Genomic DNA, 72089 nt, shown 5'->3' on the forward strand with positions numbered 1-72089 from the left:
CAGATCTTCCTTCTTCTTTCTTGTCTTCACTATAACCTTATGTTCTCCGAGTCGAATTGCATATAGGTCACACTCCTTCCAAACTAAACCGGTGATTTATTAGCCATGATAATAACTAACATCCACATGAGACAACTTATCAAACCATCGTCATATACATTAAATTTTCCTCCAACGACACGTTGGCGTCATGTTCATTGTTTGCTCCACAACTAAAACTTTTTATGGATTTGACTTATTTTGAAAGGTCCACCATACAATCGTCTGCTGTTCCGATTAAAGTACTAAAATCAAACTATTCAAATAAATCGATATATAAATGGAAGAAGGGAAACATAGAACATCATCCACTTTATTCCATTTTCTTTATCTATCGATTTTTATACCCATCATCAATAAATATTCCATTTGTAACACATTAAAATATTTGTCTCAACCCACGATCTATGTCCGTCCGTCCGTCTGTCTGTTAAAAACACGTTCTTATTTTTACTGGCCATGAAGGTCATGTTGACAGGGACGCCCGACGCTCGTTTATAGGTCCTGAACCATTGTTTGGCATCCCACGTGGATACACCATGGAACATATTCGTGAATCGGAATTTGGTAGATTTTGGTGTAATTTACCAGGACTAAGACTGTCCAAACGGAAAGGCTGACTTGATAATACTTACTGGATTATTCACCGGACACTGTGGATTAAGGTATTACTAATTTATTTTAGGTAATGTTGAGAATGAACAAATGCAGGTTTTGTGAACTTTATGCCGAAACCTCTGAACTTGTTCTATGCGACTGCCCAATGCTGGAAACGTGCAGAACTAAATGGCTCGGAAGGGCTCTTATGGACCCGGGGGAAGTAACTGATCTCTCACCAAATAGAATAATTGGCTTCATACGTAGCCTAAATCTATGGAATTAAAAAAAGATCCTATGGGTCGCAGTGCGTAAAGCCTCACTAATAATAATACTGCTGTTTGGTTTCTGGTGAGTTGTGGTGAATCTATGCGCAAAAACTTTTTTCTATGTCCTCCACAAGTCACGCGGTAGTCTGCTATCAATGGATGTCAAACTCAAACTAAATGACGCAGTTTGGCGTCAACTAACAGATGTCAGTTGACAGGAGCAGTGTTGCCCTTTCAGTTAAGAGGCGGAAAATTCAAAAAATCACGGACTTATTGACTGGCCCTCGTAACATTGAATCTGTGCGATAGAATGCAGATATTTTCAGCATAGTCCAAGATCAGAGCGTCAAATATTCGCATTCCTTCCAATTTCCTTTCTTCAATATTGTTACGAAATTGTACTTGAATTCAAATATAACGATTTTAACGGCTGATTTAAAAGTAGCATAATGCTTTCAAATAACAGTGCTGTAGAACTGTAACATATCTGTGGGCATTGTTGAGTGGAAGCTTTCAGTTGATTTGATCATAAGTTGGCAACGCTGTATTCGATTTCGAATATTCAGTTAAAGAACATTGTAGAAAGTACACCACAGATGGCGTATGTATTAGAAACCTCTAGACAGTTAAAGAGCTTTCTAGATGGTAATGCAGTGTTATAAATAGTGGTAGAGGTTGCAGTCGTGAGTGAGTTTATCAGAGACGCTTTTCGAATAAACATCATCTAAGTGCCTTAAAGTGTGTTGTGTTTTTTAAGTAAATTCGTGAACATTATAAATTGTGTCTGTAATTCTGAGAATTTATAAACGTGTATAAAAAAACATTGAGTGGCTATTTGTTCTGTTGTACATTTTAAAGAAATAAAGAGTTGTTACAATTTTCAAACTACTAAACGGCTTTTAATTGCAATCAAAAGTATCCGGTTTATTTAAAGGAAATAAACCAGCGTTTTGAAAAGGTTAAAACGCAACAATATGTTAAAGAGTATGTATCTTATTTGACTTTTAGAAGCTCGTGGAACATATTGTTAATACCAGCGGTTGCTATTTAAAATCGGCCCACACATGGCTGAGATATAAGGAAAAAACCGGGAAAACCTCGATTTTTGGCCTATTTTTGATCTATATCTGGATTACTAAGTCATTAATATAGACAATATGGATATATAATGATAGATATTTCAAAGTCCATTGCAACGATGTATATAAGGCTATAGTAAGTTGGACCTACATTGGGTCAAAATCGGGAAACATTTTTTTAACCCGAATTTTGTCATAACTCGAAAAAAACTTTTTTTAAAAAAAATTAAAAAACAATTTGAAAAAAAAAATTATTTTGTCTCAATAAATAACATCTTCAAACATCAGCTTAGTATCGATGTTTTCTGAATCTAAGGCCGATTTTGGGACTTTATTGAACTCGGTTTATAGCAAATTACTATTGTATTTGGAAAATCAGCAAAACACGACGGAACTATTTTTTAAAACTTAATTATAACTCGATTTGACGAATAAGCTACGTGAATATCTTGCAATATCAGTTTCCGCATACTGGTGACCTTAAGGAAAATAGTTTAAATAGGCACCACAAGGAAAAATCCACAATGGTAGATTCTAACTTTGTTTTTAAATATTCCACGTGGAACAATGGAGGAGCAAGCTTCTGCATACTACGTGAAACCCGACTGCAAGTGGCGGTAGGCGATTTGTCCGGTTTTTAAAAGAAACTTGAGAACATTTACTTCAGTTTGCTATACCGCAACAACTTTTCTTGGATTTGATTCATCTTAAGAGATCTATACAATCGAGGTATTGCTGACAATCCAGGATCGAATGTAGATGCCCAATCAGCTACTTATCTCAAACCCTATGATTTTGACCAAGGAAGTCTCACACTAAAAACCTTAACGTGTGGAGAAATCCTACTTCAAAAAACTTGCAAATAATTAAAATCGGTTTAATATTTATTCGAATTTCCACATCTCCACCTTAAGCCAAGTTAGCAAAAGAACTCTAAAAAATGAGGCAAACCCAAAACTAAACTTTAGATAAACCAACAAAATGTGTGCTAGATTTGGTTAAGAGTCCATTGCAAGTATTAAAAGAGTTGAAAAATAATAACTAATCGAATAACAAAGAGAGAGAGAGATAGAGAGGAAGAAAATGCTGGCCAGTTTATACAGAGCACCCATAATGTATTTAGTTGGCTGTTTGGTTGATTGGGCTTATGCTTCAGCGGTATGGCCACAACAACTTGCTACATCTAATGTTAGTCTATCTTTTAACGTCGCCAGTTACGGTTTGAATTAATAACGAGTTGGAACTCGGTCGGATGAAAAATAGCAATAAATTGTGTAAGAAAACGACAAAACGGTAGATGTGTGTGTTGTGTGCGTATGAGTGAATCAGTGGTGGTTCTTTAGAATCAAATGGGAGTGTGGAATAAATGAAATAATATATAAATAATGCTGTTTCTTAACAAACAAATAAAAAACGAAATCAAATCAAACACAGGTAGTTGCTAGAATTGAATGAGTGTACATACGAATGTTAACAAAACGTATGAAAATAGTTAAGTGCACATGTGTTTGTTACCAAGAGTTAAGAGTTTATGGCACGGCCCGTCCAAAGCAGCATAATATTACGAAATTATGAAAAAAGTAAATTGAAAAAAACACAAGTATATAAATATGTTGGTTAAAATGGTTGTTTAAAACTTCTACTAACGAGTAACTTATTGTTTATTATTTGTTTGTTTATTGGAATAAGAAAAAATTAAAAGAAGCTACAATAAAACAGGGCTTAAACAGAAGAGTAAAAATGAAAACGTCAAATAACGTAACGTCATTAAAAGAGAGTTGGTTCTATGTATTGCTTTGTTGTGGTCGTGAGTGAGTTTGTGTGTGTGTGTGTTAACGTGAAAATGATCAAACTCAGGGTTGGACAAAGGATTTTTGAAATGGTATAATATTAATAATTTTTTTTTAAATATTTTATTAATATACAGTGATGTGAAAAATAATAATAAGACTAATCCCAGTATGCAAAATGATTCGAAGTTATGTCGAAAATGAATCATTTTTTCGTAAAATTTTATCGATATCGACTTCGATATAATGTCGAGAATGTGCGTGTTTTCCTAAGTACAGTGCAGAGCGATAAAGAGTCGAAAATTATTTATTATTCTGATTCTAATTTTTATCGATATACTATACCTTTTTCGGTATTAAAAATGTTCTAAATTGATTCGATTTCGATTAAATATATGAACAATTTCGTATACTTTATACCATCGAGCAATTTCTTCTTGAAATAATGCATATTCAATACCTTTATTATTATCCAATAATGTTGCGTTAGATGTGTTTTCATTTTCAAATGCAATAAACTCTGCACATATTTCTGATGTTTGCTGATTATGAGATTCGAATTGTCAAAAACAACATCAATAATTGGCTCCGCTTTTCTTTTAAGACGTCTTTGATCCATTTTTCGTGTTAAACTATATTTTTATGAATATGTTATTGATAGGATAAGAAATAAAATTTTATTTTCTCACAAATTGACAAAAGAATAATATGTATGTATATATGAATTTGTCAATTTGTGCAAAAATAAAATTTGACATTAAAAAAAAACTCGAACATTATTCGCCATTTCTATAAAATATTAAAATACGATATTCTAAAAAATGTAGATTGGATAGAGCATCATAATAAATTCATATTTTCGATTTTAATTCGAAATAATTTCGATAAAAAGAACTGACTCGAAATGTTGCATACTGGGATGTGACATAACAATATGTGATGATAAATTAAGTAAAATGAGAGAATTGCTGATAAATAACTTTACTTATTTTTAGGTAATTTAGTACACAAACAAATTCTATTGCGATTTTCATTTTTTCAAAATAGTAATAAAATAAATTAAATTCATAATAGATTTGCACTAATTTCAGTTGTTGATGCGCCATTGTTGCTTAAAACTGCTTGGCATCATCCGGGCATAGAATCGACAAGTTTTTGACAGACTGACAGACCACGCAGCCTGAATTAATTCCCAGAGCTCATCGTAATTTGTAGGACACTTTCCTCTGATTGATGTTTTGACTGTAGTCCACAAATTCTCAATCGTATTTAGACCTGGAGACTGTGCACAGTGTAAGATTTAGCCATTCTAGGGAGACAAAATTAAATATCTTGGAAAAAATGAAGCTAGACTTATGAATTTTGGTACAAGGTGTTACTAGGCCAATATGTACCATTGTCCAAAAAATTGGGCCACTGCCACCCCCACCTACCATACAACTGCAAAAATTGAAATCTGTATTATTCGCGTTGGATAATCAAAAAGTAAAAAAGCGGCGAGTTTGTTATAAATAAATTGCGAAATTTCAATGTTTGTGCTTAACCAGGCAAAAGAAATCACAAAATAACGTTTATACGCCTTGTGAAAAGCTTATATCATAATGCCTCTTGTATTCTGCTATATTGGGAGTATTATATCTACGTACGGGGGATCGGGTGAGGACATATTCAGTTCTTTGACTCGTCACATGTGATTGGCACTTTATGACTGCCAACAGGTCTTTGGTAGGAAATGAGGTCTAAAAGAAATAATGATCTACTAATTTAACATTATTATACTCCGCATTGGAGTGCGGGCAGAAGTTAGAATTGGTAACTACTAAGGCTTCACTGTATAAGCTTTATCACCTAATTTGCATATCCATCACAGAAACTATGATAATCGGTCCTACATTTGTCATTATCAGACTTGGAATCAGACTTGGTGACATTTCAATCATGGTTACGGACGGATCCGACCAGCCGAATTGTGGATTTTTGTGGATATGACTACTGATGAACTTCTTGTATTTAAGCCAGTTTGTTTTGTACAGCAGAATATTTGCTGGAGATTTTGGAATATTTTTAACATAATAGGTTACTATTACGTGTGAATGGTCGGAACATACATAAGTCAAAAGATATTTCCGTAGATATTGAATTTCGATCTAAACAGCCGAATAACGAAACTGGTCATCTGCGATAGAGAGTGAGATCTTAAGGAAGCTTAAGGAGTGCAAGACTTCTTGTGATGTCGCTCAGGTCCTTGTTATCGTATGAGGTAAGGCGGGAGTTGTCAGGCATATCAAATTGACAATCTGTTGGATACCTGAACATGAGGGTCGCTCTGGAAACGAACAGAACGGATTTGGCAGATCTTTGTCGGACCCAAACGGGGTTGCGGCGGAATTAAAAAAAAAAGTTTTGTCGCGCTGTCAAGATCAAAATTCCAGAACCTATTATCGTTCAATAGGGGCGCCCTTAGGACACTTACGGAATTTCCAGTGGTTTTATATGTCATCAGTATGCTCTGGGTTATGCTAAACCCATTCGCAGGAATTTGTTACGCAATTTTTCAAATAATCGATCAAACTTCAATAATGTATAAATGTATTTTTATTAAAGCAATAAAAGGAATTAAAGTAAAAGTTAAAACATGACAAAAATCGTAATTTTTGTATATTTAACTGAATATGAATATCCTTAGAAGTTTTATTATTAAGTATTTTAATAATTTCTTTAAGGACTAAAAATTTAAATTTGCGCGACCTATTAGCAAAGTAAATCTTCATGTTTTAAATAATAATTTGTCTGTCTTTGTCGCACAGGGAAAATATTTGGAAAAATTTTAGTTTGAGGTGACACAAATTCGTTTACTTAAATGGTAATTCTCTTGTGTCAACGATTTTGTGTCAATGGATTTACAGTGAGTATACACCAAAAATTATTTGATTTTATTTAAGATAATGAAAATCCTAAAATTTATCTATCGATTAAAATTTAAAAGTTTCGATTTGTTGGAGAATGGGTTGCATAATAGATTCGGTTGTGAAAAAAAGATTAAAGTCGGACTATAATGATTTTTGTGATCTTAAAAAAATCAAAAAATTCGCTGGTGTTTACTCACTTATGTATTCGAATCATTCGATTGAAAACAAATGATTTGTGATTTTAAGAAGTGATTTTTTTTTTTAAGAAATCCCGAAAATATTTCCTGATTCCAATTTTTTTTAGATTAGGCACCCTAATCTGTCACACTCCATTGGATCAGTATTGTTTTCGAAGTAGATATTTAAATAAAATAAAAACAAATTACACCTTCTTCGCAAATACTGCTTGTAACAGTGATTATGATTTTCCATCCCCGATCAACAAATACTTGGTATCAAAACGTATTTTAAACCCAGTCTTTGTATAAATGTTTGACTCTCTGTTTTCTTAGTTGGCTAACTGACTGACTTACTAACTAACTGACTGACAGACGTGTTTTCAAAGTATTTGTTAAATACAAAAAAAGAGAATATAACAAACAAACTCAACAAAATAACACAATCAAATAACAACAATTATTATTTCTACCTTAGTGATTTTTTCGGGGCGTTGTCATTTAGACGTTACAATTTTTTCGGTTACAATTACAAAAATAAATAATAATAATAATAATAATAAAAATATCGAAATGGTTTTATAAACAAAAATATTCTACTGTTATTTTAAATATTTAGTTATATAAATAATACTCGTACAACAAAAATAAATATGTATGTATTTGCTAAATATTAGTTAGTAAGCAATTTAATTGCTGAAAAAGTGTTACCAAATACATAAAGAAAACAAATCAAATTGTCCGATAAGATAAAAAAATAAAGTAAAGTGACAAATAAATCCCTTACACACACAATTGTTTTTTTTTTATAAAAAAAGAGCGTAAATAAAAACAAACGGTAAATATTACACTCTGTGATAATTATTAATTGGAGCATAATAAAAACAATTTTTGCATTCTAAAACAACAACAAAAACCTACAAACATACTTACAACAAAGTGTAACCTATGATTACAGCTCGCCTGTAAATAAATAGCAGTCATTAAATTCGCCGTCGCTGCCGTTTTATACATATATGCGCTTCTCTACGCTGCACCACCTGCAATTAAACGTAAGTTACACACTGGCTGCGTATTCACTTTCTGTTTAGTTTGTTATCGCTTTCATTAACTGTTTTTGTTTTTATTTTATGTTTAATTATTTATTCATTTTTTTTGATAAATTTACTCATGGATGAGTAAAATAATAATACGAGTATCTCATATATACATACATGAATTGAATAGACACCCAGCTGTTCTTGGTGACTGTCTCGAACTGGTGATTTCCCCTATCATTTAGGGTGTATGTCCTAAGCAGGGCTTTAATTGAGCCTTTTTGATTACAATTAAACTGTCTGATAGTCAACACATTGGATTCCCATACAGGTTACATAGATTCAGTTACCTTTGCTAGCTACCTAACTGATTACTTGAGCTACACAATTACCCAGCAGTTCTAGGAGACTGTCCCTAATTAGTGATTTTATCTATCATTTAGTTAGACAATTAGTTACATAACTAGCTACTTGGCTAGTTATTTTAATATGTGTATGTCCTAAGCTGGAGGTCAATTGACACTTATTGCTTAAAAAAAATCCTACGACAAATATACAATAGATTACTTCTGGTCGGTAAAATAACTATTGTCTAAAGTGCAGTACAAAATAAGCGTTAAATGTGACTACTGTCTAGGTTACTTAATGACACTAAAGGGACTATTGACTTCACGAAAGATTAGATTTGAAGGGGTGTGTAGTACACTGTGTACAATACAAGTACACTTCCACTCGTTGACCCATAGGATCCATTGTGATACCCTTTAGAAATATAACCCGTGGTAAACTAAAAGCAGAAATTAAATTGGAGAGAAAAAGGAAAGAAGTTAAATGCCGTTAAGATAATTACAAAATAAGAAAAAAGAAGAATGACAGAAAATAAGTATAGACTGCGATTCACACAGTCTCGTTATCTAAACATAACAAGTCTATTCCAATGATAAAGCCTAATAGATTCCCTATATCATATCTAGCTATAGTCCTGTCCAACACAAATAGTATTCTGGATGCCTTTGAATTCAACTTTGGCCAAATAGACCTGGACACCCTGCTCTCCGTCCTACAACACCAGGATTGGTTCCTAGAGTGCGAAATCTTTCGAAGATCAACCTATAATAGTGGCATACTAATATAGTCGGCAGTTCCGAACCCTGCCTGGCCAGTTCATCTACTGTCTCCTTTCCCTGTATGTAACAGGGACCTGGTACTCAACATAATCTGATTGTCTATAGTTCCATTAATGCTTCCAGAGCCTTACTATGCTCGAGTTTAATGCACTCAGTGCTGCCTGACTATCTTGTAGATAGTATCTACATAAATTGTCACTACAGACCCCTCTGTGACGTGTGCTCTTATAAATTCTGTGGCTTTCCAGATCGCTAGTACATATCTCTGCCCGAAAGACGTTGCATTCGTCTGGGGGTCTGTATTACTCTTTGATGTCCTCATCTACTACATAAGATCCTACCCACTCGTCCCTACTTGAAAACACAATTGGAGATGAAATACCGAAGTCTAAAGTCGTTGCCGTATGGTCCGAAATCCCAGTAAGGTTGCTAGCATGACCAATTAGACCTACCTCGTACAAAATTTTCGTATGACCTACCCGCTTTGGTCTTACCAGACAAGACTCGAAGAGTCTAAGCAACTTCCTAGCCGCCACACTTGCTACATATTCCTCAATTGACAGTAAGTTAATGATTATATCCATAAATAAAATAAATTGTATGAGAATTATATCAAAACAATTTGTATAAAACCAGTTTTTACTAATTCTGCACAAAAAAGTTGTTACTTAGAGATACTTAAGTGACAATTGTCTTCACGCTAGATTTCAAGGGATGGGAAAGTAACCAATTGACTTCTCTCTGCACTACAAAGAGCACATTCGTGTCAAATTACCCATTGTATATCAATTGGAGTTAGCCAAGTGATCAGACATTATTGACAATTACTGTTTATAAGTCGTACATTGACTACTTGCTATACAACTGGGCAGAGATACATCCATATTTACAAATATTGTACATTGAATATTTATGAATTTTTATTGTTTAACATTTTATCACGGAATCTAAAGTGCATTGTAAAAGTGATTCATACTTAAAGTTACACAGTTCGAACAATATAGAGACTTCTTTAGCCATAAACTAATAAAAAAAGGTGACCATTTCTTTAATTCGTTTTTGAATTTTGGCCGTGGAAAAATTAATATATTCGAAATTGTATTTTATAAAGTTTATTCAAACTTAATTAATAAATAAACATGTAAATTTCTATTTGATTAATATTAAGCTTTTCTTTTTTATTTTTGACTGTAAAGCCTATGGTTTTTATGGTTTTTTCATGCGAAAAATTTTACATGCTGTTTGACAGCTAGCTGTTCGTGCCTTTTTCATGCATTTTGATTATCTAAATGTCCGAATATCGCAAATTTATGTTCAGTAAAGTTGTTTAGCTCAACGCGGTATGTGGTATTTTTGATTTTCATTTAGTGGAAAATCAGTTTTTCATAATTTTTTTCGTTAGTTATCTTACAAAACTAAATTAATATCATCTAATACTGTACCCAAAGAAAAAATATAGTTGTACGATTTTCTATATCCACCACCATCATCTTGGATCCCGGCCATGTAATTTCTCGATTTAGTGATCTCAATTGGTGTCCTCGTTCTTTTGATTTAATACCGCTGAACTATTTTCTCTTGGGACATTTGTAAAGCGGGCTTTACACAGATAATTCTATGTTCAGAAAGATGAAATAGCTTCACAATCTCTCGCACTTTCAATCTCCGATCGGCCAACACCATTGAAATTTTTTCAATTGTTTCGGGTGTAGATACCTCAACAGGGCGTCCAGAATGTTCGGCATCTTTCCTGCATGTACGGCCACAACGAAATTCCGTTAACCACTTTTTTACTATTGAAATTGATGCAGAGTTCCCATAGTATTTATCAAACTTAGCATTTATTTGAGTAATGTTTTTTTCCGCAAAAAATAATGCTTAATGAGCAAACGAAATTCATTTATAATCACCAGGGAAACCAAAATATGCAAATGCATGTTTTTTCTAGTGAGTATAATGGGCACATTGATAAGATATTTACACGTTTCAGAACAATTTAAGAATTTTGGCATCGATTTGTTATTGCATATTTTTGCATATTTTACCCTTAAATGCATATTTTTGCATATATTTGTTTTAGGAGCATATTTATGTCATATTTTTGCGTTTTAGAGCATATTTTACTGTTTAATAGCATATTTTGACTTTATCAAAAACAAATTTTGTCTTACTTATTTTTCGCTGTTGTGATACAGGCTTTTACTTCCTTTGTTTAAAATTGAAAAATATATGGCTTTTTTAATATCAAATAAGCACTATTTTAATAATAGCGCCATGTAAATATCAAATTTTAGTTCTAATTCAATCATAACCGTTCTAAGTGTTAAAGAAATATTATCTTTTAAATTTGCTCATATAATATCAATTGATGTCGAAAGAACATTTTCTATGTATAAAAATGTTTTCAAATCCAATTGACAACGAATTTTATTTGAAAATTTAAGTCAACATTTTTAATTTATTGCAATAATAACCTTAATTGAAGAAGTGACTTTATATTTATATAAAATATCATCTAAAAATACCTCTCGAGGACTTTTCATAACTTAAGTTGCTATTGTTTTTATGTTGTATTTATTTTTTGTTATACTTGTTTTTGTTCTTGTTATTTTTGTTTATTTTATGTTACTTTACCTTTTTAGAAATGAATTGTATTGATTTTTTTTAAATAAAAGTATATTTTTTGGTTAAAAATTATGTAAGTTTGTGTTTCTAAGAGCATATTTTTTAAATTTTAAGAGCATATTCTAAAGTTTTTACTGCATACTTAAAGCGCTTAAAACGTTTTTTAGAGCATATTTCCGGTTTCCCTGATAATCACATATTTATGTATAATACAAATTGGCTTCTTTATAACTCATTTATAGAGTGATCTAAATTTTGTGGTAGCTTATTTACTCTTTAGTTGTTGTGGTCAGTTACAAAAAATTCATGAACATTTTGCGAAATTTACTTATTTTTTTGATATTTTTATAATGGTCACCCTAATAAATATTTATAGAACAACTTCCTTTTCACGTTGTCACAACCATTTTTTTTTGCCTACGATAGCAATTAACAATTAATCGACCGACCTTTATTTCAACAAGTTCATTATTCCATAAAATAATGAAATTTAGCAGAAAACAGGTTATTGCTCTCAATAAAGAGAAATAAGAAGCAGTTAACATTACACCAAGTCCTTGTAATAAATAAAATTACCGTTAAAATACATGTTAAACATTAAACACAAATTCGAATGTTGTCAATAATGTTGAAATTTAAATTACTTATGTTGTCATAATTATTTGTACAAGATAAAGATAGAATAAATCAGTTATTTTCTGCTCTACTTTTAAGGCTTAAATATGCCTGTAGTCATTCATGTACCAGTATTTAATCTTCTTTGGAAAAAAATCAACCGCCAACATATTTATATTTTTGTTTTTGTAAATAAAACGGCCATTTCTCTCATATAACTGCTTGTTTTTTTAAATCGAACATTATACATACATATGAATATGTACATTATATAATTTACATACATATGTTTGTTGTTATTACCTCAACTTATGAAAAGCCGTTCCCTTATATGTATGTACATTGTACATATGTACATACCTTTGTAGTATGCGTGTTGTTGTTGTTTCTTTCTAAAGCCCCATATTTTTAAGAAACCAGTTTGTCTTGTCCACCACTCTTGCCAACTTTGCTCAAAAATTATTATAACGTTTGTCCACCGCTTACTTGTTTTGTTTTGGTTATTGTATTCTTTTCATTTTTATGCTCCATTCACAGTAAATAGATGTACATATGTATGTATGTAGTTGAAAATCCCAAGGGGGTGGCAAAGAGGGGTGTCAATGTTTTCTCCTTAAAGTGTTCTCACACAAATTAACAGTTTGTTATTATTGCGAGTACTTATGTCAATAACATGTGAATGTTAAACAGAGATTTATTTAGTGCAACAAATATTGGCGAACGAGTATCGCCATCATCATCAATCATATAGTCTATAATTACTCTAATCTATATGAATGTAGATGATGAACAATGAATGGTACTAGTGTTAATAATAATTTAAATTGCATATTAGCAAAAGATTTAATAAACTCATGGTATTTAAATATAATTTATGAAATTATTCTTCGTATGTACATATTTTTGTTGTAAATATACATTTTGCGATTCCATTTAAAACACATTCAGGTCAGAGCTTCAAATTAATTAATTAAATTTTAGCTTAATATACTAAAATCTTAATTCAGAATTAAATATGTCAACAATTCATTCCCAAATAACTGCTTATTTAGCTTCATACAAATTTATTTTAGCTTCCATTCACTTTTTAATTGAATTCATTTATTTAACATTTAATTGAATCAATTTTTATTAATCCTAATATAATTTACATTTAATGAACATATTTTTATGTCATTAAATTTTGTTTTTAATTATTTACAAAATAAATCGAAAACATATTTGCCCAATTCACAATCGAAGTCGTAGCGTTGTAATTTGTTTGTGAAAAATATTTTTCAAACAAAATTTTTTGAAACAAAAACAAAATATTAATAAAAAAATTACGACATACAACGCTACAACACTACGACACCAATTGTGAATTGGGCAATTATCTAATTAGCTTTAGATTTCAATTCAAGAAAAATTTAATGATTCCGTATACATATTTTATAAAGCTAAAATTTATGGATTTGAATTAAGGACAATCGATGAATTCTTTATATAAGAAATTTAATACGTTAGAAGTAAGTACTAAGGATTTAAGCCTATGAATTAATTCGTAATGAATTCGTTAATGAAATCTGTATGAGATACAATTTAATTTGATTTTGAGAATTGAATTAATTCTTTCGAACCATACGCAAGAACAGTACTATGCAGAACTAAGCAACTAGAGCATTGGTAGGCAAATAGAGGCATTTAATTTGTGTGCATGTATCAAGGTTGCCAACTCTTCAGCTCAGAAAATGGCAAGATTTTGAATTAAAAATGGCTAGAAATGGCTAAAACCCATAAATAACTGAATACAAATTCAAAAATATTACATTTCTTGTCCCCCATTGCCACGAAGTCTGGTTATGTGTTAATAGTTATACTGACAGTTTTAAACGGCAGTAAAACTATTAGTTAGCACCTAACCAGACTTCGTGTTAATGGAGGTTAGAGATTATAAACAGCTTTAAAAAAGTTTCGAACAAAATATTGCCATCAGATTATTTTAACAGTTTTAAAAAGTTTTCGAACATAATACACAGGTCAACAGCAAAAAATTCACGAAAATCATCGTAACCTGAGCAATATGAACGCCTACCATGGAACTAGAGTAACATAAACATAAAGGCTTTATTATTTATACCCTACACCACCATAGTGGGGAGGTTATAATGCGTTTATGCAGATGTTTGTAACGCCCAAAAATATTGGTCTAACACCCACCTTAAAGTAACCGATCGACTTAGAATCACTTTCTGAGTCGATTAAACGATGTCCGTCCGTCTGGATGGTTGGCTGTCCGTGTATACCTTGTGCGCCAAGTACAGGTCGAAATTTTGAAGATATTTCGATCAAATTTGGTACATATAATTTTTTGGGCACAAGGACCATTATTTCACCTAGCCCCCATACAAATGTCCTACCGAAATAGGACTTTATCGGTCATAAATGTTTAATATATATATGTATCTACACAAATATTGTTCCAAATAAGTTTTATATATACCGAATTCATGTCACCAAATTTTATTATGATCGGTCCATAAATAGTCATAGCTCCCATATAAGAACCGCTTCCGTAAATCACTTTAACGTTCATAAATCTCATAAAAATGTTGGTATGCACTTAAAATTCAACATAAATAAGTTTCATATAGACATAGTGATTGGTCTATAATTGATCATAGCTCCCATTTAAGCCCACTTCCGAAAATCACTCACGAATATAAATTATTGATATTTTAAAAGAAAAATGTTTTTGCTCATTTACTTGGTGTAGGGTATTATATGGTCGGGCTTGACCGACCATACTTTCTTACTTGTTTGAACTTGACTTTCTGTAAAAGATGCTTAAAGCTCCAAAACAAATGCAGAAGATTCATACAACAAAAAAGATTTAGCCCAAATAGACCAATAACATTTTCATTATTCAAATTATTCCAAAAACTCGTGAATGTGCAGGGCTGTCACAGAATTCTATTCCGATCGAATGTTGAATTATTTTAGTATTTAGCTTTTTCACAAATAGTAAAACGAAAATTTTTGGAATATAACCACTTTCGGTTAAATTGAATTTTGTTTAATATTATTGGGTTTTCTTCAAGTTTTAATTAACATCTTTACTTAATTTTTGATTTAATAAGCAAAACATTGCCAATTCAAAAAACAAAAAAAAAATATTTATTTTTTGCGAATTAATATAAGAAATTGAAGCCATTCCGATACAAGTGACAAATGGTGTCAGGTTTGTATATAACCAGAATTATAAATCGAGTCAGTTTATTTCTTTATATAAAATTTTTATTGGATTTTTTTATATTTCCCTAGAAAAGTGTCTTTTCTAGGGAAGTGTCTTTTTTGAACAGTTCTCTGTAGACAAATTTCTTTATTAGACAGTTTTCTGTAGAAAAATAAATTTTTTGGGCAGTTTTCTATAGAAAACTGTCTTTATTGGACATTTTTCTGTATAAAAGTGTCTTTATTTGACAGTTTTATATAGAAAAGTTGCTGGCCATACTACTGAGTGCAAAAAACTTGTCTTCGCAATTAAAGTTTTTCTGCGTGGCGGCCTGCGGCTGCTCTTAGGGACTTTCTCCTCCATGGAACGCGGCAGGCAGCTTCGCTAAATAAAACCTTTCTTGTAAATAAATTATTAAAAAATACTTTTTTTTGGAGTGGATGTTATTTAATTTTTGATTGAACTTTCTTTTCTTGGCAAATTAAATAAATCATTTAAGCAAACAAAAAATTGTCTAAGATGCAATAATGCCATAATGGCTATATTTCACTTCTTCCATGGAAATAAGGTCATATGGCCTTATTTCTCAACACAATGTGTAATAAGGCCATATATTGAACAGTTTTCTATAGAAAAGTGTCTACATTGAACAGTTTTCTGTAGAAAAATATTCTTTGTTTTTCACAGTTTTCTATATAAATGTGTTTTATTTTGTTTAAAATAAATAGTATAAACCCTTCTTTCAATACTTATTCCGCATGTGTGAACTCCTAAACAACAGAGCATTTAACGCACGTCACATTTACACTTCCTCCGTTTAGTTAAATTTATTACTCCATAAAGCTTTAATTTATTTGATTTCTTTTTAAACATTAGCATTCACTTCCTTTCTCTCATTTCCATTGCAGGTACAAATCTTCTCAACATAATGAAAATGCGATAGAATTCCCACATTCAACCACGACTAGAATTTCGAACACAATCACCAACCACTTTACTTTCACATCATAAATTATGGCCAAAATGACTGAATTAATTGTAACAACTACAACTACAACATTACAAAATGCACCTACAAGATCAGAAAAACGAAAAAAGAAAATTAAATATCGTGACAAAATGAAATTTATAAAAGCCATAATACTAGGATTAATTGTAGTTGTAATAAATGAATTAGAAACGATGGGTGGAAAAAGCAGTGCGGGACTAAGAAGTATTGGTGTGTTGGCACAAACGCGAGATCCACGATTTTATTCCAGAGTAGGCGTTAACGATTATCAATGGCCGAATCCAGGTGATCCAGATTATAGGTTAGTAAATTTTGTATGTATTTGAGAAACTATTAAGGAAATTTTAATAAGAAAAAAAGTAGAATTTATTAGATTATTAAAATCATTTAACTTATTATTTAGATACTGATTTCAAATTGAATTCTTTATAGAACCTACACATTTAATGATCGCCGTTATGGTCATTATCAACCGAACGGTTATGGTGCCAATTATCCCGGTAGAAATCCACCAGGTCAATATCCACAAGGAATGCCAAATGAAGATCGTTTTCGTTTTGATCCAGTAAGTAAACATTTATAATACGAGCAATAAAAAAAAATAGAAAATAATGTCTTTATTAAATACATAGATTTTTACTTGTATTTAATCTTGCATGTATCGCCTCTCAGTCTATACATCGTACATGTTATAATTGCTTTTACGATGCGAAGAACAATGAAATTAATTCAATTTTTTCTACAGACTATAATCATCTAATGACATTATTAATTGTCCTCCATAGTTGTACAAATGGAGGGCACCAAATATCAAAACGTTAATTAAATTTGTAACGCATATGGCCATATACATGATTTATTCGTTGTGTTCTTTCTTGTATTAATTGCGTTAATCAAACTTGTCATCGCACAGTGTTTAAAAGAGAACATTTATGAACATAAAACAATTTCTAAAGATTTGCAAATTTATTTTATGCTATGTTCAGATATTTATGTTTACTACTTGTTTTTTGAAAAACCTACCATCAAAAAAGAAGTGGGGTATCAATATATCAATATATTTGTCGCAGACCCACATTTGTGCATATATTTTTGGTCCTCATGAGGTTCTAAGATGATCTAACAATGTCCAAAAGGAGCTAGTTGGCTGAAATTTTCCACAATATCAGTCCATGATTTCACATCGCTCCCATACAAATTTCCCCCAGGAATACTGTTTGATCAGTTCCCTCAGAAAATTACTTGAATATTCATAATTGTCTTATAATAGCTAATATCGTGATGAAATTGGACATAAACAAGTTTTATATGAACCTAACTCTTTCTACGAACTTTTTTGAGGATCGGTCCACCTCCATATAACCCGTCTCAAAATAACATATTTTCAAGCATTAAAATTTGACTGTTTTTTTTAAATTTATAAATGGGAAACTTAAATTTAGGCTGAACATTGTCAAAATTAAACAATTAAGAGAGCTATATTCGGATGTGCCGAATCTATATGCCCTTCACCAAATTATACTTTAAAATAAAAATTTTAAATATTTTTAGATAAATAAAATTTATTTTTTTTACAAAGTGGTTTTTTTCATTTTTTGGAAAAAAAAAATTTTTCGAATTGTTTTTTTAAATTTTTTTTTAATTTTTTTTAATATTTAGCGGAAAAAAAACTTTTGGTGAAAAAAAATTCGGATTATTTTTTTTTACCCGATTTTGACCCATTTTGATCCATATTGTCTATATTAATGACTTTAAAAATTAAAAAAAACTTTAAAAAAAAATTTCGAAAAATTTGTTTACTTTAAAATATTTATAATTTTTATTTTAAAGTATAATTTGATGAAGGGTATATAAGATTCGGCACAGCCAAATATAGCTCTTATGATTAGGTTAGCTCTTTTTTTCGAGATATACCGTTATTTCGAAAATGGAGGAGGTTGCACAACATATATTCGCGTAACTCAAACACTGTTTATCTTATTGAATAAACTAAAAAAACCGAAATTCTGCAATAAAATTTCCTTTAATCAAGGGTCAAACTTTTATTTAATCTGCGCAGTCGTTTTAGAAAAATATTTTTTTTCTTGCAAAAAAATAATTTTTTTTAGGAAAATTTCGAATTTTTTGTTTTTTAAAACGGCATAAAAAATTGGAAAATGAAGCCATAAAAAAATTCCAAATATTAAAAAAATTAGTTTTTGACCCTGGTTTTTCGTTTCAATTCAATACAAATAAGTTATAAATATACAAAAGTCATGTCACCAAATTTTATAACGATCGGTCAATAATTAGAAGACCCAATTTCGAAATTCATTTTAACGAGTATAGATTTCTTAAAAAATAAAAATTAAACACAAATAAGTTTCATATATACAGAAGACATGCCACACAATTTTATGGCGATTGGTCCATAATTAGTCATAGCTCCCATATAAATTTTAAAAGAAAACTGTTTATAATCAGCTGCTGTAATCTTTTCACACTCTCTCTCTCTCTTCTACACTTAAAGTAAACAAATTGACTCAGAATCAATTTCTGTGTAGATTTAGCGAGGTCCGTTCGTCCGTCTGGCTGCCTATGTAAACTTGTATGCAGGTTCGCAATTTTGATCGGCCCAACTACGAAGCCTATTGAAACTCGTTGAAATTGTTCCATTATTTACCTAGCCCCTTACAAATTATGACTTTCTCATAAAAATCTGATTTATTTTGATCCACACAAACTTCTCCAAATTGTTTTGTATAAAAATAAATCATATTGAAGAATGTTGTGCGATCGATTTATAACTGACCACTTCCGAAAATCACCTTCAAGAGCATAAATATCTGTCGGTATTCAAACAAAATTCAACACAAATAAAATAGATAGAAATCATAATTGTCCATAGCTCACATATAAGACCCACTTCCGAAAATCACTTTAAGGACCATAAATCTATTTAAAATTTTTCTATCCACATAAAATTCAAAAGAAATAAGTTCACGCTTCTAAATTTCATAATGATTGGACCATGATTAGAGTATCTCCCATATTAGGTCCACTTTCGAAAATCACGAATAACAAATTATTGACATTTTAAACAAAAACTGTACTCAGTGTAGGGTATTATATGGTCGGGCTTTACAGACTATACCTTCTTACTTGTTATTAAATAAATTAATATCTAATATTTATCTCTAACCATGCCACTGTTCGCCATTTGTCTGAGAAAGAAATAACAAAATGTGCAATTATTAAAACAACCTACGGCCTCAAAAGATTAAAGTCTTACATATGTGTGGTGGCATAGCCATAATGACCAGCTTGATCAATGATAAACCAACTACTTAATTGAAAACATATCTCCGAATTGCTTATAATAAACAAAAATCAATTCCAAATGCTTTTACACTTAAACACAATAAAAAGCTTAATAAAATTAACATCATATCTTTTATAGAACAATCCAAATGCAGGTCATACACCATTTCCAGGCATTTTGGCTGGCTGGCGGGAAGATCTACAAGGCAAACAGAGGCGTGACTCTTTAACGCTCGAACGTGATGTTTTTGTCACCACCAACTATGGTCAAGTGCAGGGATTTAAAGTTTACATGTATGACAATCCTGATCCGAAATCCTTTTATCGTCCTTATCATTCGACGGTGGATCGTGTGATGGGTGAATGTTCGGTATTTTTGGGCATACCCTATGCTTTGCCGCCCACATTTGAGGGTCGCTTTAAGCCACCCAGACTGCATAGAGGTTGGCAGCTTTTGCAGGCGGTAGATTTTGGACCCGCCTGTCCACAGCCAGTAAGATACACGGGTGCGACCAAGGGTATTATGGATATGGATGAGGATTGTTTGTATTTGAATATATTTTCACCAAATGTAAGTAGTTTTGTTTAATTAACTCAAAGTCAATGTTGGGTAATTTTTACGATTTTTTCTATTTTAGACGGGTGCTGGCATAGCCCAAAAATATCCAGTTATGGTTTATATACATGGTGGTGAATTTATACGTGGCGCCTCTAATCTGTTTCAAGGTCATATATTGGCTTCATTCTATGGAGTGGTGGTAGTAACTTTCAACTATCGCTTAGGAGCTTTAGGTTTTCTCTCAACTGGAGATGAAAACTCTCCAGGTAACTATGGCATACTCGATCAATCCATGGCCTTGAAATGGGTATACGACAATATAGAGTTTTTCAATGGCGATCGTGAAGCGATAACATTGTTTGGTCCCGGTGCTGGTGCAGCTTCAGCGGGCTTATTGATGGTAGCTCCCCAAACTAGAAACATAGTGAAGAGAGTTATTGCTCAGTCTGGTTCCGCTTTGGCCGATTGGGCTTTAATACAAGATAAATATCGTGCTCAAAATACCAGTCGTGTATTGGGCCAACTTTTGGGTTGTTCTTTGGAGTCCTCCTGGAAATTGGTAAATTGTTTGCGAACTGGCCGAAGCTTCTACGAATTGGGAAATGCTGAATTTCCACCCGATGTTGGTACATTTCCCTGGGGCCCTGTGTTGGATCATAATTTTACGGTACCAAGTGATGGTTGGTATGATGGCTGGCGTGAAAAGGATTGGCGCTTTCTTTCCGAGACCCCTATAGAGCTTATGCGCCAGGGGAAATTCAACAGAGGTTTACAGTACATGACGGGTGTAACCACACAAGAAGCCGCCTTCTTCGTATCACAAAATGAGAGTTTAGCTCCGTACTATGAAATTGATGGTAAATTTTTTGATCAAAAGATAAGAGAACATGTGCTGCGCTACAATTACACTCTAAATCCCAATGGGATATATGAGGCCATTAAATATATGTACACCTATTGGCCGGATCCCAACAATAGTTCGGTAATACGTGATCAATATATTAATATGTTATCAGATCTTTATTACCGCGCCCCCGTAGATCAAATAGTTAAGATTTTGTTGGAACAAAAGGTGCCCGTCTATATGTATGTACTGAATACCACCGTGGAAGCCTTAAATCTGCCGCAATGGCGTAAATATCCTCATGAAATAGAACATTATTTCCTGACTGGAGCTCCTTTTATGGATGTGGAATTCTATCCGAAAAAGGCTCATTTAGAGAGAAATATGTGGACCGATAATGATCGAAATATGTCTCACTTCTTTTTACAAACATTCTCAAATTTTGCTCGTTATGGGTAAGTTTTATATCCCTGAAAGACAAGTCTTAATGTCTATTATATGGAAATATTTTATTTTTTAGGAATCCTACGCCCCAACAGGTATTAGGTATACATTTTGAACGCGCCTACCAGGGTGAACTGCGTTATTTGAATGTGAATACTACTTTCAATTCGTCAATTTTACTTAATTACCGCCAAACTGAATGTGCATTTTGGACCCAGTACTTACCAACAGTTATTGGGGTTTTGGTACCAACCTATCCACCCACAACGGAATACTGGTGGGAGCCTAAAGAACCTTTGCAAATAGCCTTTTGGAGCATGTCAGTGGCATGTTTGTTTTTGATTGTATTGGTAGTTATTTGCTGTATAATGTGGAGAAATGCTAAGAGGTAAATTTTAAATCTTTTCATGAATATAAATATCCATATAATCTTATCCTTTCATTAGGCAATCCGACCGTTATTACGACGAAGATGTTTTCATTAATCCCGACGGCACCGAATACGATCAACAATCTCGAGCAGCTGGTGTCGATAACACCAATTTAGTAACTAATCATCAGGTAATGCGATCACGCGACAACATTTACGAATACCGCGATTCACCCTCCACAAAAACATTGGCCAGTAAAGTGCTCACCGACACCACATCAATAAGATCGCCCTCATCCTTGGCCATGACACAAAAAACCGGTAGTCAATCATCACTTAAATCTGCCATTTCATTAAAAGAATCAAATGGTGGCGGCACACTCACCTCATACCACAGACCGTTACGCAGTGAAGCCACGGCACCATCGGCCAGAATTACAACAAATGGTAATAGCGCGCCCGCTGCTCATACAAAATCAATAGAAGAGAAACGTCTGTTGCAACGCGAACCCATACCATTGTCTTCAACGCCCGTTCCATCAGAAATATCATATACTAAACCTACAAAACCCATTTTACAAAGTCGTAGTATTACGCCTACACCAAGTGCTCGCACCACTACAACTACTGCCACTATATCCAGTGGTTCGAGTATGATGCAACCCCTACCATTGCCCGTGCCGGCACCTAAACCCCAGTCACGTACTCATGTGATAGAGGGCGTACCACAGACCTCAGTTTAAGAAACAGCTCTCTAAATGTTACAATATCGGAGGGAGTAGAGCAATTTATTTCTATTCCAGCTGCTATTGTTACATTTAGAGAGGGCACAGTTGAATAATCTAAATTTAAATACAACATGTACTAATTTGTCTAATTTTACTGCAAGTTTTCTATAGAAAATTGTTTTTATTTGACAGTTTTCTATAGAAAAGTGTTTTTATTACACAGTTTTCTATCGAAAAATGACTTTGTTAGACAGTTTTCTAAAGAAAAAACATCTTTATTCGACAGTTTTCTAAAGAAAAGCTTCTTTATTAGACAGTTTTCTATAGAAAAGCTTCTTTCTATAGAAATCTGTCTTTGTTAGACAGTTTCCTATAGAAAAGTGTCTTTGTTAGACAGTTTTCTATAGAAAAGTGTCTTTGTTAGACAGTTTTCTATAGAAAAGTGTCTTTGTTAGACAGTTTTCTATAGAAAAGTGTCTTTGTTAGACAGTTTTCTATAGAAAAGTGTCTTTGTTAGACAGTTTTCTATAGAAAAGTGTCTTTGTTAGACAGTTTTCTATAGAAAAGTGTCTTTGTTAGACAGTTTTCTATAGAAAAGTGTCTTTGTTAGACAGTTTTCTATAGAAAAGTGTCTTTGTTAGACAGTTTTCTATAGAAAAGTGTCTTTGTTAGACAGTTTTCTATAGAAAAGTGTCTTTGATCGACAGTTTTCTTTGATCGAAAGTTTTGTATAGAAAAGTGTCTTTGATCGAAAGTTTTCTATAGAAAAGTGTCTTTGATCGACAGTTTTCTATAGAAAAGTGTCTTTGATCGACAGTTTTCTATAGAAAAGTGTCTTTGATCGACAGTTTTCTATAGAAAAGTGTCTTTGATAGACAGTTTTCTATAGAAAAGTGTCTTTGATAGACAGTTTTCTATAGAAAAGTGTCTTTGATCGACAGTTTTCTATAGAAAAGTGTCTTTGATCGACAGTTTTCTATAGAAAAGTGTCTTTGATCGACAGTTTTCTATAGAAAAGTGTCTTTGTTAGACAGTTTTCTATAGAAAAGTGTCTTTGTTAGACAGTTTTCTATAGAAAAGTGTCTTTGTTAGACAGTTTTCTATAGAAAAGTGTCTTTGTTAGACAGTTTTCTATAGAAAAGTGTCTTTGTTAGACAGTTTTCTATAGAAAAGTGTCTTTGTTAGACAGTTTTCTATAGAAAAGTGTCTTTGTTAGACAGTTTTCTATAGAAAAGTGTCTTTGTTAGACAGTTTTCTATAGAAAAGTGTCTTTGTTAGACAGTTTTCTATAGAAAAGTGTCTTTGTTAGACAGTTTTCTATAGAAAAGTGTCTTTGTTAGACAGTTTTCTATAGAAAAGTGTCTTTGTTAGACAGTTTTCTATAGAAAAGTGTCTTTGTTAGACAGTTTTCTATAGAAAAGTGTCTTTGTTAGACAGTTTTCTATAGAAAAGTGTCTTTGTTAGACAGTTTTCTATAGAAAAGTGTCTTTGTTAGACAGTTTTCTATAGAAAAGTGTCTTTGTTAGACAGTTTTCTATAGAAAAATGTCTTTGTTAGACAGTTTTCTATAGAAAAGTGTCTTTGTTAGACAGTTTTCTATAGAAAAGTGTCTTTGATCGACAGTTTTCTATAGAAAAGTGTCTTTTTTAGACAGTTTTCTATAGAAAAGTGTCTTTTTTAGACAGTTTTCTATAGAAAAGTGCAGTTTTTTAAACAGTTGAGGAAATATTGTTGTATTTAAAAATATTGATTTGTAGATAGATAGTTTTAATGTAGATGCCGTAAAAACTATTAACCTAACTTAGTTAAACATTTTACGTGCACGATGACTTTTCAAATCTTTTTTGAACTCTGCTAGAAGATGAACGTAATTTTTCCAACTGAGATTAAAATGTTTATTGCTCACAATGTGTCTTATTTAAAATTAAAGGTATTTAGAAAAACCATTATCATTCGTCTTTAAATTTATTCGAAAAAATATAAAAACAGTGTTTTGAAATAAACATTTTTAAAATGTTAAATTTAAGTTGACATACAAATTTACAAATATTTAGAAATATAAATTGTATATAACAAAACGATTTAAGCCCATTCTTAATAAATAGTTTTCTTCTTTAACAATATAGTACGTGTAAACTATAGGTATAAGACAACCAGACATTGAGAATATCGGTTTTAAATATGTTTACTACTCAATATGTTTTACAAATTAACGAGTTGTAATAAAGTTTAAACTTTAAAGTAATTACCATTTATGACAATATCTAAATTATTATAAATAAGTTCTATTTTTATCATACAATTTTAGATCTTTAAGATCTCAATTAATCTTTTACTATAGTATATATTTACCTATGTAAGTGTAATTATACAATATCTAATATAATATTATATATTTAAATATACAAATAACAAATGAAATTTTAATATTTAAAAAAAATATATATCAACCCCACGAATACAATCCATATCAAAACATTCCAATTAATTTTTGTTAGTTTTAATTATTTTTAATTTTTCTATAGTTTAAGAAATTTTTAAATTCTTTTTTTCATTTTATTATGTAAATAAAGTTTTCTAACAAATTTACTTAAATTAAAGAATTTTCTTTTAATTTATTAACATTCAATAATTTCTATTTTTAAGTGTTTCTTTATAATTTTTGTATATTTTTAAAACGATAATAATTGCAAAGTTATTATCAAGGCATATCAGTGTAATCCGTCCAATTTGTTTATAAACTGTATGTGTATTTAATAATAATAATAAATAATGTCTAATGTATCTATCTTTTTATGTTCGTAATTGTATATTGTCCATTTATATTTAGATACATGTCGTCTATTATATATTTTTGCATATTTAAATGTTTATGAACATAGATTACAATATTTATTTTAATTATTGTTACTGTCCACATCGCATTATATAGTTTATATTATAATTATTTATAATTTAAGTTATAAACATTAAGTTTTAATAATTTTTTTTTGATATATTCTTTTCTATAATCCATTTCATATTTTTGTATTTTGTCTTAAATAAAAATCATCTTTGCCGTATATTTAAAAACATAATTTTGTGTTGTCCTTTGTCTGTTCCAGAATTGTTTCATAGTTATTGTAATAATTATTATTATTATTATTATATACATACGATATATAATTTAATATTAAAGTTCATCTACCGAAATCAATTGGTAAGTCAAAAGCTTTTAAATGTACATATGGGGGATTCAAACGGTCTGCTGTTAAGTTATATTGTCATAATGTTCTAATATATTATGATAGTTTAAACAAATTGTTGTTGGACTTCAAACAAAATGTCTTGGTAAGACAATGTGTTTCCCAATTCGCTTAGACAATTTTCCATAGAAAAGTGTCTTGATTAGACAGTTTTCCATAGAAAAGCTTCTTTATTAGACAGTTTTCTGTAGAAAAGTGTCTTGGTTAGACAATTTTCAATAGAAAAGTGTCTTGGATAGACAATTTTCCATAGAAAAGTGTCTTGGTTAGACAATTTTCCATTGAAATGTGTCTTGGTAAGACAATTTTCCATAGAAAAATGTCTTGGTAAGACAATATTCCATAGAAAAGCTTCTTTATTAGACAGTTTCCATAGAAAATTGTCTTGATTAGAACATTTTTCAATAGAAAAGAGTCTTGATTAGACAATTTTCAATAGAAAAGCTTCTTTATTAGACAGTTTTCTATAGAAAAGTGCCTTGCTTAGACAATTTTCCATAGAAAAGTGTCTTGGTAAGACAATTTTCCATAGAAAAGTGTCTTGATTAGAACAGTTTTCCATTGTAAAGTGTCTTGATTAGAACATTTTTCCATAGAAAAGTGTCTTGGTTAGACAATTTTCCATAGAAAAGTCTCTTGATTAGAATATTTTTCCATAGAAAAGTGCCTTGGTAAGACAATTTTCCATAGAAAAATGTCTTGGTAAGACAATATTCCATAGAAAAGCTTCTTTATTAGACAGTTTCCATAGAAAATTGTCTTGATTAGAACATTTTTCAATAGAAAAGAGTCTTGATTAGACAATTTTCAATAGAAAAGCTTCTTTATTAGATAGTTTTCTATAGAAAAGTGCCTTGGTTAGACAATTTTCCATAGAAAAGTGTCTTGGTAAGACAATTTTCCATAGAAAAGTGTCTTGGTAAGACAATTTTCCATAGAAAAGTGTCTTGGTAAGACAATTTTCCATAGAAAAGTGTCTTGGTAAGACAATTTTCCATAGAAAAGTGTCTTGATTAGAACAGTTTTCCATTGTAAAGTGTCTTGATTAGAACATTTTTCCATAGAAAAGTGTCTTGGTTAGACAATTTTCCATAGAAAAGTCTCTTGATTAGAATATTTTTCCATAGAAAAGTGCCTTGGTAAGACAATTTTCCATAGAAAAATGTCTTGGTAAGACAATATTCCATAGAAAAGCTTCTTTATTAGACAGTTTCCATAGAAAATTGTCTTGATTAGAACATTTTTCAATAGAAAAGAGTCTTGATTAGACAATTTTCAATAGAAAAGCTTCTTTATTAGACAGTTTTCTATAGAAAAGTGCCTTGGTTAGACAATTTTCCATAGAAAAGTGTCTTGGTTAGACAATTTTCCATTGGAATGTGTCTTGGTAAGACAATTTTCCATAGAAAAGTGTCTTGGTAAGACAATTTTCCATAGAAAAGTGTCTTGATTAGAACAGTTTTCCATTGTAAAGTGTCTTGATTAGAACATTTTTCCATAGAAATGTGTCTTGGTTAGACAATTTTAAATAGAAAAGTGTCTTGAATTGAATATTTTTCCATAGAAAAGTGCATTGGTAAGACAATTTTCCATAGAAAAGTGTATTGGTAAAACAATTTTCCATAGAAAAGAGTCTTGATTAGACAATTTTGCAAAGAAATGTGTCTTGGTAAGACAATTTTGCAAAGAAATGTGTCTTGGTAAGACATTTTTCCACAGAAAAGTGCCTTGGTAAGACATTTTTCCACTGAAAAGTGACTTGGTAAGTCAATTTTCAATAGAAAAGTGTCTTGGGTTAGTCATATTTTTTGTAGAAAAGTGTCTTGGTTAGAATAAATACATAGAACGGAAGAAGAGTGAAATGATTTTGTCATTACATCGAAATATTCCTTACATAATTCTAAGACGACCTAGCTATGACTGTCCGTCTATCTGTCAGTTGAAAAGACGATAGGGCCCAAACGAAAGGGGCTAGCTAGCTGAAATTCCACAAATACTCTATGTTTATAAGGTTTGTTTGGTATTGAAAATAGGTAATAGTATTACCGTTTCATGATTTCACCTAGACTGCACACAAATGTCCCTCCGGAATACTGTTTGAGCAGTCATAAATATGTTGATAATGACTTGAACGTTCAAGTTTTATATGAACCTAAATCTTTCTACCAACTTGTGTGACGATCGGTAATTAATTGACCGTACCCCTCCATATAAACCCTATATCAGAAAAATATTTTATTGTCACATCTGCCATCTGTCATTGCGCTATTTAGGAATCAGTTAAAAGAGCTATGAGTTGTAAAAAATTGAATTCACTTGGTGCAATGTTATCCCTTTATATTTGAGGTCAACATATAACAGTTTCGATTGGACTATTGACCAAATAACTGTACCGAATTAGACACAAATCAACAGTATTTTCTATGGGAGATGAGAAATATTTTTCATAGCAATAGCACTAGTTCAGATCCTTGTTACACCCCAGCTGTAGTTTGGTAATTGTTTAGACCGTCATTGTAGCAAAAGATATCAGACTGACACCTTTTAACGAATCTGCAACTTCATTGATAGTATTTACTGCAATTCTTCTTCAATGCTTGTTCAAAAAGTGTGAATATTCTTTGTTCTAAAGCAGTGGTCGGCATTCATACGTAATACCTCGGGCTCTATTTATTAGTGGATATATATAGTAGGTGTTCTAACAGGGTTAGACCCTGTTCAATATATGGGCGCATTTTTGGATATAGAGGGAGTTTTTAATAATATCGAAATTGGGGAGATAAGATAAGCTCTCGACTTAGGGCTTGAGAGTTCTTGGTAAATTGAATAGTATGGTTGCTTAATAGCAGAATTATTAACTCCAACATTGGAGATATTCCACTAAGAAGTTTGCTTATCAGGAGGACTCACAAGGAGGGATAGTATCTCCACTGTTGTGGTTTTTAGCGTCTATATAATTGTTATCTATACAATTCTAGGAAGATATGATCCCACAATCAGTGATGTCATGCAAACGGCGCTTGTAAATGTCTTATCCTGTGCTAAAACTAAAGTTTTTGGGGTCAACCCGAATAATACGGAACTATATAACGCGCGCTTTACACTACCAAAACTTGGAAGTGTGGAACTTACACTTTCTGGCGAAGTTCTTGGACAGTAAACTACACTGCAGAAGGAACATACATAAGCTTGCAGGAATTTCATAAGTAAAACATGGGAATTGTGACTGCACGCAGTGTATTGGATCTATAGCTCAGTTGTATTGGGAGGAAATAAAAATAGAGTGTCACAGGCAGATATTTGCCGAGGTTCAGATATATGCCTCGCTTGTCATAAATGTGCCATAAGAAACATACCACAGGCGGCAATTGATATCATCAGAATATTCTGCTCATTTGGGAGAAAGTAATGTGAATGGCAACAATATGTTTACTTAGGTTGTATGAGTCGACTTTATTAAGGACGATGGATAAAGATGACATAAGAATCTTATACAAAACCAGTTTGCGCTCATGGATCCGCGTTGATTTATTAATCTCGGACTACATGAAAAAGGAGAAAACTTCGATAGGATACATCTAATAGAGATCCCTGATAGGGATGTTTAGAAGAATTCCAGCAGATTACACGATGGCTATGCGGTTTTCGATGACGCACTAAGGTGAATTTAACCAGAAAATCAAACTAAAGTGAATTTCGAAATTCTGGAGAACTCGAACGAGTAAAGGTTCAAACAGTTTTCGTTTCGTTCCTATATACAACAATAAATCAAACGTTGTTTTATTTTTTGTTAATTTTATAGAATTCTTATTTATTTAATTTATAGTGAAAAAAGTTACACAAATTATACATACATAAAAGTATGTACGTATGTAAGCAATGGAAATAAGATAACGTTTCAAGTCGAATATATATTTTAATATGCAAATCTTCATCAATCAATCATAAAACTCATTAAAATCTAAATAAAAACTATTAAAATTATAAAAGAGGTAAGAAAACCTGTGGAAAGCTTTTGATCTACAAATACAAAGAAGCGGCAAAAACAATGTCCCTCTTAAGCATGCGTATTCCTTCGGCAAACTTATTTTCCAATTCAGTATTACCAATTGTCTTGGCAGCCTGGCACATTTGACGCAGCAATTCCTCCAAACGACGCATGCAACGAATAATGGAACCTTCAAAGATATCGGTCATTTTACAGACACTCAAGAAGGAGGCACCTTTACACCAGGCCAAAACAACATCCATGAGGAAAGGCTTGAATTTTTCAACGTAAGTTTCCTCGTCCAGCTCCAATTTACATTCATTCGAGATTTTTGCAATACGGCGTGCCAAATCTTGCATTGCTCTTAGAGGTCCCGAGAGTTCTTCAGTCGATTTGGGATTTTCCGACGATTTTTCGTCACAGACAAAGGTGGAAAGTAGTGCTACCGATTGTGGTGTAGTCAAGTCATTAAAGACGCCATTGAAAATCATTTCGGTCATTAGAAGTTCATCGGCGGAACTCAATTCGCAGGCTACGCGTCCCTTGAACTCGATAACATCTTGGGCGGTACAATATTCCATACGTCTCAGCACACGTTTACGATGTTTTAATTCGTCCATTTGTAGCAAAGAACGAGCTTCTTTCAATTTCGCCTTGGCCGCCTTAAGTTGTTCAAGCACTTTCAGTTTTTGTGTGTAGCGTGAATAGAGACGTTCTAAGTCTGGAGAATTATGCAGAGGATGGGCAAATAAACGTTCTTCAAATTTATCTATAGATTCAACAATAACGTGGAAATCGGGATCTTTAATGTGCATCTCAGTTACGGGATTTAGAAGGGGAGGACCCTTTGGAAAACGTTTCTTAACTTCGTTAATGGTTTTCAGCACACTACGTCTGTTATCGGCTGGTCTTAGGTCGTTGGGATAGTAGACTCTTAAGGAGGAAATTTGAGAAATAAGTTTGTGAACCACTGGTACAACTTCCATGTTGCCCTTCTGACCAGGTTTACAGGGTTTTGGTTCATCATTTTTGGCCGATTCTTCAGTGACATGCAAGAGAACATCAACTATTATAACAGTTTCAGCTTTAAGAGGATTTTTGGCATTGTTAGTTTGTTTCTTGAAATTGACCACAATACCCCAATCGAATTCCTCGGTATCATTTTGAACCTTCACCAAACGACCCGGCTGTAAATAGGGAACGAGATATTCTGGCTTGGTGATCCATTTACGAAACTGTTTGCCCAATGAATCCAATTGTTCGCGTATATGATGATAGGATGCAACACTATGTTCTTCATTCACCTTAATTTTATCCAATTGTTGCTGTTTCTCTTGAACCTCCTTGTAGAGTTCTGGTATGGAGGATTGATTTTGAAATTGGAAGAAAGAACGTTCCAACATGTATTCGGGATTAATTTCTTCGACTCTCAAAAGATTCAACACCATGTTGTAGGTCAAGTGGAAAGCTGAGTTAATAGGATCAGCTTTACCCTGTACAATACCGCGGCCCACAGATGGTGATACTTTCTCGTCAATCATTAAAATAACAATACCTTTGTCATCCAAACCACGTCTACCGGCACGACCAGCCATCTGAATATACTCTCCCGAAGAAATCCAACGAAAATCTTTGCCATCAAATTTACGCGGTGCCGTAAACAAAACAGTTCTGGCCGGCATGTTAAGACCCATAGCAAATGTTTCAGTGGCAAATAACGCCTTTAGAAGACCTTCACCAAACAGAATTTCAATAATTTCTTTTAAAATTGGCAAGAGACCACCATGATGTATGCCTATGCCACGTCTGAGCAAAGGCAAGACATTTTCAACTTGTGGCAATTGTCTGTCTTCTTCGGAAAGCACATCCAAGGCATTATTGAATACTTCATCTACTAGTTTTTTCTCTTCTGCCGTGTTAAAGTCTAGTTTGGCCATTTGCATGGCATACACTTCACAATCCTTTTTGCTGAAGGAGAAGATGATGACTGGTGCAAAGTTGCGTTCCATTATCATTTTGACAATTTTAAAAATGTTTGATTGACCAGCATTGACACCTTTAATTCCACCCTTTCTACCCTTTTGATCACCTTTAGACGCTTCACCTGGAAAGATAGCGTAGAAAAGGAACAAAATTAGAAGATTTATCGATGATATTTAAAAAGTTTCTTCCGAAATCCTAAAAATGGTAATTTTGATAAAAATATTTTACGACCTAGAATGCATGTTTCACCTAATTTGAACCACTTCGTAATCTCTTGAACCCCTGCGTAAACTACTTCTTTGTCATGTAATTGCTGGGTAGGGTTATTCTTAAATATTCATAGAAAACGCATGTGTCCAACCCGATCAACCAGCTATGCCCCGAATAAATCTGGTAGTTTGGATGCTCTCCTATATGCCTCCTCCATTAACAAAATGTGTAATGGTGGAATGTATAGGAAGCATCCATGTTTTATGTGGTGCAGGTACTCATAAACCCTGTATGTCTGCAGCTGAAATACTGATTTTGAGCGACATTTTCTACAGAGTAAACAGCTGAATATATTTCAAATCTGACTTTACTATACGATTCTAAAGGAAATTATATGAAAAATAAGCGTTATTTGGCACTATTAGAATATATCGCAAATGCTTTAGAGCGATTGAAAAAATTGACAAAAAAACAAAAATTTTACCACCAATCACACAAAGTGATCGATCAATGGACCCAAGTGAGTTGTACGAGATGAAGGGTTTGGACGGCTGCCTGAATACCTAACCTAACGTACCACCAATCACAATGAAAATATTCAGTCCGCTAAGAAAAATAGTGTCAACATTTTTGATTTACTAGGATCTGTTTAAAAGTTAAGCTAAACCTGTTATTTTCCAAACAAATAAAGGATTTGTAACAAATGGCTAGGGATTTGATATAGAGTGCCGGAGTAGGCAAAATCGACAAATGTGTTTTTCTCACCATTTTGAACTATTTTAAAACAAAATTTAAAGCAAAGTGAGAAAAAGTGGCCATCGCAAACAACTTTCCCTTTTTTCTAGACAACGATTCCGAGCCCACATCAAGTGTTGCAAAGCATTGGTTGATTCATAACTGTCATAAAAATAGAGAAACGCCTGCACAGAGCCCTGACTTTAATTAAAATTTAACACTTTAGTTCAGGTAAAGAGTCCTTACTTGAAACATGGAACTTAACAGAGCCGTAAATGTGCCAAATCGATTATAAAGCGAATACAGGCCATTATAGGCAACAGCTACATTTTCATAACAAACCTTGGAATACGAATTTCACTTTGTTTGTTGAGCGAAAGAAATTGAGTTATTTAGGTTTTTCTCCAAAAAATTACAGTCTCAATTATTCAAATTTAAAGTTTTGTTATTTTGTAAATCCAAGGATGACATTAATGCAATTTCATAAAACTGTGGTTGCTATCCCTAAGTTATAATTTTTCTAAGCCGACATAAACGAGGAATATTTCTATCAGTTTTTTTCAATTATTTTTCATAAATTTAATTTCTTATACATACACAAAACTCACCAGCATTTTGTAATACAGCCATGGCTGTATTGAAATTATCCTCCTTAAATTGTCCCTTTTCGTCCACAATCAAATGTATGCCATCACCACCAGCTGGAAATATGTAATGTTGCAGAGGCGTTGGTCTGTAATCCGTATAAACAACATGACACGGTTGCTTATGCAAATGGCATACCCATTCGGCAAATTGTCGTGCATTTGGTATAGTAGCCGATAGGAAAACATATCTCACATTATCGGGCAACAAAATTAAAGTTTCTTCCCACACTACACCACGTTCCTTGTCACGCATATAATGGATTTCGTCGAAGACAACCCAACCGACTTCACGCATAATTTCACTACCACGATACAACATGTTACGCAGAATTTCAGTGGTCATTATCAAACAAGAGGCCGAAGGATTAATGGTGACATCACCGGTAACCAAACCAACATCTTTGAATTCTTCACTAAATTCACGATATTTCTGATTGGACAATGCCTTAATTGGTGTAGTGTAAATGACTCTCTGCTTGCTATTCAACGACTTTGCAATGGCATATTCAGCCACTACTGTTTTACCTGCCGAGGTGTGAGCCGAAACTAAGACACTTTGTTGATTGTCAATGCAAAGAATGGCTTCCTTTTGAAAGGGATCCAACACAAAGGGATACTCCTTGGCGGGTATGCCGGTGAAAGGTTGCAGTGGTAAATATTCCTGACCCGGATAGGTGGCCACTTCGTGAGTGCAAGATTCTGGTGATTGTATGACATGCACGGATATGCGTGAACGTAAAGCATCTACACAAATATCATCCAATATAGATTCTGTCACCTTAGCACGTTTACTAGTATCCGCAGTTTCATCTTCTTCATTAATTTGTCTTTTTTCTACAACTTTGGAGGGGCTTTAAGTAAACAAAATCTTTGTAAAAATAGTTCCCAATATTGTCATTGTAAATAAATACCTTTCAGTTTCCTTTTGAACTTTATCTTTTATTGTCACAACTACGGGTGCCTCTACAGCAGCCACTGGGGGTTCATGAGCAATTTCGTCTGCCTCCTCGTTGAAACAATTAAATAAATCATCTACATCAGCCATGATGTTGTTCAAATGTTAATGGTCTATTGATTTGTTTTATTTATAATACTATTTTTTAATTATTTATCTATTTATTTATAATTTTACACAAAAATTTGTACACGAGTTTATACCACTGCACGCTTTTCAATGTGTTGTGAAATTTTGACAGTTCTCCTTTAAAGACAGGGTTGTTTAAATAAAAATAAATGCATGACACTGCCAACATAAACAAAAGAATGCAGTGTTTACAAATTGTTAATTATTTAAAAAATATTTATTGCATTTAATTAATTATTTTAAAAAATAAAGGTTTGCTGCATAGACAAAATACTCCCATTAAAAATCCGTATATAACATTGTGGAAAAACGATATTTCACTAACGAAAACGTGAACATATTATTATGACATTGCCAGCACAAAGAAAAGTGTGCAATGTTTACAAAAACTGTTAAAAATTTCAAATTTGATTTTTGTATTTAACTTTATTAACAAGTAATTCTTTTTATAAATGGTCGAGATTGGCTTATATTCAAAAGATAATTATATTTAACTAGCTGAACCCGGTCCGCGTTGCTGGCCTTTAGAAAACATCTGTTTTATATTGCATCTCGATCTAGATTTTAATATACAGTGTCTGAAAAAGTCGGTAATCCAACCTTCAATGTTAATACATGTGGTGGCATTTCTGCTGGTTCCAATGAATTCAAAAATTAAGTACGACAATTGACGACTTGTTCTTCGTTCATTACTGTGTCAATCGATTTGTATTTTATTGTTTCGCCAGACACTTTCAATTGTATTTGGTCATCGAGCTTGTTAAAATCATAATTTTTGGATTAAAATTAGATTTCATATGGAAATTTCTTATTATGCACATAATATGCAGGAGTAAACAAAATTGTTTATCACAGACCGAAAATCCAAAAGGCTTTTCTGAAGATTCCGTGAAAATTTTATCAAGATCGGTCCAGACATCCATTTTTATGAATATATGGCATTAGCGGCCCCTCCGCCCACAGACCGAATACTAAAAATCTGACTATACAGTGTTACCTGCTGGCTATTCTGAAGATTCCCTGAAAATTTCATTAAAATCGGTCCAGCCGTTTTTGAGTTTATTCGGAACATACATCCATTTTTATATATATAGATGAAAAGTGTTTGAATGAGAAAATTCGAAAATCTTTACGAAATCACCTAATGTAGTATTTTAGGTGTCCAAAACCATATTCAGAAAATTACCTTTCCAATGATACCAGTTTGTAGCTAATCGGTTGGATGGTCTCAGAGTTTATAGCGGACATAGGTAGAAACATAGAATATAGATTTCAATAAGGGACTGAAAACAGGTACAATGAGTTTCAATAAATACTTGAGCCCGTCTAAAGACATAGATATAGCATCTCTTGAATCATCTTCAAATACACATCTGCTATGCCAGTCTCATAGAGTCTGGCGGAAAAAATCATGACCGAATACGGGAAATAGACGGGACATTCTTGAGACAGCGACCGTATATACCGAACTTTTGCATTTTAGAACGTTCTGCGCATCAGATGCATCGCAGTGATGCATTTCCGAACAATACCGATATCGAACGAGTTTTTAATCGAACGCTAATAAGCGTTCGAAATTTTGGATATTACGCTAGTTAGTTCACCGCAATTAATAGGACTAGTGGATGTAGGGTCTCTTAAGACTGTTCATTTTCTAATCATTTATACATAGATTTCGAAATTGATGTTAAAGAGATGAGATGATTTAGAGTTTGTTGTGAATACGCTTATGAGCGCTTTTGATTATGCGATGCAAGAGCAAACACGCAAAGAGTCTCGCAGACTGTATAATGCAACGCGGAGAACACAAAATGGGGGTTCGTACAAATCTTCGGTGAACAGTTTCAAGCACATGATAAGAAACGCTAAACGAAAATCATTCTCCAGCGGCGGGATCTGGATATGGTGGATATGAGATCCAAAGAGTCTCATTGCTGTTTCCTGCTCTTACGGAGGGGTATGAAGAGTTTTATTTTTGTTACAACTGAAACCACTGTCTCTCTTTGCATGAATAGAATACAGTGGGCCCTCTATAGAATGGAAAACTTTAAATACTAGCGGATTTGCAGCATAATGCATCCCTATTATGACATGGTTGATTCTGAAGAGTCATATATTCCGGAATCATTGATATGTGTAAAGTGGTATTTATCCCCAACGGCGGTAAGACCTCTCATTCGAAACCGAAGGACTATAGATCATTAGGTCTAGGCTTCTCCAATCTGTCTTTCAACACACCTATATGAAGGAGAAAACTCGCTTGCGAGTTATATTGAGAAAACCCTTGAGTATGGGGAATATACTTCTACATTAGGAGCAACTACCATCACTAGGATTGCAAATCGCGAGACTTCCCAAGGTGGTGTACTAACCCCCTCTTGTGGAATCTTGCAATGAACTCATTACTTTTGGAACTTGATTACATGAGTTTTAGGACTATTGCGGAGTAATAATGGTGTGCCTAAGGCGGCTACGGCCATTTATTCATGTAAAATCGCAATAGGGAAAACCGGGAATTTTAAACCGTTGATATCTAATGGGCATGAATTGGATACCTGGGGGCTTACTATAATTCGATTCGAAAGAAAATCTTTTCGAATTACAATGTATTTAGCACACATTTTCGTTTTCGGATTGAGTTACGCAGTAACCCCCCCGGGCACCTAGGTGTACCAATGTAATCATATTGCAGTCCTTCTGGTAAAAGGGGAAACTGCGCTCTATGAAACGGAAATTGATCGATTTGTTTTGACACCGCTACTATGGTGCAAGCGTATGATTATTGACAGACTTCGAATATGAACAAACAAGATGATCCATAGAGACTACTTGTAGGACGATAATGGTAATATGGCCTGAATTCTTACCATTTTCAATAGTTTGTCCTTTTATAGTAGGAATAACGGGTAAAACTTAACAATTAATAATTGGTTTACATTAACCGATTGGCTCAACATATTTCCTAATTCACCACAAGTGAAGAAAAATATTATAAAAAGTCTATACAAATATATTTAAACAAACTTCAAAAGCATGTTTTTATTCTGACTCAAATTTGCATATGGTTACATCACAGAATTTCGAGATATGTATATTCCCGTTTAATGAATTTTCCACATGACCTTATAAAGGAGTCGTGTATAATTACGGAATCGAAACACACAATAACGATCCAGAGGGGTAAATGCCTTCGTTCGTGCGACTGAATGGTTTAGTTAAGGGCTCAATACAGGGCGGTTACTGGGTAAATCAATCCGCAAATGTGTGCTAAAAGATTTCCTTTCGAATCGAATTAGGAGGTAACCCCCCAGTTGAGGGGGTACTTATTTGTTTGTACTCTTAAGCCGAACCTTTCCTTTACAAGTATCGCCACAAAGTGATCGTTTATGATGGCAATCAAAGAAGTTATCTTCAAGAATCAGCAAATAATTGTTTATCAATACTATTTTTCAAATCCTAGTAGTTTAGTTATTATTAAAATTTCCAAATAAAAACACAATATAGTTCTGATTTTGTTTTTTTTTTAATGTTTTAATATAATTAACATATATATATTTAGAATTTTATACATTTTGTTTATTAAACATTTTAATGCAAAGAAGCGTAGTAGTTTTGAGTTTTTTTTTTAAATATGTATTGATTATATAAAAGTTATGTATGTATATAATTAGTTTAGGTTTCAACTTAAGAATTAACTACAAATATTTAATTATATAAATATTAACGTAGAGTATAAATGATTTCTCTAAAATGTAATTGGACTGAAAGAAAAAATGAAAAGAAAATATAGATATAACTTTTCAAAATAGCGATAAAATAAGGTAAATTTTAAACAATTTTGCTTAAAAACAAAAATTAAACTTAAGGAATAAAATTCAATTAAATTTTTAATTGCCATTGTGATAATAAAATTTAGAGTTTTGAGCTTAAAGTTTAAAAGAAAGTAAAATGTGTTTAGATTTTTACAAATAGAATTTTATTGTATTTCTTTTTTTTTTGTTTGTTTTTTTATAATTATTTTCTATTATTATAGTTATATATATGTATGTACACTTATGTTTAAAAAATTATTATAAACCTGAAAAAATATAAGCGTTTTAAATGGAAATTATTTGATTTTTTTTTTTAGAATTATAATTATTTTGGTTTTTTTGTGATCTTTTGAAAAAAATATAACATGCATTCAAAAAATTAAACAAAGTTGAAAATTTTGTTTGTATGTATTTACAAAATTTTTTTGTGGGGTGAGAAAATTTATTGTTTATTTTATTTGTAACCTTAAAACAGGTTTAATTTATTTTAAAACAAAATCTTAGTTTTTAATTTTTTTTTTCATTTTTTTTTAAAGACCTTGTTAAGTAATTTTTAATATTTTTTTAAGGTTTTTTTGTTGGTTATTTGTGTAATTATAGTTTTGTTTTTTAATTAAAATTACAATTAAAAAATTTGCTGAGCAAATTATGGCAATATTAAACCTTAAACTTATTTTAGTTTTAAAATTCCATTTTGTTTCTTATTTGTTTAAAATTGTTTTAAGTTTTCATGTATAATTCTGTTTATAATTGTAAACTTTTTTGGAAATTTATTATTGTCTTGCGTCGGTTTAAATTAAAATTAAATTGTTTAAAATTAAAAAAAAGTGAAAATGAAAAAATTAAAATTAAAAAAAAAATATATGAAATGAAGAGTAACTTAATTTTAAAGAAACATCAGGAGTCAGTGATTGTAAGAGATTTGTCAAATATTAATGAATTTCATAGGGAGTTCATAAGAGTAGTAGGTATGGAGTATTGGGGTCATTAGTTTGTTAGTTTGGAAAGTTGTAATGTTATTTTTAGTAGGAGTTGGAGTGTTTTAGTAATGTAAACATTTAACAGCCGTTTTTTCTATTGTATTACCATTTATAGATAATAAATTTAGTGATTAAACGATGTTAAATGTCATAGAACGTTAGCTTTCTTGGTTTGCAGGAAATTGTCATTGTTTTTTTTCGAATTATAGAATAAAACCCTTGATTTTTTTGGGATTATTGGGCAATTCGAAAGAGGACATTCATACCCCGGGGTACTACGTTTATCTCTCATTAGCTGCTTGTTAAAATTTCAACTTGTAACTTCTCCTGATGTTTCCCTGGTCTTAAGTTCCTTTGAAAAGGTTAGTATTTGTTAATAATGTAAACAAAATAATAATAAAAAAAAAACTTGTATGTAAAACAAAATCAAATTATAAAAATAATAAAAATGTTGTGAAATGAACTGAATATTAGTGTTTTTAGTTCTCAATGTATATATGTATAAAGAAAACACCCTCAACTTACAAAACTACTTTTAGTGTATTAGTTTTCAACAACGAAATGTGAAACTGTAAAATGACTCTGTTAGTAAGTAATTATGTTAAATTAAAGATGAACAATTTGCTTAACCAAAAAAAAAATGAAATAAAAATTAAACTAAATAAATTCATTAAATTAAAATGAACTGAAAAAGAAAGTGTAACTAAAAATTGACTAAATATGTTGGCACAAGACATTAAAATTAAAATTTAAAAGTCTACTTTTAGAAAAGAAAAACATTATAAAAAAAATTTCAACTAAGGTCAGTAAATTGAAAGTTTAAATTAAATAAATTTTAAGATTTTTAGATTTGAGTTCTATATACTGGCTATATACATTAAAAATTAATACATTTTCAAAGAAGAAAAAAACAAATTTAGCTAAATGATATTTTAAAAATGAATGTTTAAATACTCCTGCAAAATTAAAAAAACTTAAATTTTTGTTGCGAAAGAGTGTAATTGATTGATATTGTTTTTTTGTTTGTAATTATAAACTACAGTCTTAAACATAAGATCATTTTATATGGAATTATTTATGTGTGTTTTAGGGGTATGTGTTTATGGGTAATGTTTTTTTTTTGTTTTGCTTTTTACATTAAAAATAATAATAATTTTAACACTAAATGGTTAATAATAATTTATACTAGATAAACTTAGGTAAAAAAAGAATAATTACTTTGTTTTTTAGATATTAGTGTGTGGCTTTGTGTGTTTGAGTGTGCATATTGTTTTGATATAAGTTAATGATAAATTAAATTTACTTAACGTATTTGTTGTAAGGGTGATGGGGGCGGGGCGGTAGAAAAGAGTTTACTGTAATTGCAGACACCACACTTTTTTAAAGGGGGGCAGGTTATAGCGTAGAGAGTAGTTTTCTTGAGGGTGGGGCAGTGTTTAAAGTTTACTTGTTTAACACCAAGTCTTTTGTTCTTCTTTTCTTTGTTTGTTTGTTTTGAAACCTAAACTCAATTTGTATTTTCAAGATCTTGATGATTTTCATCATCATCATCTTCATCTATAATGCCCATGGGTTTGCGACTAGATGCGGGTGGTGTTAATAAACCATCGGGACACATAAGACCAGTAGCTGGAGAAGCTTCTTGTTTGATTTTTGTGGCCATAGCCATGATTTGTTCTTGTATAAGACAAGCACGATCCTAAAAGAAACAATTAAAATAATAATAATAACAAATTAATAAATAAATTCAATTCTTTAATAATATAATTTAAAAAGTATTTAAAATATAAACAAATACTTACAAACATCGTCATTGTTGTGGTGTGGGTTTGTATTATGTGAGAATCATCTGTCACAATATTGGGACATATATGACCCAAGCCAAATTTAGTGGTGATTTGCTCATTTTGTTCTAATAAATGTAAATTATGCGATTCTTCTGATATCACTTCAAAGAATGGTGCCATCCAACGCGAACAGGGCTGTATTGTTAGCCAATCCAAACCAGAACAACGTAAAGCAGTTTCTCTGTAAATAAACATACAAAAAGGTAAATAAATTAAAAATTTGAAAATAAAGAAAATAAGGAAAACATATACAATAAACACGAAATGTTAAGATAAAAGTTGTTGAACAAACATTTAATGAAAACAATATTATATTTTTCTCGATTTTGACCCAATTTCGCTCCAAATTTCAGACGTTAATGAAAAATCTTAAATTACAAATGGAATGAAAACTTACCTATTAAATGTGTGTGACATAGCCGCTGCTGCAATCACCGAATAAGGGAAATTGCCAACGCCAACATCCAGCGAACATAAATCCAATAACTGAGCTGTTTGCACAAACTCCAAGCCCGAAAATTGTGGATAAATGAAAGCATCATCGACCTCACAATTTTGTGGCATTGTTGAGGTGTTGTTATTATTATTAAAGGCAGGTTTTTGTTTTTGTTTTGGTGAGTTTGTATTTATTGTGGTGCAGGAGTTGGTGTCGATGTTTTGATTTCTTTGTGACGCTTGAAACGATGCTGGTGTACGATTATTAACATTCAATTGCATATAAACACCTAACCAGCCGATGGGTGTCACAGGACTAATACTCCATTCTAAAGCTTGCAACAGTAAAATTTCATGTTGCAAGATATCGTTCTCTTGGCAAGCACCATCGGTGACATAGGCAAATTCGCCAATTTTGGGTGGGTAGATTTCCTCAACTTTGGCTGCCACAAACAGACAGGTAATGCCTATCAATTGTAAGTGGGTCTTTTGTACACTCTTCTGGACACTCAAGTAGCGATCCAAATAGTCGACAGCCAAATAGTAGGTCTCACGGTGTAGTTTATACACTTCACAGACTTCGATTAACCAATCGAGTAGAATGGCGCGCATACGAGGCTGTAGTCCGGGATGATGATCCAACATATTGCAATCTCTTAAGCAGGAGGCCTGCTCATCTTTTTTGCACATCAATTGCCAGACATCCTGAGCATTGGCCCACGACAGGGCGGGCAGAGGACATTGTCTGGGTGGCTCGGGATCAGCAGCCGGTGTCATACAGTCATCGTAATGGCTATTCAAATACTCATCAAAGGATTTTACCTTGGGCTGTTGGTTTAAATGAGAGGCGGATGTTTTGTTGCAATTTGGTGTTTTACCGGTAGATAATCTTTGTCCAGGGGTGCGTTCACCATGATGCACACCAGCATTATCCACCTCATCAGATGAGAGGTTTTGTGGTTTAGCGGCAGGTTTGTAAATTTGTGATATTTTTGTAGAGGTTGTTGAACAGGGTGATGCTGAGATAATATCATCGACATCATCGTCGTCTGTTATATGGTCGCTATCATCATCCTCAACCACAACCTCATGTTCTACAACAACATCATCATCATCTTCTATTATGTGCTCAACGTAATCATCGTCATGTCTTAAACTGTTGGGACTATCGGGTATGGCATCATTGACCACCTCAAAATCTGTACCGGTCGATAGACATTCCGATGAGCTGCGCGTATCGATTTCTTGAGCCAAAATTTCATCAACAGGTGATGGATAGGCGGAGGAGACCACAGAGCCATTGTCACTTTGATATAGCGATGGCAAGCGCTGTTGACGTTTGGCAGATGGCTCAAAGCCTAATTCGGGGTCCTGCAAATTAAAAGGAAAAACAAATTGTTTAATAAGGCTAATATTTTATAAAATAACTTCAAATTATATAAAATATAGAGTTTTGTAAAAAAAAATATTCATTTAATAGTTTTGAGTATTATAAAATAGTAAAAACTGTCTATAACAAGACTTCGTGAAAATGGAGGTTAATGTTATTAACATTTAATATGGAGTTTTCATAATAGTCCGTTTTTATCAGAATTTAATCATTTAAAATTTAAACATATTCTTTCTCAAAAAGTTTAAGTAATATTAAGCTAAATTTGTTCCAATATTCGAAACTTTTTTTTAGAATAATTTATAATTTTCTTTTTAAAAATATAATTTTTCCAATTCTATTGGCCGACATATTCGAATATTTAATATATACAGAAGATTTCGAAAAACCTTTTATAAAAATAGATTCAATATTAAAAATTTTGTGTATGCATTCTTTAATCTTCCTTTTTAACTACAACAACACGCTTTAAAAATACATTTTTCATTTCATTCATTTTGAGTAATACAAATTTAAATGCTTTTTCCCCTTTTTTCCCAAAATAACAACTTGTTTCCAAACGTTAGTGGGAAAAGGAAAATTATAATTAATGATAATTATAAGGGTTATAGTATGTATAAAGTAAATTCAAAAATCATTTACCATTTCGATGACTTTTCTTTTGCGCTCACACTTCATAATAACATAAAATGGTTGATTCACTGCCACTGCTTTAATGTTCGAAAAACACTATTAATAGATTTTCTTTTTTTTCAAGGTTTTGTTTTACTTGTTGTTGGTTTTGAAATATACAAACACTTTTCCGGTTTTATCAAAAACCAGATTTTCTTTGAAAATTTTTCCTAAGAATTTAACTCACGTGGAATTAATATTAAATAATACCAGAGAATGAGTTTAAAAAATGAGAGCGAGAGTGTTTTTAAAAATTTTGTTTTCAATTTTAAATAATTTTTTTTTGTTTAATTAAATATTGCACTTTAACTTTGTAAAAATACAACAGTCTTTGGTTAGAAATTTTTTGGTTTACTTTTTTTATTTAAATATATTAAATAATTTTTTAAATTTTCTTTTATGTTTTGGAATTTTAATTAGAGATCTTGTTTTTTGTACTTTTTTCGAAATATTTAATGCGTTTGCGTGTGTTGTCGCATTGACTTTCCTAGTGGAACTGAATATGAAATGTTAAAGAATTCATGCATGTCCTCAAAAAGTAACGAATATTTGAGGGTTGATTTTTTTCTACATTTCTTTCATTCTTACTTGCATTCGAGATATCTACTATATAGTCTGTCTTTGTTTATAATTGTTTCAGTGTGTGAGTGAGTGTGTGTGAGATCTACTCGTTAGAAGTTGAGATCACCAGGATCTGTTTTATTGCTTTCTTACCCTTAAAATTTTGAAAACGGTTTTAACGAAGGTCAGTGCAAAAGAAACGAAACAATTGAAACCTTAAAGATCCTTTTTAAGTAAGTAAATGCAAAAACAAAATACAAATGTATGTGGAAGCATCTATAGATATTTAACAATAGTAAAATCCAAAGAAAATACATATTCATAATGAACTAAGAGCAACAACAACAAACAAATCTCAGTGGATAATTTTGATCCTTTAGCAAAAAAAAAAATAAAATGAAGATTATTGTCAACCCAGGTAGGTACACAACTCTGTATTAAGGAACATAGATTCCTTTAAGTTAGACAATTTCCATTTATACCTTATGATGCTATTGTAGTTTTATGTTAAAGATAAACATGATGCAATTGCTGAAACTAAATAATGCAGTACATAGGTATTCAGTTTTATAAAAATCTTGGTTTTTAAGTTTAAAAAGGTCACTTAAGAAAACAAATCATCACTTGGAAGATTCTCATAAATCAATATTAAATAGTCATTTAAAATTTCCCGCAAAAAAACTGCACAACTTTACAAACTGCTACAATTATTAAAGTCATTTTTAAACATCTTGCAAGTTTAGTTATTGAAAAGCATCCCTTAATATTTTCAATAAAATTTAGATCTTATCAACAACAATTATTCAGTTTTAAGGCTAGTTTTTTTTTCATTTCTTTTTTTGAAATCTGCAACATTTAAAATTTTTATTTCGACTTTTTAAGGCTTAAGAAAAGCATAACAAATTTGATTTGTATCCAGCCTTCTTCTCATTCAAATTCTTATTCTTAAAATCTAAATTTCTTTTAAAGCAAAAGATCTGGCTTTTCTTCTTTTTTTTGTTTTGTTAAAGGAAAATGTCACAGTTCATTAAAATTAAAGCATCGTAAAAATGATGAAGTATCTATTGGAATTTTATTGTAAATTGTTTAATTAGAAAGGAAGCTGGCCAAAAAAGCAGATGTTTTTGCTGAATTACAAACGGCAATATACGAAATGTCTTTGGTTTATATGGAGGCTCAATGAGATTATAAAGAACGACAATAAATCATTTGTTTGCAGCAAGTATAATGAAAAGTTCAAGAAGAAAATTTTCTTTGGAAAAACAAATAAACAGCTGAACTTTGTGACCGTTGGTCAGTGATAAACATTTGGGAAAAGTTTTTGAAATGGAAAATAAAATCAATCAAATGTAATTTTATGAGCAGAATTTTTTCAATTGAAATGTTTAAGTGGCAATAAAAAATACTCGTATTACAACTAAGATGTGTATAAATTTCAACATTTTGAATTAATATTTAAAATATTTATGTCTTTTCAATATTATTTTCCATAGAGCAAAATAGCTTTTATTATTCGAAACAAAATCTACTAGCAGACTAACATGAATGTAAACTGCATTGAAATCGAACAAGGGGACCTATTCTGCACCTTTTAGATTTTATTATTAAATACATGGGGACCTCGGTAGCAAAGATAATCTTTGATGATTAATAAATCTTGAAAATATAATTTTTATTAGAGCTATAGCTTTAAAAAATGGAAACAAAATAAGCAAATAGACTAATTAAACTCAAATCCAAGAAATCAATCAAATGTAATTGCGATAGAAATATGTTTCTTTACTGAATGTTCATGGGGAACTCGGGGACATCTTATGAACCGGAATCCACATTTATGCCTAATAAACATTTGTAAACGTTTCTCTTATATAGACAAATCAATCACAAGTAATTATAATAGAAAAATGTTTCATTATTGAATGTATATGGAGAATCCGGGGGTCCTTTTTTATAAAGGGGACCTGTTTTATACTGGGATCCCCATTTAAACTAATAAACATTTGTAAACTTTCCTCTTAGGTAGACAAATCAATCTAATGCAATTATGATAGAAATAGGTTTCCTTATTTAAAGTACTTGGGGACCTCAGGGGACCTTATGTCCCTAATCCTAAAATTTCATTTAGAAAAGAGTATATTCATGTTTGTAAGAGATTTTTTGAAATTTTACTTAGCTTTAAACATTTTCAACTAAAATATTTTTTTTTGCAAAATTTCTTAGGCAAAATAATGATTTTTTATAAAAATATTTAGAATCCCATGCTGAAAAAGATCTTTGGAAATTTCCTATAAAAAAAACATTTTGATTTGTTTAAATTTAATATAACCAATACATGCAGTTAACTACATTTTTGTAAACTAACCAATAATACGTCTACCTCTACTTCACATATGCATTTATTTGTTTTTCAAATCTCCTTTTAAACTCCTTAGGTGGTTTACTTAAGATTCCATTGTACTAAGTACACATCTGTCTTTTTTAATTTCTATTTACCCAATAGACAAACATACAAATTGTTTATAGGAGATTGCTATCTTTCAAGAAGCCACACTCTACTCAACATGCAGCAATGGTTATTAAAATATTTTGCAATTATGCTTAACATTTCAATATGTCGGGATATTCACATTTTAAGTAAATATCCCGAAATATTATCTTCAGTTTAAACGGCTGATTTAAAAAGTATGTAAAAGTAAGTAACTAAACTAAAAAGAGCATTTAGGCGAGAAAAATTAAAGATGATATGTTAGAAGACTACAAAACAAGAAAGACAAGAGATAACATATGTTGGATATCACAATTAGTTAAATTTTTAAATAACCTAAAGAGCTTAACTAATTTGAAAGGATATAAAGAAACTATAAATACTTAAAACAATAACTAATATACAAGAAGTTTGTCCGACTTGTAGCCATTCAATTAACTTTATTATCCTTATCATTTTTGTCAATAAAATTTATATGGCAAAAATAAAAAAAAAATTTGGGCAGATGATTGAAATTTTCTTAGGTTTTTGTTTCTTTATAATAAATATAGATAAGCCATACAGCAAGCGTTAGAAAATCTTTAAAAATGTTCTTGTTATTGTTATTATTGTGTCCTTTTTTTTTTGTTTGAAGAATTCCTTTAAAAGAAAACCTTTGCTAATGTATTCCACAATGTAGTTTCCTCCTTGTTTTATTGCATAAGCGTCGCAAGTCACAGGACACCTTTACATTTATTTTTTCTACTACTATGATTACGATTACACTTTTTCTTTCCTTAAACAATGTGTGTTTGTTGCTATTAGTGTTGGCTGTTGGTGGTGGTTAATGCATTTGAAATATTGTCGTAAGAAAAGAAAAAAAAATACATACAATAAAATTAAAAAGCATTCGAAATTTCTTTTGTTGTTACTTCCATATATCTTGAGCTCTTCTTCCAGGTGTAAACTACAAAATATTTTTACTAACATTGGACGCATGCGCTTCTTTTTTCAACTACCAGCCAGGCTTTATTCTCTAGTGATTATTGCAACTGCCGTTTCGTTTGTGGGGTATTTTATTTTCTTATAATTTTTTTGTTCCTTTTTATTATCGACAAGATGTGTAGGTTTAATTGATAAAAAAAGAAGTAAAACTAAACTCAATTGTTTATTTTTTAAGGTAAGTAACAAATTTTGTTTGTCAATAATGTTAGAACCAATTTTAAGTTGGTTTCTAGGAAATCAATTGTTACTTTTGTTATCTATTAAAAATATATGTATGTATACAAGTTTTTGTAGGGAAAAATCAACAGTTTTTATTAATCTTTGCTACAATTGTTTATCGAAACTAGTTCAATTTAAAGCCATATTGAAAATCCTGACTCCATTAAAATGTCAAGCCTTTGTCTTTTAAATAAGCCAAGGTAATGTTGAAATTAGTTTTTTATAATAAACTAGAAGTGAGAAAATTGTTGGGCTTGTTGCTCAAATTAAATTCTTAGACTTCAAATCAAATGGTTTTGGTTTTTTAGAAATCCTTCCATTGAGCTCCTATAGACCACCAAGACTGCTCATTGTGTGAAACAGATGCTAGTGCGAACGTATAGTTAGATGCTGTTTTAAAGAGGTTTTTAAAAGAGGAATAATTAGCAGGTTTTTACTTACTCCTCCCCTTGGGGCATACAGACCACCTAGCCAATCATTATTGGAAATAAACCTAAGATTTCGGAAGGAAAGAAAGATCTCAAATATTTTCAATTACTTATCCTTAAAAAACTGTATAAAAATGATTAAAAACAAGTAAGAGAGCTATATTCGGCTGTGCCGAATCTTTATACTTCAAAATACAAATTTTAAATATTTTTAGGTAAACAAAATATTTTTTTTCCCAAAGTTGTTTTTTTTTCATTCCAATTGTTATTTTAAATTTTTTTTAAATTTAAATAAAAAATTTTGGTTTTTTTTAAAAATATTTTTTCCGTTTTTGACCCATTGTAGGTCCAACTTACTATAGTCTTATATACGTCGTTGCAAAGTTCTTTGAAATATCTATCATTATATATCCATATTGTCTATATTGATGACTTAGTAATCCAGATATAGGTCAAAAATCGAGGTTGTCCTGGTTTTTTCCTCATATCTCAGCCATTTGTGGACCGATTTTTCTGATTTTAAATAGGAAAATTGTCGAAAGCATATCTGACAGAATTATTGAAGATTTGGATTCCGAAGATATCTGGGGTCTTCAGAAAATTGATTGAAAACAGACAGACATGGCTCCGCTATCTATAAGGATCCAGAATATATATACTTTATAGGGTCGGAAAATTATATTGTGGAAATTACAAACGGAATGAAGGTGAAGGGTATAAAAAACATAACCAAAAATCAGTTTTAGAGCTAGTTTCTGGGATAAAGATAATCTATTTGTCAAATCACATGTGCATTCCTCAAAATTTTTCATATAAATTATCGGGGTTGTAATAGAATTCAATCGTTGTCGGAATAGGTTTTGAAAACGACAGAAAGAGTACATATTGGTCTCGTGAAATCGAAAGTTAACGGTTTTATATTCGATCTAAAATTAAATTCTTTATCGATTAAACAAAAAATTATATTGTATTTCATAAGTAAAATGTACCAACCATTTTGTCGTTTTCAAAACCAAAACCGACAATGATTGTAAAACCGACGTATATAGTAAAAGTGAGAAACACAATATTTAGTTTAATCTAGGTTTAAATGAAGAATTTAGATTATCTTTATCTCAGAAACTAGATCTTAGACATACAAAAATCTGTTGCACAAGGAATTTCATATTTTATCAAGATAATTTGCAGCGTATTTTGGCACTAAAAGTAATAAATTTAAAAAAATTATGAGTATTTCCTTAAAAAAAAACCAAACAAACATGCCACAGAAATATGCAAAGGAATTTTTAGGTTAGTTCCAAACTAAAACACAAACATTTCGCATACCCTTACACACACACACATACCAATTCAAATATAAAAAAACACATCAAAGGACTCAATACTTAAAAGCAATGGGGTGCAAATCAACACATTTGTTGATAACGTAAGAAATATGAACAACAACAAAGTAAAGGTATGCAACAACACACACACACATCGATAAGCAAGTAATGCAATTTCCTTAAAAAAAGGACATAAACATAAAGCTAGTACTAACTATTATAAAGCAGTAAAAAAAGTACCAAGTAAAAAATAGTTACGCATGCGTGAACACCTTGACGGAGGACAAATATAAGTTTGTATATTTGTATTTGAACATAGTAAGAGAGTAAAAGAGAGGGTTGTTTGATTGTTTGTTAGTTTTGACATTTTTCTTAAGCAGACAGACGTTAAAAGAAAATGACAAGAAATATTTACAAAAGAAACTAAACAGCAGACGTTATACAAAAAAAAACAGTACATAAGTAAATACAAAACTTTATAGCCAGGATATTTAACAGGGAATTTTCGGTATTAAAAAAAGGGAAAAAACCAGAAATATTCAAATAACAAAAACAATTAGGTTATTTTTATGTATAACAATAAAATACTAAACTATTTTTTGTGTGTTAATATTTACACAAAATTTATTTTTTATGTAAATGTAAATTTTAAAATATGCACGAACGTGCCACAATAGTTAGAGAGATCCAAAGATAATAACAATATGTAGGAAAAGTAGTAAACAGCAATAAGCATTTATCCTTAAAAGACAAATGCACAAATGAAGATGGTCTGACATACATACCTATAAGGAAGTTAAAGTTTTAGTTTAATAACAACTTAACAATAAAAAAATATTGTTATATGTATAAAGAAATAGTTATAAAGAAGGTGGTTGACATATTGTCTAAGAAAATGTTACGATCGGCAAATGTTTAAAGAACAAACAAAAATAGAAGCACCAGGCAGCCAGACGATCATTTTAATAATATGGTGTTATCTTGCGTGTTATGATCTGGGGTTTTGTGTTCAATTTAAATTATAGCTATACCAAAAAAAAAAACGGAAGACATTTTACTATTAGTAATAGATTCACCAACAAACAAATGTCCTTTTTTGGGACCCTTAACTATTGGCAGTAGCAGCAGCAGCTTTGTAGAAAATAACAAGTTTGTTTTTTAAGACATTATCTAATTATATATTCAAAATATAACGACATTTGTGTATTCTTCTTTCTGATGAGAAATTGCATGTTTGTTAAGGTAACCTCAGGGTTAAGGGGAAGCATGTATGTTGTAGTTGTTGCAAGGATAGCAAGATGTGTGTTGGTTTTATATTTAAGACAAACTTGCCAGTAACAGAAAAAAGTAACGTTCTTTTTTCCAAACAGCCATATGTCTAGGATGTTACCATACGGGATAATGAATTTATGCTAATTTTTGTGTATTCTTCTTTTCAATTTTTTTGCATATTCATTAAGAAACAAGTATTGACAAAATTATAGAAAAATTACTGGGATGTACAAACTTGTGTTCATACAGACAAGAGCAGGGGGTAAATTTAAAAACTTTTTATACGAAATTAAAAAAAATAAAATCAATTCAATAATATTGAGAACATGTTTTATCAACTATCAGTTTACAAGTACAAAGAGTACAAAGAGATATATTCGAAAAAATGTTGGAAGAAAAAAATAGTTTTGTAAAAAAAAAATTTGGTGAAACAAAAATCGGGTTAAAAAATATTTCCCCACGATTTTGATCTAATTTTATTAGCGTTTTATACGGCATTGGAAAGCTCCTTGAAATTTCTATATAGCTATCCATATTGTCTATGTTGATGTCTTAGTAATCCAGATATATATAAAAATCGAGGTAGTCGTGGTTTTTTGCTTATATCTCAACAATTTGTGCGCCGATTTTCCGAATTTAAATAGTAACTGATCCAGGACTATAGCGGATATATTGATGTATTAATTATGTAAGTTATTTAGGGCTTTGGGAAGTTGATTTCAACATTGACCACCCAGTTTGTGATTTTAATTTATAATTTTAAATTGTTTTGGTGATTGTGCTGCCCCAGCTGGCGTTAGAACCCCATGTATGGGCAGTTTTAAAACCTCAACCTTTTTAAAAAAAATTATGCAAAAAATCCATTTTTTTTCATTATAAACAAATGTTAAGGAATATTTTCACCTCTATTTAAGGTGGAACATCCCTGAAAATATTGCACTCGCATTAAAGAAATCATTAGATTTCCGTTACAAAAAAGTTTTCTACAAAATATTTCCCAATACAGGAAATGATGCAATTTTTCTTGTTTCTATCTTTGTTTTAAACAGTTTTTTGTTCTACACAAAAAAAGTTAATGAAGGATAAGATTTGAAAAAAATAAAATATTTTCTCATCATAAGATTATAAAGAAAATATGTGAGGATGATTTCACTTACCCTATCGTCTAAACTTGTGGATATACAACGTTTACGTTTGGTGCCGGCTGATGTTGCTACGATGGCTGCTACTGTTGCTGATGATGATGCCGCTGCTGCTGTTGTACTGTTACGACTAGAAGAACACATATTATTTGATAATTTACCAAGCGTTAGCGATGAGGAACACGACGATGAGGCTGAGATGTGTGAGGCACTGCTGCTATTTGAAATGGATAGAATGACTTCCTCTAAACCCACATTAACAATTGTTTTGGCAGATGAAGATGGACAGGAGGCAATAGATGAAAGATTTGTTCTTGTACCAAAAGGTGACAGTGATGATGATGAGGTACAATATTCTAAATTGTAGGAAGCACCGTTATTACTTGAGGAGGCATGGGATTTAAAACTGCTATTGCTGTTACTATGTTGGCTGCTGGTACTGTTACTGTTGCGGCTGTAAACAACAAAAAAAAACAAAAGGAAAAATATGAAATTTAAAACATGTTCCAAACTATTTTCAATATATAATTGCAAATTCTAAAATATTTGAGAAAATTGATACATTCAAATTGTTAGGATAGGGGCAAGGCAGACACATAAAGGAAGAGACATTGTTTTCATGTTTGAAGAAATGTTGATGGTGTTGTAAAGATAAAGGCGTTATTGTTAAATATCTACAATTATTTCCATATCCCGGAAATGTAGCATATGAAAATCAATTTAAATGCTAAGAGAGGGTTTTCCCTTTGCTTGCTACTTAAGCAAATTAAGTAATTGTATTAAATTGCAGTAAAATTTGCATTTCTTTATTTTCATATAAACAATACTTGAGTTACCCAATGAGAAAGAAAGCCTTTTCGGCTGCATAACGAATTTCTTTAAGTACATGCGAATTTTTTTTATTATTGTATTTGAGAAATCTTAAAAAGAAAACAATTTTTGCAATATTTTTTTAATGAATAGGTTAAATGTGTAAGGGAATGGGGAGAAAAAGAAAAACAATCAGAAGCTGATGATTCCCTTTTTAACCCTTAACTCATATACTTACACACTTAAAGGGTTTCTTTCTACATTTATTAAACATCTTAGATTTATTAAAAAGCCGTTGAAAAAGGGCCGGCTGCAGTGAAATAATGAAACGAACAAATCCTAAAGAACTATTATAAAGGATTTTTACATTTGAGAGTAAACAGCAAGAAAAGGGGTGTTATTGTGTTTTTTATATAAATCAAATTTGTGCATTTCAGAAATAAAAAAAAAAAACTTAAAGGTTAATCATGAAGATCACAAATTTATAATCACGTACTAAATTACAGGGAAAATAAAAAATACATAAACTAAAATTCAACAATTCCTTTAACGGTATGCAGACACAAATCTTCAGTGTTTAAAGAAATTGCAACCCTTAAAAGAAAATCTTGTTGCTTAATTTGTGTTATAGTTTTTTTTTTTGTTAACATAAACATTTGGTAACAAAAATATTATTTTCACATAAAAAACAAACAAAAATCCTTAGAAAAATTTTATAAAATCTACCAAAAAGGAGTTTCAATAACAATATTGAGAAATATACATAAATCAAGGTTTTATAGAGGACATTTTAGAGTGAGAGCAACGCTAGGAGAAATTTGTTATCAATGAAATTGTATGCCTCCTTTTTTAGGCGGCAGTATCAATAGATTAATACTTGGTTTTTTAGGAAAAATAAATCGTAAATTAAAACAAAAGATTTAAAAATTGTGTGAGTTTATATAGGGCTCTTACAAAACAATGCAGACAAAAGAAAAGTAAAAGTGTTTTTTAAATCATTTCCTGGGAAAAAGGATTCTGTTAAGGATAATTATCAATTTGTATAACATAGTTTTTAGTTTATTTAAAAAATGTTACAAGAATTATGAATTTTTAATCAAGTAGTTGTATGCTTTTATTAGAATAAGATGATAAGGTTACAGCTGGACCTTATAAATTATGTTTGAAGGTGTAATTTGTGTCAACAGGTGGAAAATGTAATTTGTTATAAGGTTTCGGAGAATTCAATAAAGTATTACGAATATTTTTGGTAATAATATTTTAGGGAGATCTAAATTTATATGGAACTAATAACAGTAAGAACATTTATTCGAATATAGGTATGAGCGGTTGTTATAAAAACTAAATTTGTTTTTTGTTTTTAGTGAAAACTAGTTTTGGAAGAACAATTTTCAGATATATTGGCAGATCAGTATGTAAATGTATTTAAAAAAAACATTGCAATCAATCTTCTTTAATTATCGCACAAACATTTGACATTTTCCAACTAAAACCGAAAAACCTTTTAAGAAAAAAAAAGAAAAACCTTTAACAATATTCAACTATTGGCAAGTCATCTTCCCACATAGATTCTATTTTATACACAATAAAGTAAAATGCATAAACAATACATAATAATAAAAGAAAAACAAAATCTCTAAATGGATGAGAACAGGATGACAGGAAATAATTAACAATAGCAGGAAAATAAAACCAAAAAACCTACTAGGAATGTTGTGAAAAGAAGACCAAATCTTAACATTTTGTAAGACAATAAAATAAGGTATTAAAAATACATAACTAAAATCTTTAGTTTAACAATTCATATTGACTTTTCAAACATAAAAAAATGATTGTTTAATATTTTGCAATTTTTAACAAAAAAAAAAAAAAAAATTGTGTGAGAAACGAAATAAAGATTATTAAAACAAAAGATTTATTAATATTTGGTGGTCCTTGCTTTTTGTTTGGTACTTGTTGGCTCTATGGGTGTTTTGTCTTTGTAGTAGTTTATTGTTAGAGGAATCAAAACCAAATAAAGGTAGCAGAAAAGTAATGCTTTTGTTTAGTGTAGAAATGATTCAACAAATATTAATATTTTAAATATTTCAAAGAATTATTATGTGATGCATTTGTTGTATGAAAAATATTATATTGAGAATATTTTTTTAAGAGTGTCCAAACAAATTTAATATTTATTGTCTTCTAAGGAAAATGCAAATAAAGGAAAGGACAGGAATTCTTATATTACTTTTTAAATCAGATGTTGTAAATAAATTTAAATGTTTCTTTAATAAAAGACATTTACAAGTTTTTAATGGTTGCAAGAATAATGTTTGGTAAATAAGTTTAAATTTAGTTGTTTTAATAAATTGGCTTTCTTTTTTAAGTGTTTAAAGTAATAATGCTGTTTTGGTTATATTTCAAATTTTACCAAAATTCTAACCTTAAAAAATTAACCTCAAAACTAGAACGAGTGTTGGAACAAATACATTTCGAATTGCTGCAATAATGTAATATGGCACTATTTAAATTTTTAATTTTTGGTTTACTTTTTCAAAGTTTTACAAGCAATCCAATTATTTTTTCCTTCTCTGCTTATGTTTCTTTTTAATAATTTAAAATTAAAAAAAAAACTAAAACCTCAAAACTGGAACGTGTGTTAAAATAATTAGCCTTTTAATGCAGACTTAAATTATCGTCAAACTCTAGAAAAGTTTTGAATTGCGTTTTTTTATGTTAATAACTTCAAATTCTAGCAATTTTCTAACCTTAAATAAACTAACATACTTAAGCTATTTTACCTCAAAAACGTGTGTTCTAACAATTACCATTTAAAAAAAAAACACAGAGAGGGTGTCGTTTTTTTTAAATAAAAAAGTAGGAACAAAAATGAATTAACTTCAATTAATTTGATAACAATAATTACAATGATAATGCAATAACTGCAATATGAACATGCATTTTAAATGTCATTGGCAAAATTAAACAACCAACTGACAGGAGTCACTATTTGTATGTAGTTTGGGAATAAAGATGGGTCAACAAGGATAAGTGCTTTAAAAAACCGCACTGACCAAGTAATTTATATAAAAAAAACAGTGTTTTAATGTCATATGTGACAGGGTTAACAAAAATATGATGAAATAATCAAGCTACGGGTGAGGACAAATAAATGACACTTTAGTATGCTCTATAACAATAGGGAGGAGGGGGTGATTTCAAATAACCATTGAACAACACTTTCCATAAAAATATGAAATATGTGTAAAGGCATTTAAAATGATTACAGCCATAATAATAAACAACATATTTGATCAAATACCTAAAACAATAATTACTAGTTTTAAAATAACCTACAAAAACCAAAAAAAAAAGGAAAAGCATAAAGGAATTTCAAAAAAAACTAGGATATGGAAAATTACCTTACAACATATTTGAAAAATCGTTATATTTTTTTTGCAAATTAAAGTAATTTTAAAAAAATGAAATGTGTGTGAGAAATAAATACTTATTTTAGGGGATACTTTTTAGCTTCTTCCGTTTCAACTACCTCAACTAACAAAAAAGGAAGTCAGTCAGTCATATTACATTTTTTGTCAACCACATTTAATGTTTTTACTTGGGTCACCATAATAATAGTTTGATGAAAAAAAAAATAGATTATCTGTTGACTACTGCTTACCACATTAAAAAAAATATGTATAAAGTAAAGAAAAATTGTCCAAGCAGAACAAAACAAAAGGTAATTATAAGAAATTTGGATAATCATCATTAAAAAGCTGAATATTAGACCAAATGTAAGAAGGACAAATGCAGAAGGATATTTTTTAGTAGATAAATTCTCAGGGGATTATTAGAAATTAATAGAAGATAGAAATAAAGTTATAGAAGGAAAACAACTCACCTTTTATAGAAATCCATAATGAAACGGCCTAAAACAGCCGTCTTTGTATGATGAATTTAAATTTTCTTTAAAAATAGAACCAATTGTATGACAAAAAATATTATAAATAACTAAAAAGAAACAAAAAAAAAAATAAATAAATTAGAAAATTATAAAATTTAAAAAAATCTTATAATATTAACAAACAAAAATGATGGGGGCCAAGGACCACATTTTTAAAAAGTTTGGCGACATATAATATAAAACATGAGTTTAAAGGATATCTAAATCAAAATACGATCTTAATACAACCTTTCTGATAATTCATATTGTCTAGTTTTGCAATTGAGAAACTAAATAAAAGATGTTTAAAACAAAAGATATTTTGATAATTTTTGGCGATACATACTTCCTATTAATTGTCACTTGGTTGCTCAATGGGAGATCAGTTTAAGCCAAGTAGAAAACTATAGTGTTGCGAAATAAAATAAAGCTGGCAGGGAACATTTCTTTTGTTTACTTAAATAAGATTCTTCACATTTGTTTAAAATAAGAATTAACAGTAAAAGGGACTAAAACGGCGGTTAAAATGTGTTTAAATTTAAGAAATTTCTTTATAATGGAACTAAGGTTAAAGAATTCTAAGTAAAAGGGTCTAAAAAAAACTACCGTAAAAAAATATGCATTTTTGAGAAAGTTTAATATGAATAAGTGTAAATCTTCAGAAAATAATAATTTGTTTAAAAAAGTATTTTTTAAAAAGCTTAATTTTTGGTAAGGCTGCTATTTGAATTACGACTCAATGTAATCCATTAATTTCTTATACAAAGAAGGTAAAAATTAAAGAAAAAAATAACTCTTTTAAATAAAAAGAGCTGTTGACAATAGTAAAAATTATTGAAATTTTCTATACATAAACAAAATGCTTCCATTTCAGTTTAAAATTTTGGATAAAAGTTGCCCTTAAAAATACGTTTTTTGGAATATTTTGCAAAGAAAATTATATTTGGATGGAATTTCCACTAACAAAAATGATTTTTTTTATATAATTAGAGATTTTGAAGTAGTTTCTAACGTATATAACAATATAGGACACAATTTAACAATAAAATACTGCTATATTTCTTTATATACGAAAACAAATTGATTCAAGAAACATGATTAAAGATAAATACGGTTTAAATGTACATTTTAGGTAAATAATACACCAGTATTCTTTTTTTTAACACAAACATACAGATTCAATATTTAATAGATTTCCCACCACATTGAATTCATTTATGAGGGTTTAACACCATTTTTAACAAAATTTCAAACTCAAATTTAAAACATTAGATTAGAGTAAAAGGATGAGTAGCAATTGAAACATGTTTACATTACAAAAATAAAACCTAACTAAGGAAAAATATACATTTCATAAGTGGAAACTCATTTGCATAACAAAAGAATTAATATTTCTTTCAACATTATATTAGTGTAAGATAAAAAATAGTTCCCATATTGGGGTTATATTATATATACATTACACACATATCCCTGTAAGTAGGAGTTACACATATATTTGTCATGAAAATAAAATCTAAATACTCGTCAATTGTGTACGCATAAACATCAAACACATGTTAAAACATCGATAACGTCGTTATATCTATGCATGTGGTCAGTTGTTGCTGGAGTTACATTTAAAAAACTAAACAAATTTATTGTAATGATCCTTAATGCATCCTTGTTGTAGTTAATGCTTAAAATATCTGATTTCTAGTTGGGTAAACAAATAAATTTTGTGTTTGATTTTGTTTTATTTGAAATTTTAAGAAATTTTATAATTGTGTGAAAAATACTGGTAAATATTATTTTCTTTAACTACCAAAATAATAGATAAGACAAATTATTTATTGTATGTTTGCATTGCCGCTGGCAATGATGCAATTGTTAGTTTGTAAGTTAACACATTTAATGATTTCCGTTTTTATATTTTTACAAAAACTAAAACCTAATTAAGACTGACAGCAGTAGTTGGTAAGGAAACATAAAATAACGGCCAAAATATAAAAAAACACTTGTTTTTAACAAAATTTTAAAGGAAAATTGTAGCCAGCATTTTGTGCAACAGGAAAATGTAAACGTTTTTAAGGAATTGAATTCGAATTTCTAATACTAATATCCACCTGTTAGTTTTACATGTCCATTTTAATAGTTCTAGCTCATATATAAGAATGAAAAAACACAAACGTATGCTGCGGGCAGGTGAATAATCAAGCAGCTGTTATAATTTTTATAAAAACTACTATTACAAGATGTTATATGCCTCTTAAAGATGCCACTGGGTGATAGATCAATACACTTTCTTTTAAAATCCTTTAATAATATTTATAAAAGTAGCATATTGTTTTTCATTTAAATTTTTTTTATGTTTAAAAATTAAAGTCCTTTATGTCGTGTTTCTTTTATGGTCTAAAGCATAATTTTCTTTTTATTTAGAGCCATATGTTTTAATAATTTTCGTAATGTCATTTAATTTTTTTAACACCTTTGGTTAAACACAATAATTTCCTGTCTATTTTGTTGTTAAATTTTCCAACCGTTTTTGCTCTTATGCCCCTGATCGCTAGTTGTAATTAAGGTAGTAAAATTAATTGTTTTATTGGTAGCACCCTTAAAAAATAATGTTGAAAAACAAATGAAAACACTTGGCTTGTGGATTTCCAGTAAATTATAAAGTTTTATTGGCAACTTAAGGAACAATTAATTTAAAATGAATTACATAAAATTTATTTTAAATATCATCCGAGTTCAGAGTAGCTATTTCAATAAATGTCCTTTTTTTTAATTTTACTAGCTTGTATTCATATTTATTGCGAAAGTATGAACTGGGCACTTTATTGTAAATAAATTTGGTACTTTTTACAAACTAAATTTATTTGGGTATTTTTTGCATAAAATAGCATATGCTACTTTAGAAAAAGATTTGGTACTTTTATTTTGTACAGTTTTCGGTTTGTACAGCTGTCGCTGAGATGACAATCTTTGGCCGAATATGATTCGGGTCGTTCCGGAAAGGAGATCCAATTGTCGTGGTAACGGTACTTTTCAGTAAAAAGCTCTTATTAACTTTTTGTAAAAATTTCTTTGTAAAAAATGCAGATTTAATAAAGTGTCAATTCAAAACGATGTTTTGAAATGTCAAAAAGTTGGGAATATATTAAAGCAAATTGCAAGGTTTGGGAATTAATAAAAAAATAAGGTAACACTACAATAAATAATGCATTTATTTTTAAAGATTATGAGACTTCCCTTATACTAAGTTAAATATGTAAATATTAACAAATTTAGAAACACTGAATATATGTATAAATATTTTGCCAGCTTTGAATATTTAAACAACAATATTAATACAATTGTATTCCTATGAACAAAGACATTTATAATTTGACAGTTTTACTTAAAATATTAAATTACTCTTTGAAAATTTTTCTTGTTAAAACCTTAATAACAGCAATTACCACAAGAGTCAAAATTTAGAAATTTTTGAAAAATAATTATTCCAAAAACTCTTCTCAAATCCTTTAAAAATACTCTTGAAAAGTCAATTGCTTTTAACATGACAAAGTATGAAAATAAAAGCAATAAATTTCCAACATATTTTCTATTAAATAAGTGCAACTCCAAATATGTACCAAAAAACACTTTAATTAACAAAACAATGGAAAAACTGTGGAAAAATGGATTAACAGAAATAAAATAAAAGTACATACATTTACATTACACTCAAGGTCGAGTAAATAGGTTTTGTAGGCAGTTAATAAACAACAACTGTTAACTACTAACCAGCTATTGTTATTTCGTTTAAGAAGGAAACACAAATCGAACGGCTACTTCAAGGACTTTAATTTTAGAAATTCCAATGAATTTCTAAGAAATCACAGCCAGCACTACACAGCAATTAAGGAACAACACAGCAAATACAATGAAATTTTTATTCATGAAAACCTTAGTAGAAAGGGAGATACAACACAGTAAATGTTAACTAAAACACAAACATTTTCAAACAAAGAGACAAGAAAAAGAACAAAAATAATCTAAAGAACAAAACAGTAACTGCAAAATAAATAAATAATTTCTAAATTTGTATTTTGTTTTAATAAAAGATCTCTTTAACTCTCTATTTGTTTATTTTTTTCCTTATACTCCCGGTTCTCTGGCATGTCTTATACTAAATTAAAAGGATAGTAGTAGTTATTGTAGTTAGTGTATACATCCATATGTATGTTGTATCTTTGAGATTGTTTAGTTTACTTTACCACAGTACATGTTTTATGCCGGTCTCCCAAAGACAAAACAACAACAATACATAATAAACATAAAGCTGCTACGTCAGCCTTAGTAGAAGTTGCAATCTCTAGAATATGAAGTGAAATCTTAATATTGTTTGTTGTTTTTATTAGTATGTATGTATTTGTAGTTTGTTGTTGTAATATATTTTTTTCCTGTTTTTAGTCTGGCAAAAGGAGAAACAAAACAAAAAATAAAAAAAGGAAACTTTTAGTCAATTCATTATTTTTCTTAGTTTGTTAAAGGGATTCCATGTAAAAAACAGTATTGTTGTAAATAAAGTACTGTCTGATGTTGTTGCTGTTATTGTTCTTTGTTATTCGTTGACCACAGTGACGAGTAGGAAATGCATGCCTTGCACTTTAAATATACAGAAGTGGCAAAGAGTTAATTCTTAATTCAATTTAGTTTTAGAGAAAATATCGCTTGCTATGGTTGTCATCATCAGCCCACAGGTTCCTTTTATATGGAAATACCTTAAAATATATCCAAAATAACTCCCCAATTGTTGGATTATTAGGGACAGGAACTAATTTTATTTATTCATTCATTATTTTCTAGAATAATAAAAATGTTCTAATATTTAGAATTATTTATTTGCTTAAATTAAATTAAAATAGAATTATACGATTTGTTTATAATCTTAGAATTAGATCACATGTTTCTGATTATGTAATTAACTTTTTGGGGTGTAAATTTAGTAGATTTATAGAGATTAGACTACTTTTGCAGTTTTATAAGATTATTGTTGCGGATACCCCTGAGTACTTGGTAAGATTTTTTGAATTTTCGAAATCTTTAAGGAATCCACAAATAATTTATCCTCGAATTAACAGTTCAATTTATGAGAGATCATATCAAGTTCGAACTACACGGATTTGGAACATTCTACCCAAATCCTTAAGAAGATTTAATTTATCAGATAATAACTTTAAAAACAAGCTTGTAGAATATTTGTATCTTAATGATCATGAAATTGAAGATAACTAATATTATAAATATTCCTATTTTGAACGTAATTTATATCATATCTTATTTAATTTATTATTATTATTTTTTTTTAATTTTCATGTTTAATTTATTATCTAGTTTAGTGTTTAATATCTAAATTATTTTAAGCGATTGCAAATTTATGTAGTAGCATTTGTTAGTGAGTAGTTTGTAAGCCATATTTGGCCCAATGGGCTTGGTTAATAAATTGTATTAAATAAAAAAAAAAAAAAAAAAAAAAAAATTCGGCTATGGACTGCCATCATCCTCCCCAAGCTCCTTTCATTTGCATATAATATCAAACATTTCCACAAATAACTGCCCAATTATCAGGCTATTTGGAGCCGGAAACAATTTTGTCATATTTTCAGAATAATAAAAATGTTGTACTTGCATATTTAGAATCATTTAGTTACTTCAATTTGGTGTTAGGTAAGATTCCATTGAAAGACGCCCAAATGAAGAGCTTTACTTTGAATCATAATTATATCCATCTGTAATTCTTTAACATATCTAGGTAACCACTTGGATCCAATCTTTTAAGTTTCTTAATAAAAGATTGGATAACTATTCGAAAAAAAACAACACGAAGTTAATAAATATTAACCAAAAAGATACAAAAATCAGCTTGGTCTGATTACAACGGAAATAATGTTTATTACATTTTATTATAAATCATATTTTATGGCCTCTTTATGCTAACCACTGATTAAGAGTGATAAACAATTTTGAAAATTTATCTTAGTTCATTTGTTTGAAAGCAATAAGCAACACATTCTCTTAAATATCTGCCTTAATGATAGCCTACCATCAGATTTGTTGTTTTTTTTACTTTTCATTTCTCGTTAGTTGTTGCAGTTATCTTTGGAATGTTACTTGTTGTAAGGACAATGCTTTTGTATGTATACGAGAGTATGTGTACATTTTATTTTATCTCTTCCTTTTGACGACCTGTTCTCTCTTCTGCTTAATTTTGTGTTTGTATTTTGTTATTTGCTATTTGTTTTCTTAAGATTCCATTTTTCTCATGCATATTTTTTTTTTTTTTGGTTTTTTTGGGTTTTGTTCATCGAAATCAATGGCCTGGTGGGAAAATTTGTGTAATAATGCAAGTATTGGAGTGTAAGGAAAACCTACAAATATCGGTACCCAAAAACAAAAATTCACAAGTTTCTATGCTACATTTTGGGTTCGTTTTTCTTTATCTGTGCGTATCAGTTAAATTATTTATTTTAGCGTCTAATTAAATGTACCAAAGGAAAACAAAAGGACTAAATAGGTACATATATGAGCATCATTTTAAATTCTAATCTAAGTACCTAGTATTTCTAGTTTCTTCTTTAATGAGAAGTTTTTATAGTTTTTGTTTTTACTTATGCTGGGGATATGTTTGTTATTTTAGTTGCTAGGTATTCTCAGAGTTATAGGGTTTCTTTAAAGGACTCTAGGGCGTTAAAGGAAGAAATAGTAATTAAAATCGACTACTAATAGATAAATGAAGGGGTATCACACATGAGATCGTTAACACGACTATTCGATCTTCGCTCCGGAACGACCAGCATCTCCAAAGATTTCTGAAAACTTAGATTGAATTTAGAATTATTCAGAATTATTTCTAAAATTTTTATAAGAAATTATTAAAAATTGACGTTCTTTAAGTCTAAGAATGAAAGTAGACCAACATCTTCAAAGGTATCTGAAAACTTAGGATGAATTTAGCTTAGCCTTCAGAATAATTTGTAAAATTGTCATATAAAATTATTAAAATTTGGAAAAAGTATTTGGAATTCTAAGGTGTTATACTGAGAATTTACTTACGGTCTCATCTTCTATTTCAATTAGGAATGTGCGATTAATCGAATAATTAAACATACAGATTAAACATTCTGATTATCCAAAACTATAATTAATCAATATATTGATTTTGCAAAATTTGAATATTTTATTACAGAAAAATTAAAAAAAAACAAACAAAATAAACATACATAAGTTACACAAAATTAAAATAATTTATTTGAAGTTATTCTTTCCTTTCAACAACCAAATTAAAATTATTCAATCAATTATAATATAAATATGAATAATCAAATGTTTGATTAATCGAACAATTGATTAATATGAAATTTAGTTGTAATTCGAATAATCGAGGAAATAATAAATTTTTTATTCGATTGAATAACTTTTTTTTCAATTTGGAATAAAAATTTATTAATACCTAATTGTCGATTAATCGAATAAATTTAATCTCAAAGGAACGCAAGAATAATTAAAATTGTTATCCGAAATTGTTTACAATTGAAATATTATTGATAGGTATAAACATAAACGTACCTAGATATAATACATATTTTAGTCAATCGTCTTAAAAATTTACTAAAAGCCTCATACGAATTTAAAAATACTTTGGAGTCTAAAGTTTTTAAAAAATTTCTGTTTTTAATAATTTATTCAATTATTCGAATAATTCGTTTGAATAATCGTGGAAATTTTAAAAATTAATTATCACTCTTATTATTTAAAAAAAATGATCACTCGAATAAAAAAAATTAATTTTAAAAAATTATAAATAAACATTTATTCGAATTAAATAACATTCGAATAATTGACAACCCTAGAGTTAAGTCAAAAATCCAACAGATTTCTTTTACATCAAACACCAAGTACATAATTCTATAGGATTGCTGTTTAAAGAAATAAAACATTATAAAGCTTGCTAACAAATATAGCTGGCTCTTTAAATATTTAAGAAAATTGATCTCCAGCATCCACTCTTTGGCAAAGTATGGATTTTGAATGTATTCTGCGCTTCTTTCTACTCTAGCATTTAAAATACTTATCTAATGTAGAGTTAACGTCATTAGCTCACCATCATTCATTTACTCCAAACACTAATCATTTCAATAGGATTGATTGCTGGTTAAATAGGTATGTGATACATTATAAAGCTTTCTAATAATCTAGCTTCCTCCTTAAATACACATTTTAGAAAAGACATAAAGCAACTTAGAGATCATCATCATGCGTCAGTGTATGTATTTTCACTACTTCAATGCTTTATTAAGATTGCGCCACTTTTGACATTAATTTCTTTGCAGTAAAACCCACCGGAGAGATGAAATCAAAGAATACAACAAGTACAAGCTACCAACGACTGCTCTCAACTACAACAATAACTAAATCCGAGGCCGGCCGGCAACAATTAGCAAAAATCAAAAATATAAAAAGAGAAATAAATTAATAAAAAACAAAAATGCATTAGAAATTAATATAAAAATACAATATACCTACATATGCGAGCAATAATAACTAAACATTGATAAGGGGGCATGAGGTGTGAACAAATCGCTACAAGTCATATAATAAAAAAAAAGTGGCGCAAAATTTTGACAACGAACCAGTGAAAAAACCGCCAAAATCCAAGTAAAAGTAAAGAAAATTGCGCCAACAATGAAACACTACCATGCAATACAATACATTTCATTTCGTATACGAAATGTTGGCTGGCTGTTTACTTGTGTGACTGTTTCATGATTTGGTAATAGAGATACAATATTATGGCTAAAATACAATAGAAACATATAATAAAAGCAACAAACACCTCTAAACATAATGATAATGAAATGTATTTTTAGAACAGAGAACATACATACAGACATTCCAAAGTGAATTATTAGACAAACTTTTTCCTTGCACAACACAAACATATTGAAACATTTTGCAGAAATTCTGATTACCTAGAAAATTGTTTGAAAATAACAATTTAATAGGCAGAAGACTGAACTGACATTCTTAACGAAAAGAAAATTAAAACGGGAATTCACTTTGATTATATGTAATCACTTTTAAATTTTGTAGTGTATGTGAACATACTTACACTGTTGCTTAAAAATGAAGCTACGGTTACTCAACTCTATGGCAAATGTGAAAATAAATAAATAAAAACGAACAGAAAAGAAAAAACTTCAATTTAAGAACAAAAACAAAAAGCAGCAGCAATATTAACGTTGACATAGGCCACTGCTGCTGGCGTAACTTTAACACCACCACCACACACACTACACACAATTGCGCCAAAACCAGATGATCAAGCGCCAAACTGCAGCAACAACAGCAACAGGCAATGTTTCGTGATACTCTCTAATAAAAATACACAACAGCAACAAATTAAAACTCGCCTCAAATTCCCCAAAAGACAACGACCGACCGAATTGTAAGAAAAACAAAATCATAAATAAACACAAATAAAAGTAACAAACCAACAACTAAACCTACAACTACTATACACCACAGACAAACCCACCAAATACTTCAATTGTTGTTGTTTTGTTTTCATTACATACTTTATGTCATAAACCGCGCGTAAAGTTTATTAAGTAGCCGCTGCAGCAGAGCAGTTAACGACTACCATAACGTCCATTATGTTCTTCAATAAATTATGGAGGGAGAGAATTAAGTCAACACAAACAACAAACTAACAGCATAAAAATCCAAGGCGAAATCAAATCAACTAAAAGAATGTAGAAAAAGAGTAAAACAAAATACCAGCAGGAATAAATAGTTTAAGTTAAACTCTTTTATTTTTAGCTTTTTTTATGTTATAAACTAGCTTTTTAGATATTTATATGCCTACCTACCCCCTGAGCAAAAGTTCAACTTAAAACTAAATTAAAATGCAAAAGTATTATCACTTGGTTTTAGGAAACTATTTTGCTGTTCACTTTTTGTACCTTCCATTCACTCACACACTGGCACATATACCACCAGAGAAGTCTGAGTAGAGTTGGTTGGCTGTCAGTGCCAGTGTGAATGTTGTATTGAATCAGCTGTGTTGCCGTATTATCAGTGATAATGGCAGAAATACGTTATTTTTTTGTTGTTTTCAAACAGTGCTATCAATAGATTGACTGGTGGTTTAGGAATTTGTCAAAATTTTGTTACAAAAACGGGTGTTTATTAAAAATAAAATCGTGAAGCTATTAAGACTTTTTCGCAAAACAAAAAGAATGATACGAAATTGGGAATAATTGTCATTTTATGAAACAAAATCAGTAAATCGAACTTTAAAAGTTGATATTTGATAAGACAATATTGAAACTTTTCAAACGAATAATTGATTTTGTAAATATAAATGACAATATGTAGGTAGAATAAGAAAATATAGGTGTTTCAAATTGAGTACCAAATGGTATAATGTAAAAAAATAATACTAATAATATGTATTTAATTTACAAAAGATATTTTTGTATATTGCTAGTTTGTTAGAAAAATACATTTCAATTTATTAGAAATTTCTTATCGAAAGCATTTGCAATTAGGAAAGTCTAAGATTACAAAGTAATATTAGGTATATAATGAACGTCGAACGATTTCCAAAATACCCGATTTAAAAGAATAATTTGTTCGAACAATAGCTTATTTATTTTATAAATAGTAAATAATAACAACTGATTTGGGAAAGGAAAGTGATATAAATTAATTACCAAAATCAAAGTTCTTTTGCAAAATTGACTTCCATCATTTACCTGGGCATGTTTAAATATGCAAAATATTGCAGAAAAAAAGAATGTATATGCATAATAAAATATAAATTAATGCTTCAAATTTATTTTATTGCAATAAAACAATCATCTCACTTCAAATTTTAAGAAGAATCATGAATATTGTTTTTAAACCTTGTTATTCAACTTTTACATAATACCTTATAGCTTTTTAGAATTTGTTAGGTATTATTTTAAATTAATCTTTTATTAGCTTTTTGGGCATTTGTACAAGTTGTTGATTTTTTATATAAATTTAAGTAAATATTAAAATTAAACACGCAGGATTATTATTTGTAAAAATGTCTCCATCTACATTACATACATAATTATATATAGACGAGATACTCCGTAAAATATAACAAAAAACGTTTTTCAAGAGTTATACGGGAATACAAAATTAATATTATAGTTAGGTTAGGTTCCATGGGTAGCCACTCTTCAAGCAACTCACTTGGGTCCATTCAAAACTGATCCCGTTGTGATACCCAAGGGGTAAACATCTTGGTATTAATTAATAATTAAGAATGGTGCTAAATTTCCCAATTATTGATAAATTCACAAAAATTCACGTTTTTGCCTTCAACGGCCTACAAATTGACGGACTTGTCCTATTTGTGACAAGCGCAGAATAATCACAAAAATGTTTATAACTATTTGCATATATAAATGTTATATTTTTATATTATTTAGTCTTTACCATAAAATATGTTCAAATGCTCAGAAAATAGAGCAAAGTTATTATGTTTAGATACATTTTAATTGGAATAGTAATTTTATTTGTTTTGATAACATTATACTGTAATCAGTCTTTATTTAGTACAGACAACCAATTATCTTGATTCAACTATCTACAATATAGAAATCCAAGCTAAAAAACATTTCAGAATTTTGAATTTCAACGATAAATAGGACAATAAGTTTTTAAAAATTGCTCAGTAAAGACTAAAAGGTTTTTGACACAACTAAACACAATTTAGATATCTAATTTGAATAAAAAATCTAACTAGAATGGTTAATTTAAAAACAAATTAAATTGGATTATTTTACATAACTTAAATAAACTCACCAAACCAACACGATAATTAGAAATCAATTTTCAAATTTATAAAATGTCCATACATAATTAGTTTTATAAACCTTTGATTAATTAAAAAAAAAAACTGATTATAAATAAGGCCTCCACGTTTTATAAAAATAACTTTTAAATTCCCTAAAATGCAAAAAATCTGCATTTATTTTAATCAAAGTACAATTTTCTACAGCTAATTCTGACCTACCCCAAACCAATTCAACACCATTGGCAAACATTTACTGTATAAACAAATCTAAGGAAATTTAAATAATACTACAGAGAAACTCAATTAAATAGACAATAATTTTATAATAAACAAAAGGAAAATAATACTGGTCAACATACAGAAAAACACTAATTAAATTGCAACGAATAAATGAAATCATTAAAACAAATTAATACACACAAACACACATCCAACCATACGAATGAATTCCCCCACTCAAACACACAACACTTCACATTTCTAATGTAGACACATCACACAACAGTTTTTTTTAACGGGTTGGCATCACTGTTGGCAAACATCAAAACAAAAAAATTGTTTACAAAACAAACACACATTTGACGTTTTTAGACCTAACTTTGAACGCATTTTTTGCAAAGGTATTAACTGAAAACCCCCACATATGTGACCATTCTGAAAAGCTTATATCCTCTAGAATCAGATTCTGGTGGAATTTCGAAAATCAGGATAAATTTGTGGAAATAAATCACATTTACTTTGGAAGATTTTGGCGCGCGCGGGCTTTTTGGGCTAGAAATAAAGAGAACAAGAGAACTTGACACTGACAGTTGAGTAGCGCGCGCACTTGGTAATATGGGCGCGAGAGAGTGTAAAAACTGGATGGTTGACTGGAGCAGCAGCATGGTTAGCTGCGGCGACGACAGCAAACCACCACAATATGGTAAAATATGAGAAATGATAGGAAAAAATTTTTTGTTACTGTGAAAAAAAGCGGCAAAAATCCAGACTAGTGACGACGACGACTGCACAGAGAAAATAAGAAAGAAAAAAAAAAACGTAAAATGAAGCCGAAAAAAAGCGAGTGAATGAAGAAAAAAATTAGAAATCACTTTTATGAACGAAATCCACCAAAAAAAGAATGTACTTTTTAGGGGGGTCGAATTAGGAGATGACTCTGCACATGCACACATTAAAAGGAATTTGGACGTTGATGCGAAAAAGCCACCTGCTTGTCACTTAGTTAACCTGTTTTTCCTTGAGCCTTAGGCAGACACTATTAAGAGTTAAGAGTGTGGAAGGCATTTCTGAGAAAATGTTAAGCACACTTACCTTGAAAGCTAATTCTTCCTTTTATTCCTATTCGCCAGCGAATTTTGCAAAATTTTTGATGAAAATTTCTTGTTGGAAGTTTGTATGATCCTTTCGAAGCTGTTTAATGAATGATACCAGCCATGCCAACAAATAAAATGTCTGTGTTATAGCGATTAGTAATGCTCTGCTCTAAGCGTTTATATTACACAGAAGACCTGTTGGTTGGTTGGTAGTGGCCACTCACTTTTGTAGCGATTACAGCACCATGAATTTTAATTCCAATTAAGATTAAATAATCTTCGTGTATTCCAAATGGTTGGAATATTATGCAAATTCAATAAATTTTGTTCAAATGTAGATGAATTCTTCGATAATCTCTTCACAAGGCGTGACCACGTTGCTAAAATTGCACTTGAAAAGTCACTGGACTGATTTAGACACCAAATAAATTTAGTTTTTTACGGATCTGTAGACACTTGCACGTTTTCCTACGGTTTGTCCAAATATTTACTGCATTTTCCTGGTTTATTGTGCAATAATTTTTATCAAATTTGTCCACTTTTCACTAGTAACTTTTGTCTGAAAATGATGACGGCAACACAAATGGTGTGTAGAAGTTAAACGAAAATTTTTTCTTTATTTTTTGGTGACAGCACAGAACCAGAACAGAGCAGTAAATGCGTTGAGATCGTAAAGTGTTGTATAAAAGGCAATGAAACCAACGCTGCCGTAGCTAAATTCGCTTCTTGTACTCACTCACTCTCTCTCTGCTAGAGTATGCATGGAGAAAAGCAACAACTTCGCCGCAGCAACAAAAAGGCAGCGCGCGCGAAACCATTTGACAGCTGTCAGGTGTAACAGCTGATTGGAGTTTTTAATACTTGTTTTTATTTCCAAACCTGCTGATCGACCTGCCAGTATGGTGAAAATGCCATTCCATTAAAAAAAACAAGAAAACAACAACAATCGACTAACTAACCATATGTGACCACCAGGTGGGGGAAAACATATGTTCAAGTGGTGGAAAAAGGAAAATATATCAACAAAAAAAAAAATACCCCACATTTTGCGGCGAATTACAAGTGTATAAGAAATGAGTGAACAAAAGGGAATTAAAATGTTTGTGTAGGAATGTGTGAAAAAAGGGGTTATTTCTGATTGGGTATTACAATTTTTATTAATATATATTTCCTTATGATCAAAGTATATTTATATTGTGCTGTATTATTTAAAAAAATAGAAACCTATCAAGGATTTGTACTAGACTACTCCAAAATTGTATGGAAAACAAACTTAAGTTTTGAGAATTTTTTCAATACCAGTCTACTTTTTAACTTTCTTTCTAGCTAGCAAAATAAAAACTTGAAACCTGCTATTTGAATCTGGTAATAAGAAAGTTAGTCTGGCAGTATGATAATGAAAGCCTTCTGAATAAAATTATTTTTGAAAATTCATACGTTTAATCTAACATGTTTTAAGTAGACAAAAGAATTATGGGGATAAAAACACAAAATTGTGAAGCTAATTGGTTGAAAAAATGTAAGTTTATATCCCATGTATTTTAAAAAGCTAACCAATGGCCAAATCGGATAAAAAACAAAAAATATGTCCAATATTCGAAATTTGGAGGCCGATATCTCGGGAAATATGTATAAATACATACGTATCTCCACTAAACATTGTATAAAGAACCGAAGTTGCGCCCATAAACTAGTGTTTAGTACCTATGTAAGTTAATACCTTAGTTTCCAAAACTCTAAATCGAACGTTTTTGAAATTCCTTAAATTTTTATTTTATTTTGAAACAAACCAGATTTTGGAAGATATCCTTGGCAATAATTTGGACAATAGGTAATGTGATTTTGTTGCAGTTGTCAATTTAAACGAAACTATTTCTGAATATCATGACCCAGATCATGAGCTTTGTGCAAAAATTCTTTTCAATCAGGCATTGTTTCACGAGTTAAACCAAAATTTATTAAAAATATTTTGTATGAAAATTGTATGAAAAATCACAAATAACCAA

The 72089-nt window shown here is 30.4% G+C and overlaps 3 protein-coding genes across 5 annotated transcripts; 1 reads left to right on the plus strand and 2 right to left on the minus strand.

The window, feature by feature from the left end:
• The first annotated feature begins 3147 nt into the window (after positions 1 to 3147).
• Positions 3148 to 22894, plus strand: Gli (carboxyl ester lipase-like protein Gli). 2 transcript variants are annotated; one of them, XM_065502535.1, is made up of 7 exons: positions 3148 to 3258; positions 16386 to 16787; positions 16919 to 17051; positions 19926 to 20357; positions 20425 to 21644; positions 21710 to 22021; positions 22080 to 22894. In XM_065502535.1, exons 2-7 carry the CDS (start codon positions 16492 to 16494, stop codon positions 22744 to 22746), a joined length of 3060 nt encoding a protein of 1019 aa, XP_065358607.1. In that variant the 5' UTR covers positions 3148 to 3258; positions 16386 to 16491; the 3' UTR covers positions 22747 to 22894. The 2 variants fall into 2 exon arrangements, with proteins under 2 accessions (XP_065358607.1, XP_065358606.1); XM_065502534.1 differs by lacking the exon at positions 3148 to 3258 and adding an exon at positions 7494 to 7911.
• Positions 22895 to 29751: 6857 nt separating this feature from the next.
• Mtr4 (exosome RNA helicase Mtr4) lies at positions 29752 to 34716 on the minus strand. The gene is made up of 3 exons (XM_065499532.1): positions 34451 to 34716; positions 33501 to 34390; positions 29752 to 32068 (listed from the first exon to the last, which is right to left on the minus strand). Exons 1-3 carry the CDS (start codon positions 34582 to 34584, stop codon positions 29997 to 29999), a joined length of 3096 nt encoding a protein of 1031 aa, XP_065355604.1. The 5' UTR covers positions 34585 to 34716; the 3' UTR covers positions 29752 to 29996.
• Positions 34717 to 40661: 5945 nt separating this feature from the next.
• Positions 40662 to 56983, minus strand: CycE (cyclin E). 2 transcript variants are annotated; one of them, XM_065501880.1, is made up of 5 exons: positions 56872 to 56983; positions 52191 to 52629; positions 41660 to 43068; positions 41218 to 41443; positions 40662 to 41114 (listed from the first exon to the last, which is right to left on the minus strand). In XM_065501880.1, the coding sequence occupies exons 1-5, from the start codon at positions 56886 to 56888 to the stop codon at positions 40923 to 40925; spliced, it is 2283 nt and encodes a 760-aa protein (XP_065357952.1). In that variant the 5' UTR covers positions 56889 to 56983; the 3' UTR covers positions 40662 to 40922. The 2 variants fall into 2 exon arrangements, with proteins under 2 accessions (XP_065357952.1, XP_065357953.1); XM_065501881.1 differs by lacking the exons at positions 52191 to 52629; positions 56872 to 56983 and adding an exon at positions 43730 to 44032 and having other exon boundaries at positions 40664 to 41114.
• Between the last annotated feature and the right edge of the window lie 15106 nt (positions 56984 to 72089).

Source organism: Calliphora vicina, chromosome 2, assembly GCF_958450345.1.
Source record: "Calliphora vicina chromosome 2, idCalVici1.1, whole genome shotgun sequence".
NCBI lineage: Eukaryota > Metazoa > Arthropoda > Insecta > Diptera > Calliphoridae > Calliphora > Calliphora vicina.

What these genes read in the sequence shown, in the direction of transcription:
- CycE (XM_065501880.1), bottom strand. An exon ending in CCACAAGTTTAGACGATAGG is followed by an intron (nt 43,069 to 52,190) that starts GTAAGTGAAATC and finishes TTTAATTTGCAG; the next exon opens with GACCCCGAATTAGGCTTTGA. An exon ending in CCACAACAATGACGATGTTT is followed by an intron (nt 41,115 to 41,217) that starts GTAAGTATTTGT and finishes TGTTTCTTTTAG; the next exon opens with GATCGTGCTTGTCTTATACA.
- Mtr4 (XM_065499532.1), bottom strand. Translation starts at nt 34,584, where the DNA reads ATGGCTGATGTAGATGATTTATTTAATTGTTTCAACGAGGAGGCAGAC. An exon ending in GTTCAAAAGGAAACTGAAAG is followed by an intron (nt 34,391 to 34,450) that starts GTATTTATTTAC and finishes GTTTACTTAAAG; the next exon opens with CCCCTCCAAAGTTGTAGAAA. An exon ending in GGCTGTATTACAAAATGCTG is followed by an intron (nt 32,069 to 33,500) that starts GTGAGTTTTGTG and finishes CTATCTTTCCAG; the next exon opens with GTGAAGCGTCTAAAGGTGAT.
- Gli (XM_065502535.1), top strand. Translation starts at nt 16,492, where the DNA reads ATGGCCAAAATGACTGAATTAATTGTAACAACTACAACTACAACATTA. An exon ending in ATCGTTTTCGTTTTGATCCA is followed by an intron (nt 17,052 to 19,925) that starts GTAAGTAAACAT and finishes TATCTTTTATAG; the next exon opens with AACAATCCAAATGCAGGTCA. An exon ending in TCAAATTTTGCTCGTTATGG is followed by an intron (nt 21,645 to 21,709) that starts GTAAGTTTTATA and finishes TTTATTTTTTAG; the next exon opens with GAATCCTACGCCCCAACAGG.